The sequence below is a fragment of the Oncorhynchus tshawytscha genome, linkage group LG14 (assembly GCF_018296145.1).
Source record: "Oncorhynchus tshawytscha isolate Ot180627B linkage group LG14, Otsh_v2.0, whole genome shotgun sequence".
Lineage (NCBI taxonomy): Eukaryota > Metazoa > Chordata > Actinopteri > Salmoniformes > Salmonidae > Oncorhynchus > Oncorhynchus tshawytscha.
The window spans coordinates 44,125,956-44,198,044 of NC_056442.1; the positions used below are offsets into that span (position 1 = coordinate 44,125,956).

Consider the following 72,089-nt stretch of genomic DNA (forward strand, 5'->3'; position numbering starts at 1 on the left):
AGACAGGAGAGAGAGACAGAGAGAGAGACAGAGAGGCATAGACAGAGGACAGAGACAGAGGTCAGACACAGAGACAAATGACAGAGAACAGAGACAGAGGACAGACACAGAGACAAATGACAGAGAACAGAGACAGAGGACAGACACAGAGACAGGAGAGAGGACAGAGACAGAGGACAGACACAGAGACAGGAGAGAGGACAGAGACAGAGGTCAGACACAGAGACAAATGACAGAGAACAGAGACAGAGGACAGACACAGAGACAGGAGAGAGGACAGAGACAGAGGACAGACACAGAGACAGAACAGAGGACAGAGAGACAGAGACAGTGAGGCATAGGGATGGGGAAGAGGGAGGACAGAGACAGGACAGAGGACAGAGAGACAGAGACAGTGAGGCATAGGGATGGGGAAGAGGGAGGACAGAGACAGGAGAGAGAGACAGAGGACAGAGATAGTGAGACATAGGGATGGGGAAGAGGGAGGACAGACACAGAGACAGGACAGAGGACAGAGAGACAGAGACAGAGACAGGAGAGAGGACAGAGAGACAGAGACAGGAGAGAGAGGACAGAGAGACAGAGACAGTGAGACATAGGGATGGGGAAGAGGGAGGACAGACACAGAGACAGGACAGAGGACAGAGAGACAGAGACAGAGACAGGAGAGAGGACAGAGAGACAGAGACAGGAGAGAGAGGACAGAGAGACAGAGACAGTGAGACATAGGGATGGGGAAGAGGGAGGACAGACACAGAGACAGGACAGAGGACAGACACAGAGACAGGACAGAGGACAGAGGACAGAGAGACAGAGACAGGAGAGGACAGAGAGACAGAGACAGTGAGACATAGGGATGGGGAAGAGGGAGGACAGACACAGAGACAGGACAGAGGACAGAGAAACAGAGACAGGAGAGAGGACAGAGAGACAGAGACAGTGAGACATAGGGATGGGGAAGAGGGAGGACAATCCTATTTAAACAGATATTAATGAGTAACATATGTTCTAGAATAGACCATTGACCCTGGTTCAGAGAAGAGCTCTGGTTTCTCATGATACGTCTGTTTTGATCATTTTCACTTCTGAAACAAACCGCTCATCCTTGCCAAGTTGTGTCTGACACTAGATCAATACAAACACATGACATGACTTTATGTCACAAAGGCTATTAGACTGACTGTTGGTGACAATACTGTAGATTTCTATTTTACATCCAGATACATCTATTTTATCATTGAGTGAGGAGTTAAGCATATAATTACTCCATCTAGTATTGTAACGGTATTTAACAGTGAATGGCCTCCTTTTAACAAGCTCTCCCTCAACGTCAGTAAGACCAATGAGCTCATCGTGGACTACACATCAACGAGGCTGTTGTGGAGCAGGTCGAGAGCTTAGAGTTACTTGGAGTCCACATCACTAAGGACTTAACATGATCCACACACACCCACACAGTTGTGAAGAGGGCACTACAGCGTCTCTTCCCCTTCAGGAGGCTGAAAAGATTTAGCATGGCCCCTCAGGTCCTCAAAACGTTATACAGCTGCACCATTGAGAGCATCTTAACTGGCTGCATAACCACTTTGTATGGCAACTGCACCGCCCTCGACCACAAAACGCTATGGAGGGTGGTGTGGACAGTCCAGTACATCACCGTGATCCAGGACCTCTATATCAGGCGGTGTCAGAGGAAGGCCCAGAAATGGCAAAAGACTTCAGCCACCCAAACCAGGCTGTTCTCCCTGCTACCATCCAGTAAGCAATACTGGAACATCGGGTCTCGGACCAACAGGTTCTACCCACACACTCACTACACTGACACTCTCACACAAACCCACACACACATATGCTACATCCGCACACACACACTACATAACACACACACATATTGACGCCACACACAAAAACACAGACACACATACTTTCCCACTCATCATATACGCTGCTGCTGCTCTGTTCCTTTTTTACTTGTATTATTGTCCATACTGTATCTACCTAAAATACCTCGTACCCCTGCACATTGATATGGTACTGGTACTCCCTCCATATAGCTTCATTCTTGTGTATTTTATTCCTTGTGTTATTACTATACCTTTTCTTATTTTTTTAAAACAGCATCGTTCGGAAAGGGCTCGTAAGCACGCATTTCACGGTTATGTCTACACCTGTTGTATTCGGCGCATGTGACAAATACAATTGGATTTGTTTTGCATATGCTATTCTAAAATAACTAGATAACTGGTGCAGCCTAATGAACTCATATTGTACATTGGCTCAAAGTAATAGTCACTGACACATGAACCTGTGTATTACATGGGTCAGTTTCAAAGTCATTTCAATTGAGACTCTTAGATTCCTTTTTAGTCCAAGAGCCCTAGGAGAACTACTACACTGTACCCACATCCACACACTGGCTACTGTGTGTTCCCTAAATACTGGGGAAGATCATGAGATATCGCAGTGACTCTTGGCAGAAAGATTACAAAGCTTTAATCTTATTCTGATGAGGGGAACAAGTTCTCAAGCTCTCCCCCTGGCTCTATGACAGTTTTGTAACTGTATTACAAGTCCAGGGGATGTGTGCAACTCACACACACAGAATCAGGAAGTCAGGATACACCTCCCTATCTTGCTAAGCCTACAGGGAAAGGATTATTACATAAAAAGCAGTAATGGACATCCACACGGTCAGAATCACTGCAGAGTAATTCCATAAGGACTCAGTGTTATTAGAGCATCTACAGATGTAGGATCTTAATTTGAGCCAGTTTGCTACAGCAGGAAAATAATCGTGCAGCAACAGGAAATGTGAATTATTATGTGGATTATAATTAATGGACTTTTTTTTTTAGGGGTTGATACATTTTTTGTTAGGGCAAATCCAGTCAAACATTTCAAAGTGGAAATTACAAACTTTTTAAACCTTGAATACACTACAAGTTTAAATTTCCAGCTGTGCAGGAACATTCTCACCAATAAGAGTGATCAAACTACATCTGCAGTAAGAAACATCCAGGGGATTTTGCTCATAACTCCTCTACCAGGCCAGCCGGGTACAACCAGTCATTCAGGGTCTTCTGGACACCACCATAGACATACAACTTCTAGAGGACCAGCAACTTCAAGAGGACAAGGAATTGTTGCACCAATGTTGCATTTATGCCATCCACTAGCTGATCTAATGGCTGATGCTTGAATTCATTGTAGAATTAAGGGCGGAACAATACTTACAACTACAGCTATGCTAATTGAACCTGGCTATAGGTTGTAAATGGACAATGGTTCAGATTGTCTTCTGCAGACTTGTACGAGAAAGGGTAATACAGTTGGGGTCAGTGACCACTCATGGCTCACTCTCTCTCTCTCTCTGTCGTCTGTACAGGAAGCAGTCAGTCAGTAACGTGATTAGTGAAAAGCACCATGCAGCACATGATCTGGCCTTGTTAAACTGCAGCTTTAATTATAAAACCAAGTGGCGTACGCATTTTATTCTCAAGCTCAAATGAGTAAACTGCATTTTGTCCTTAACGCCAGGATGGTGCAAGTCACCTCTCAGATGCAGTTCACTTGCACACACAATCTCTGTATACCTCTCTCATCCAAAGTATTCAGGTCATGTACCCCCACCATTATGAAAAGAAATGTATAGAGGTGAAATCCACTTTAGCTTTCTATACCAACATTGTGGTCACCAATGTCCCCAAATCCTCCTATACACATCATCCATAAAATGCATACTACCAGCATAGCCTTATTTTAAAGCCCACTTTGGGATTGGTTTGTTTTATGTGCAAAAGATCTTAGTTGGTTACATAATAACTTTACATGAGGTCAATGTGTCTTCCTGTGTGGGCACATTCCCCTATGGCAGTGGTATTTTAACTTTTTCAGCGGGGACCCCATGTTTTCCGCCAGAATATCTAGGGACACCATTTTTTCCCGCATGAAATTCTCGAGACCATACCACACCCCAAATCTACTGACACAACCTAAAAAAGTTACATTTATATTTTTACATCAACAAATAACCTTCAATTCATTACATTTTCAAAATGAAAAGAAACCAATTTAGTTAAAAAATATGTATTTTTTCAAATGAGCTTTCTCAACCCCACTGCAGACAGTGACTTTGAATACCACTGCCCAGGACGACAAAGTATTCAGATCTCTAGGTTAGGGCAACGGATAACTCACAATCTACACCTTCTGTGACCTTTTGGGGAATTAGGCCTACATAAAATGATGGCGTAGTAAGTTTGTCCTTTGAGAGTACAGTAGCCTATGTATTCAATGAAAGTTAGTTCCCAACTTTAATTAGTTAATTATTTCAGATACAGATTTCAAAAGGTAAGCATGTTATTCTCCAGCTCAAATGAGTAAACTGCATTTTGTCCATAACGCCAGGATGGCTCAAGTCACCTCCTAGATGCAGTTCACTTACATTCACGTAATGTAATGTATACGCTGGAGTCGGGGGAAAAAGTGCAGGTGGTGAGTTTAATAATAAACGGACCAATAACAAACACGAGTAGCGTCTAGACATGAAACACATAAGCAATACTGTCTGGGGGAAAAACAAAGGGAGTGACAGATATAGGGAAGGTAATCAGGGAAGTGATGGAGTCCAGGTGAGTCTCATGAGGCGCAGGTGCACGTAACGATGGTGGCAGGTGTGTGTAATAATAAGTAAACTGGTGACAATGAGAGCCAGAGAGGAGGAGCAGGAGTAGACGTCACATGCAAGTGGATGTATAAACACAATCTCTGTATAACTCTCTCATCCAAACTATTCAGGTCATTTAGGGTTTCCCAAATGGGGCACGTTTTGGGTTTTTGTCATAGCACTACACAGTTGATTCAAATAATCATCAAGCTTTGATTATTTGAATCAGCTGTGTAGGTTTAGGGCAAAAACCAAAACGTGCACCCCTTGAGGTGCCAATGACTGAGTTTGGGAATTGCTGGGCTAAATCAATTATAAGTAGCATGTTATACCAACGTTGTGGTTACCAATGTTCCAAATCCTCCTACACACATCATCTTTAAGATGCATACTACCAGCATAGCCTTATTTTCAAAGCCCACTTTGTGATTGGTTTGTTTTATGTGTATAATATCCTAGCTGGTTACATAACAGCTTTCCATGAGGGAGGTCAATATTAGTGTATGTGTGTGAGATTGACACTCCCTCTGAGCTGAACAAATCTCCAACTCTTGATATAGGATGCCACGGGTGTGCTTTTTCTCACTGGCCACTAAAACAAGGACCTATTCAAGGCGGCCATATTGTTTTGGTTGGTAGTAATCCAGCTGAAATATTTACATAGAACCACACAGTCAGACTTACTTTCCAACCATTCAGTTCAAGAATGATATTGCATTGTAAAACAGTGACATGCATAACATTTTACTTTAGTGATCTTTGTCCTTTCTCAATAAGTTCTAACTTTCACTAACCTCTAAATCATAGGCTTCACAAGCATGTTACTTAAGCATTCTAAATAAGAACTCCCCTGCATTTCACCTTCGATGTTCATGTCAGTTACGCACTTACAAAGAATAGGAGTTGCAGCAGTTCAGGGAACATGGACGTGTATAAACAGACAAGTTATGCCTTCTGTAAGACAATCAAAGAGGCAAAACGACAGTACAGGGACAAAGTGAAGTCGCAATTCAATGGCTCAGACATGAGACAAACACTACCGTTCAAAAGTTTGGGGCCACTTAGAAATTTCATGGTTTTCCATGAAAACATACATCAAATAAGTTGCTAAATGAATAGGAAATATAGTTAAGATGTTGACATGGTTATGAATAATGATTTTAATTGAAATAATAATTGTGTCCTTCGAACTTTGCTTTCGTCAAAGAATCCTCCATTTGCAGCAATTACAGCCTTGCAGACCTTCAGCATTCTAGTTGTAAGTTTGTTGAAGTAATCTGAAGATATTTCACCCCATTCTTCCTGAAGAACCTCACACAAGTTGGATTTTCATGATGGGCACTTCCTACGTACCATACGGTCAAGCCGCTCCCACAACAGCTCAACAGGGTTGAGATCCGGTGACTGTGCTGGCCACTCCATTATAGACAGAATACCAGCTGACTGCTTCATCCCAAAATAGTTATTGCATAGTCTGTCCATAACACTTTTTTTACCAATCTTCCTCTGTCCAGTGTCTGTGTTCTTTTGCCCATCTTAATCTTTTATTTTTATTGGCCAATCTGAGATATGGCTTTTTCTTTGCAACTCTGCCTAGAAGGCCAGCATCCCGGAGTCACTTCTTCACTGTTGACGTTTAGACTGATGTTTTTCGGGTACTATTTAATGAAGCTGCCAGTTGAGGACTTGTGAGGCATCTGTTTCTCAAACTAGACACTCTAATGTACTTGTCATCTTGCTCAGTTGTGCACCGGGGCCTCCCACTCTTCTTTCTATTCTGGTTAGAGACTGTTTGTCCGCTGTTCTGTGAAGGGAGTAGTACACAGTGTTGTACGAGATCTTCCATTTCTTGGGAATTTCTCGCGTGGAATAGCCTTAATTTCTCAGAAGAAGGAAGAAAGATATTTGTTTCTGGCCATCTTGTGCCTGTAATCAAACCCACAAATGCTGATGCTCCAGATACTCAACTAGTCGAAAGAAGACCAGTTGTATTGCTTCTTTAATCAGAGCAACAGTTTTCAGCTGTGCTAACAGAATTGCAAAATTATTTTCTAATGATCAATTAGCTTTTTAAAATGATAAACTTGAATTAGCTAACACAATGTGCCATTGGAACACAGGAGTGATAATGGGCCTCTGTACGCATACTGTATGTTGATATTCCATAAAAAATCAACCGTTTCCAGCTACAATAGTCATATACAACATTAACAATGTCTACACTGTATTTCGGATCAATTTGATGTTATTTTAATGGACCAAAAATGTGCTTTTCTTTCAAAAACTAGGACATTTCTAAGTGACCCCAAATTTTTGAACGGTAGTGTATATACTTTGGATACCATTATAAGACACATCATTGCACAATGTATGAATGGCTAAATTGGCTGTCTCTCCCAAACAGAAGACAACTGCATTGGTACCAATTTATTTATAAATGTATCAACTGAAATGTCCCTGTATATACTGTATTAAGGAATACTTAACTTTACAAGACTCACACTACTCCTTTCAACAGCAGCAGAAATGACAAATTCCAAGGGTGCATCATGAAGTTGGAGTAAGATCTTTAAGATACAGGCCCAACTGACTGGAATAATTTACCTATAGAAATCAGGCCATTAAAAATCACACAGTGATGTTAAGATCAAACTGTTTTAACTAATAGAAACATCCCCATGTGAAGATATTTGTAAATATGTATGTATTGTATGTATCGTCGGTGCATGGACTCTACAAGATGTCAAAAGTGTTCCACAGCGATGCTGCCCCATGTTGACTCCAATGCTTCCCACAATTGTGTCAAGTTGGCTGGATGTCCTTTGGGTGGTGGACCAGTCTTGATACACACGGGAAACTGTTGAGCGTGAAAAACCCAACGGTGTTGCGGTTCTTGACACAAACCGGTGCGCCTGGCACCTACTTCCATTCAAAGGCATTTAAATCTTTTGTCCTGCCCATTCACCCTCTGAATGACACACATACACAATCCATGTCTCAATTATCTCAAGGCTTAAACATCCTTCTTTAACCTGCCTCCTCCCCTTCATCTACACTGATTGAAGTGGATTTAACAAGTGACATCAATAAGGGATCCTAGCTTTAACCTGGATTTACCTGGTCAGTCTATGTCATGGAAAGAGAAGGTTTTATTAATGTTTTGTACACTCAGTGTATATTATAGGTACTTAGTTTAAGTAGTTGTATTAGTAGTTGTAGCAGTAATTGTACTATTTCTAGGCCTATTAGTAGTTATATAAAACGTTTTATGCTACTAATGTTCATTTATTTTATTATTACAGTTATTATTATTATACAGTAGTTGCCATATTATTATTGTTACTAAGTATTGCAGGTTCATTTTTTTTCATTCGGACACTTGAAAACGAGGGATATCTCAAGAGATTTCATAAAAATGACAAATAAATAAATAAACTGTAAAGAACTACTGCTGTACACACCTGTCCTATTTATAGCCTACTGTCGATAAACACCCTCGTATACATACATTTAGTTTATATTCCAGACTCTGAGATTGCTCGTTCAGATATTTCTTAATTGACATTTTGTGTATTTGTGTATATTGTTTTGTATTGTTGGGTACGCTGCACTGTTAGAGCTAAAAACACAAGCATTTCGCTGCACCTGCGATAACATATGCAAAATACAAGCACTTTTGGGAAGCTCTTTGCAGGGCCTAAAACTGACCTGTGGAACGGTGCCAAGCTCAAAGTCAATGAGCTCTTCAGAAAGGCCCTTCTACTGCCAATGTTTGTCTATGGAAATTGCATGGCTTGTGTGCTCGATGTTATACATGTGTGGCAGAAATAGCCGAATACACTATGTTGAATGGGTGTCCACATACTTTTGTCTATATAGTGTATGCACCAATACAATTTGTATTTGATTGATTTGAAACTTGCTGTAGCAAAGCACGCTTCCATTCAAAGCCTGATCACGTGAAAAAGTAGTGATGGGGCGGGATTAAATAATGTACTGCTACACATCCGCCAATCACAGCCTTTGTTTTGCGGCTTCCCATTCGAGGATAAACATTCTGACCTGTCGCTGTAGCATTCTGTGAGGCAAGGGGTGAAGGCGAGCAATGTAAGAGTCAGGCTGAAGGTGTGTCGGGGTATAAGTATATCACACCGAATTGGATTCATTCACTAGAAAAATACATTCACCATGGCAAAATAATATCCCTGTTAACACGGAAGAGACGCAAAGTCACTATCGTGACCGCGAAGTTTTCAGTCAGGGGAAGGCAACGGTTAGCCTGGGAAGCTAGCAACTGTAGCTAACGCGTTACATATACTCGCTTTTGCTAGCAACTGACCTCCACAACACGGCGCATTGGTCTAGTGATCAATAAGTTACCCATTCCTTGTCGTCAGCCCCCCTTGTCTCCTAACCCAAAGTGGTGCCCTGCGTCCGGGTCCTGGGAATATGAGACAGAATGAGTCGGAGAGATACCCTAGTTCATCTGTTTGCTGGAGGGTGAGTATCATGGCTAATCGCTAGCTAGTAATACAGTCCAGTGTAACGTTAGTTACCATCATGCTAGCAAGCTATATAAAATGCAAAGATGTCTAGTTGGCTAGCACGTTAGATGCTGCTAGTCTAGACGTATCCACGATGATGTGCCTGCAGCAGCTGTTTTGCTAGCTAACATTAGCTAGCTGAATTCAATGACATAGCTGTCTGGTTTTGGTAGGGAAATCTATTTTCCGGTGCTATGTAGAAGGTTTTCACCCACAACATTGCCAGCTCTTCAATTGTATACGAGTGTTGTTATTACCATTGTCCGACTATTAGCCAGAACCCACGCGGATGCACTTGTTTCAGCACGTGCGCTCGGATGCCATTGTTTTGACCTTATTTCACATATTCTGACGTTATCTAATGTTAACGTTACCTGGCATCCTTTACTATCAAACTACTGAGCTCATCGTGCAACTAAAGAAATAAGGGGGTCTAACATTATGGTAAGCCGTAAACTATCCGGTTTCTCTCACGGAGGTTTAAGGGGTTTCTCTCATAGGCATCTGATCAAGTTGCGGCGTCAGAACCAAAACAAATGCACTCCAAGGTCATACCATGGTCAGCTATAAATTACCTGAACTGCCACAGCCGATGGGGAAACTCTTCTCCGATTAAACCATTCTAGCTACGCAGCCCGAAGTTGTAATGGTAAATAAATAGTAATGATGCTCACACTGTGTCAGTGTGACATTGTAGCGAGCTAGCCCAAGATGTGCTCGTAAAGAGCCTAATGTTACCGTTACTCCTTAAGGTCCACGGTATGCTATTTTCAGAGGTAGCCTGGCTCTGGCAGCCAAATATTCCACCAAAACGTGAATCGATTCGAAATTACCACAAGGTTCTAGAAACATAAAGCCCTCTTCTTTCATATAATATAAAAATAATTTAATAAATGCAAAAAAACACTTACTGTACCCTGTTCTAACCAGCCTTTCATTACACCCATGTGTCTGGATCATGCCTGATGGCTAATTAGCACAGGTGGTCCCTATGTTTTCAGCAAACATGGCTGTAACATTTGAGATATGGCAGTGTGGGAACACTAACCCTATATAGGTGTGTATCAATTTAACCTTGTGTTTTTAGAAGGAAAAAAGTCTTGCTGGATGCTGATATGAAATATAAGGTCCTTATGCTTCCAAAACTACTTCAATGATGCTTGTTAATGTTCAGACAGAGTCAGGGCTTTTAACAAAACTTCCCCATACAGAAGACTCCTTTGTCCAATGACTCTTATGTGTATTGTAATGGAACTGAGAGTCAAGACCAAGGGCTAGATGAGGACTTGATTTGTTATATAGACTCTTACTATGTACATTCATATGGACAATTGCATGACCAACAGATGGGGTGTTTTAAAGATTATGTTCAAGATTTCAGGACTCACGTTTCAGCTGGTTCGCTGTAGTTTGTGAAGGCGCATGCTGAGCTTGAGGCTTCAGGGCAAGAAGCATTCCTGCATGTGTTGCTCAGACTCATGGCAAAAGACAGAGATGGATGAATAGAGAGCAAGAGAGCTCCTGAATGCTTGTAAACGAAGGCACATGACCAATTTCAGCTCAGACAACCAGTTGTGTAATATCTCAGGGAGGGTTGGAAGACCCCTACTGTATGTGGTATGAGAGTAACTTGACATAAATACATTAGTGTACCTTCATATTCCTTCCAGAATTGTTATCGTTAGTTCAGGATGGGCAGTAGCCTAATCAACAGGGCTGGAGTTCCCCGACATCACATAAAATTACATTTTTATAAAAGAAAACGTATTTTAGCTTCCAAAGAATAGCCTGCATTTACACAGTACAATGTCATGTACACAGTACTATTTTTGGGGTGCTGTATTGGTCCTGTGTAAATGCGGGTTGTTCTTTGGGTGCTGAAATTGATAGTTTTTAAATAAAAACATATAATTTTATGTGATGTTGGAAATCCAGGCAGCCCACAGTAGTCGCTGCTCAACTCCATCGTAAATCGTAGCGTTGAGTTTAACCGGAGAGCCCCTTCCCTAAAACTGTGTCATGCGGGTTTCCAGAACATTTGGCTGCATCTCAAGTCTTTTATTGTCTCCTATCTTTTTATTGAACTCATAATAAATAAACACAAGAGTTGACAGACATATTGAGTAATAGGCCTAGACATGTTCTCCTTTCCTTCAAAATAACATCAGTAGCTTGTCATAGGACTATTGGTCCCAGGTAAGGAAGAAATAGTTTAGCCCTGCACCCTCCCGTTGTTGACCTTTTCTAATGTTCTCCACAGTGCTCATGCTCTGTCGCAGTCCACATGTGCCAGGTGTGTATGTCGGATTCCCTCAGTTCCACCTCTATTTACTGTGGCCATCTCCCTCTGTATCTGCCGCAATAGAAGTATGGATTAATGATCAACCATCATAGCAACAGAGTTAGGCCTGTATCTGTAATCTACTCGGGTTTGGCTGAAAATATTTTCTCACTGTCTTGTCATTCACACTCTTATCTGTGTCTTTTCATAGTTTACGATACAACACGGGGCAATTGCTCGGGGCTAGGTTATAAACACATACTTTCTACTCGCCATATTTCCCCCAAAGGACTCGTAGAACTTAGTCTACTTCTTTCAAATCATCCCGCTCCCATTGTGTTCAAAACCGTGTTGTATTCATGAGTTCCTATAAAGAAGCTCAGACTCACAGTCAAAGGTAGCCTAGTCATTTGTGTGCTTCTGGAAAGTGTTAGGTCAAATTAGGTGCGTGAAAGGTACGGGCACAAAGTATTTGTTATTGCACTTATTCATTCCAGTCGAGAACTGTTGTCCTCAGATGGAGGGCATTACTGTGCTGACTCGCCACGCCTCCCCTAGTCTCCACACGGATCCTCAAGCCTCCCCTAGTCTCCACACGGATCCTCAAGCCTCCCCTAGTCTCCACACGGATCCTCAAGCCTCCCCTAGTCTCCACACGGATCCTCAAGCCTCCCCTAGTCTCCACACGGATCCACAAGCCCCAGATCCTCTGGATTCCATCCACTGTGTATTTCTGTAATGGAATCAGCACCTTCCAGATAGACAGTTTGTCTGCTGCTTTTCTCAAGCAGCTGAGCAATATTTGCTGCCACCTCAAAAAAGCACCCAATTCTACATCTGTCCTTGTAGCTGTTCCATCAGTTTGTGTGGGTTGTTTGCTCTGACACGCTCGCTCTCTACCCTTTCCCATCCCTCTGTTCTCTCTCTGCTCTCTTCTAGGTGTGGGGGAACGGTAGGAGCCATCCTGACCTGTCCCCTGGAGGTGGTGAAGACCAGACTACAGTCATCCCACATCACACTCTACGTGTCTGGGGTGCAGCTCAGTACCGTCAATGGGCCCAGCGTAGCACGCATGTCCCCTCCAGGACCCCTGCACTGCCTCAAGTGGGTATTATGTTCTGCCTGCACAACTTGATTTACAAGCATTGTCATACTAACATACAGTCTATCAGCTCACAAGATCAAACAGGCGCAGACTTTTATTTTAATGTCTAGGGATGTTTATTGTTAACCATCAAACATTACAAATACTATACTTTATGCTTGTGTTATTGGTTTAGATTGTTTTGGATTTATTACTGTCATTGCCCTCTAGCTTTGCACATTAAACTTCACAGTAAACAGTTCTAAGTAGTCTAACGCGTAGAAGTCTCAAGAAACCAGAGAGTAAATATTAGCTGGTCTATTTTGGGTGTTTACACGTCCTCCGGTTTACCCCCTATCCCCTCGTGGGGTTTGGCTGCTGGATCCCTCCCTCCACACAAAACCCCATGTTGTTGTTGTTTGCTCTGGCCCATGTCTCCTTGGTAGGCAGAGCCATGTGGACTAAAATCCAACTCCTGAAGCGCCCCTCTCTCTCCTACCTTCAGGAAAAGGCCTGTCTGGGGATCTGTAGCCTACCCCAGCAGCAGCATATATCCCATCACTCCTATCATACATCATGTTTTTCTCTCTACAAGTTGTTGTTGCAAGTCTTTCGGCAGAGCCTATTCCTAGTTCATTGTTATGAACTCCACTGAAGTTTCAGTGAAAAGAATGTGAATATTTGTGAGTGGTGGGTAAGGGAATTCTGTTTTTATCTTCAGGTTGATTCTTGAGAAAGAAGGAGCCCGCTCTCTTTTCAGGGGCCTGGGGCCTAATCTAGTGGGTGTGGCCCCCTCCAGGTAAGCACCTAACACTACAACAACAAAAAGTAGATTAATGAAATTGTAGTACTGTATGATAATTTCATATTTCAGGATATACAATATCACCAACCACATTTCCATCTAACTAACTATATAGTCCATTTCATGTAGATGAATTACCTGACACATGGAAAAAAGGTCACAACTGGGCTGATGGAAACATTAAATACCGGTACGAGTTTATATATGCAGACAGACAATTTGTTAATTCGACATGATGGGATCTTTTTGTGTCGGTAAAATGGATTATGCGAGAAATGGTGGTGGAAACGCCATTATGCGCAAATATTGATAGGCGATATCCCAAGTATAAATACACTAAAGTACACACACTTTTTTTTTTTTTTCGTGTCATTTAAAATTTGTTTTGCAAAATGGTGCTTTTTAGACACAACTACACATTTCAAAGAGTAGGAAATTTAAGGAACATGATTTAACTCCTATTTTAATTAAGCAATAAGGATAAGTGTCAGTGCTGTATCATGAATACAGTCACAGGTAAATGGTGTTGTGGGTCCGGCACCATGATATAGCACTGCCTTACTGCTTTTCTAAAACTGTTACCAGCATATTAAAATAACAATGAATTATGTATTTTTATTAAAATGTTATTTTGATAAGTCAATTCATCCAATTTAGTTCTTCCTCCAGAAGATATAGTCCAGACAAATCTTGTTAGTTATTTTGGTCATGTTGCTACAGATGAGACCCAATAGTTAATTCCTTTTGCATAGTTGCTATGCAGGCTGGATAATGTACTTGTCACTTGCTAGCTAGCCAACTTCAGCTAACTCAGTGACATTAAACATTGAACCTGGAATGACAGTACACCGGCTGCATTTTTGTTTGTTTTTGAGCTTCTTTTCTATTGGCGTTTACTTGTGATGATGACGTTGATGTGTGATTTCGACTGGCTCAGGAAAAAGTTGTCTCCTTTCGTCTGGGCACTGTTCAATCTATGTATGCTACTACAGAGATCAAAATACAACAGTTAAACATTGTTTCTGAGGTCAGACAGGCAAGGCTTATATTTATCCCCGCTATACCAAACTATATGCTAGGCTGGAAGCAAGGGGAAATGATGTGCGAGTTGAAGTAAATGCATGAATTCAGACAGCAACAAGAATTTTTATGGAGGTGCAGGGCAAATTCTCAGATGGAATTGTTAGCGGGCATAGGTGTTTTTGTGACCGCCAATACAGCACGGTTTGGAACGCTGCTCGTCCAATCATCATCCATGATCCAAACAACCAGTTTTATAATTCATTATAGGTCATATTTCACAGAAACTTAGAAACACTGGACAGTTATTTTAATGATTAAAAAGGGTTCCATCATATTCTGTTCCTAGTCATAGTTCAACGTCTGAGTCTCAAGCTCATGTTGTGATGCAGCAGAGGTAAAAACAGAGCAGCATTCTTTTCATGTCTACAGTCATGTCTACAGTGCATTTGGAAAGTATTCAGACCCGTTGACATTTTCCACATTTTGTTACATTACAGCCTTATTCTAAAATTGACTGTTTATAAAAACAATATATATGTGTGTGTGTATTCAGGCCCTTTACTCAGTACTTTGCTGAAGCACCTTTGGCAGTGATTACAGCCTCAAGTCTTCTTGGGTATGACTCTACAAGCTTGGCACACCTGTATTTGGTGAGTTTCTCCCATTCTTCTCTGCAGATCCTCTCAAGAGCTGTCAGGTTGGATGGGGAGCGTCGCTGCACAGCTACAGTGCCTTACAAAAGTATTCATCCCCCTTGGCATTTTTCCTATTTTGTTGCATTACAACCTGTAATTTATTAAATTGATTTTTATTTGGATTTCATGTAATGGACATACACAAAATAGTCCAAACTGGTGAAATTAAATGAAAAAAATAACTTGTTTCAAAAAATAAACGGAAAAGTGGTACGTGCATACAGTGGGGCAAAAAAGTATTTAGTCAGCCACCAATTGTGCAAGTTCTCCCACTTAAAAAGATGAGAGGCCTGTAATTTTCATCGTAGGTACACTTCAACTATGACAGACAAAACAAGAATTTTTTTCCCCAGAAAATCACATTGTAGGATTTTTTTTCTGAATTTATTTGCAAATTCAGGCCAAAGAGTTGATCAATCTTGGTTTTATCAGACTAGAGAATCTTGTTTCTCATGGTCTGAGAGGCTTTAGCTGCCTTTTGGCAAACTCCAAGCGGACTGTCATGTGCCTTTTACTGAGGAGTGGCTTCTGTCTGGCCACTCCCAAAAGGCCTGATTTGGTGGAGTGCTGCAGTGATGGTTGTCCATCTGGAAGGTTCTCCCATCTCCACAGAGGAACTCTGGAGTTCTGTCAGAGTGACCATTGGGTTCTTGGTCACCTCCCTTACCAAGGCCCTTCTCCCTCGATTTCTCAGTTCCATTTAAGAATGTTTGACGCCACTGTGTTCTTGGAAACCTTTTAATGCTATTTTCCTTTTGGTACCCATACCCAGATCTGTGCCTTGACACAATCCTGTCTCGGCACTCTATGGACAATTCCTTCGACCTCATGGCTTGGTTTTTGCTCTGACATGCACTGTCAACTGGGACCTTTTTAAATAGACAGGTGTGTGCCTTTCCAAATCATGTCCAATCAGCTGAATTTACCACAGGTGGATTCCAGTAAAGTTTTTGAAACATGTCAAGGATGCTCAATGGAAACAGGATGCTCTTTAATACATTTTAGGATAAGGCTGTAACGTAACAAAATGTGGAAAAAGAGAAGGGTTCTGAATACTTTCCTAATGCACTGTCTACACACACACACGTGTTGAAACCCTCATATTAAACCCTCATGTAGACTCTGTAAAATGACGTTGCCACAAGCAGCACCGGAGATATTGAGATGAGCACGATACAATACTTCGCTGTCACACACAGTATCTGTGCACGGGTTCGCTTCACGCTGTTCACAGCATGGTAGGCAGGGCACCAAAACAGCAGAGAAGTTGACGCTCACGCTTCAGCGCTCTTAGCGTATGCCTTATGACTAACGTGACATGGTGTGATGAAAGAAACATACAGGAACTCAAATCCTTCTGTTCACCTGATTTAGAATTCCTCACCATCAAATGTAGACCGCATTATCTACCAAGAGAATTCTCTTAGATTATAATCACAGCCGTATATATCCCCCCCAAGCAGACACATCGATGGCTCTGAACGAACTTTATTTAACTCACTGGAAACGATTTATCCGGAGGCTGCATTCATTGTAGCTGGGGATTTTAACAAGGCTAATCTGAAAACAAGACTCCCTAAATTTTATCAGCATATCGATTGCGCAACCAGGGGTGGAAAGACCCTGGATCATTGTTACTCTAACTTCCGCAACGCATATAAGGCCCTGCCCCGCCCCCCTTTCGGAAAAGCTGACCACGACTCCATTTTGTTGATCCCTGCCTACAGACAGAAACTAAAACAAGAGGCTTCCACGCTGAGGTCTGTCCAACGCTGGTCCGACCAAGCTGACTCCACACTCCAAGACTGCTTCCATCACGTGGACTGGGAGATGTTTTGTATTGCGTCAGACAACAACATTGACGAATACGCTGATTCGGTGTGCGAGTTCATTAGAACGTGCGTTGAAGATGTCGTTCCCATAGCAACGATTAAAACATTCCCTAACCAGAAACCGTGGATTGATGGCAGCATTCGTGTGAAACTGAAGGCGCGAACCACTGCTTTTAATCAGGGCAAGGTGTCTGGTAACATGACTGAATACAAACAGTGCAGCTATTCCCTCCAAGGCTATCAAACAAGCTAAGCGCCAGTACAGAGACAAAGTAGAATCTCAATTCAACGGCTCAGACACAAGAGGCATGTGGCAGGGTCTACAGTCAATCACGGACTACAGGAAGAAACCCAGCCCAGTCACGGACCAGGATGTCTTGCTCCCAGGCAGACTAAATAACTTTTTTGCCCGCTTTGAGGACAATACAGTGCCACTGACACGGCCTGCAACAAAAACATGCGGTCTCTCCTTCACTGCAGCCGAAGTGAGTAAGACATTTAAACGTGTTAACCCTCGCAAGGCTGCAGGTCCAGACGGCATCCCCAGCCGCACCCTCAGAGCATGCGCAGACCAGCTGGCCGGTGTGTTTACGGACATATTCAATCAATCCCTATACCAGTCTGCTGTTCCCACATGCTTCAAGAGGGCCACCATTGTTCCTGTTCCCAAGAAAGCTAAGGTAACTGAGCTAAACGACTACCGCCCCGTAGCACTCACATCCGTCATCATGAAGTGCTTTGAGAGACTAGTCAAGGACCATATCACCTCCACCCTACCTGACACCCTAGACCCACTCCAATTTGCTTACCGCCCAAATAGGTCCACAGATGATGCAATCTCAACCACACTGCACACTGCCCTAACCCATCTGGACAAGAGGAATACCTATGTGAGAATGCTGTTCATCGACTACAGCTCGGCATTCAACACCATAGTACCCTCCAAGCTCGTCATCAAGCTCGAGACCCTGGGTCTCGACCCTGCCCTGTGCAACTGGGTACTGGACTTCCTGACGGGCCGCCCCCAGGTGGTGAGGGTAGGCAACAACATCTCCTCCCCGCTGATCCTCAACACTGGGGCCCCACAAGGGTGCGTTCTGAGCCCTCTCCTGTACTCCCTGTTCACCCACGACTGCGTGGCCACGCACGCCTCCAACTCAATCATCAAGTTTGCGGACGACACAACAGTGGTAGGCTTGATTACCAACAACGACGAGACTGCCTACAGGGAGGAGGTGAGGGCCCTCTGAGTGTGGTGTCAGGAAAATAACCTCACACTCAACGTCAACAAAACTAAGGAGATGATTATGGACTTCAGGAAACAGCAGAGGGAACACCCCCCCCCCATCCACATCGATGGAACAGTAGTGGAGAGGGTAGCAAGTTTTAAGTTCCTCGGCATACACATCACAGACAAACTGAATTGGTCCACTCACACAGACAGCATCGTGAGGAAGGCGCAGCAGCGCCTCTTCAACCTCAGGAGGCTGAAGAAATTCTGCTTGTCACCAAAAGCACTCACAAACTTCTACAGATGCACAATCGAGAGCATCCTGGCGGGCTGTATCACCGCCTGGTATGGCAACTGCACCGCCCTCAACCGTAAGGCTCTCCAGAGGGTAGTGAGGTCTGCACAACGCATCACCGGGGGCAAACTACCTGCCCTCCAGGACACCTACACCACCCGATGCTACAGGAAGGCCATAAAGATCATCAAGGACATCAACCACCCGAGCCACTGCCTGTTCACCCCGCTGTCATCCAGAAGGCGAGGTCAGTACAGGTGCATCAAAGCTGGGTCCGAGAGACTGAAAAACAGCTTCTATCTTAAGGCCATCAGACTGTTAAACAGCCACCACTAACATTGAGTGGCTACTGCCAACACACTGTCAATGACACTGACTCTACTCCAGCCACTTTAATAATGGGAATTGATGGGAAATGATGTAAATATATCACTAGCCACTTTAAACAATGCTACCTTATATAATGTTACTTACCCTACATTATTCATCTCATATGCATACGTAGATACTGTACTCTATATCATCGACTGCATCCTTATGTAATACATGTATCACTAGCCACTTTAACTATGCCACTTGGTTTACATACTCATCTCATATGTATATACTGTACTCGATATCATCTACTGTATCTTGCCTATGCTGCTCTGTACCATCACTCATTCATATATCCTTATGTACATATTCTTTATCCCCTTACACTGTGTATAAGACAGTAGTTTTTTGGAATTGTTAGTTAGATTACTTGTTCGTTATTACTGCATTGTCGGAACTAGAAGCACAAGCATTTCGCTACACTCGCATTAACATCTGCTAACCATGTGTATGTGACAAATAAAATTTGATTTGATTTAGCTGTTGCTTAAATTGACCCACTATCCTTTTACGTTCTTTATCTACATCGTATCGCGGAGTCTACCTTTAAACACCAATGGTATTCACAAAGTTTATATGTAGAATAATATTTGACAACTTTTTAAATCCATTTTGTTTATTTTAAAATCTAATTTATATTTGTTCATCTATTTTGTGTTAAGGCCACACAGAGGACCAGAGATGATTAGAAACCTGTGATAATCTAAGTTACCCAAAAGAGCAGCTAGGTATCTTGATATATTACTTAATCCTTGCTAGATACCAACATTCTGGTAGTTGACTGGTAAATGTCAAAGGTTTCCTGTAATATACCCTCCCTTTACAACCCTAATCTAGCCTAGACTATGTGGAAGGAGCTACTATTAACATTATCTGACATTGACCCACTGGTGGTCAACTGCAAAGTCTAAGTTCTTAGTTGTGGGAATGTCTAAGGGGTCATGTTGTTTATAGAGTCAAAGGGTTCTGGGAAGTTACTGTGTCACTAGTGTTTGTGGTCATCAAGTTGACGGGATCCATTTGACATCTTACAATGGTGCTTTTACAGAGAGGAGTTGTGAATCAATCACTAACACAGTAATTATCTTACTCCTGGTTAATTTGTTTAGACTGGACAAACAGCACTAATGCTCAGCACCAGGCTGTCCATCCCACAGTTTAATGCTATTACATAACACTGTCAGTTGCTGTGGAGGATAAATGAGGGTTTCTGGATAAGCTGATGACAGCTGCAATGATCAGGGCTCTGAGTAGCACTGTACTCTAGCCAGCCAGTTAGCTAACAATCTGTAGGACTGGGAGCGAAAAGATTATATACTAAATTGCTACTAATGCTAATTAGCCCCTGGCCCGCAGATGATGATGATGAGTCTCTAAGTGGTAGCTAATGGTAGACTCTAGCTAATAGTTAATGGTAGACGCTAGCTAATGCTACGTCTAACAAGAGCTTGTGCTAAGCGTGTTCAGAGTGCTTTGTTGACACTGTCAGGGTAGATGCTGATGCAGATCAAACCACCTGGGCCTCTGACACAACACAAAATATATAGCCAAGGCTAAACACACCACACACTGTGACTGATAAGCTTTTAGTGGTCAGTACTGAAGTGTTTAGTGTTTTTTTGCTCAGGGCAAGTTTGACATGACATGTACGATGGTTGAAGGTATAAACTACCTGTAGTTTGTCTGACTGACTGTCTCTTCGGTCAACAATGCTACATCTCTGCCTACCCAAACACGGTGAGACAATGACAATTTGACTGAAGAAGCAGAAACAGCAGCGTCACCCATGCAGAGCAAGGGGAACAACTCAGAGCGAGTGACGTTTGAAACGCTATTAGCGCGCACCCCGCTAACTAGCTAGCCATTTCACATCGGTTACACCAGCCTAATCTCGGGAGTTGATAGGCTTGAAGTCATTAACAGCGCAATACTTGAAGCATTGCGAAGAGCTGCTGGCAACTAAAGTGCTGTTTTGAATGAATGCTTACTAGCCTGCTGCTGCCTACCATCGCTCAGTCAGACTGCTCTATCAAATCATAGACTTAATTATAACATAACACACAAAAATACGAGCCTTGGGTCATTAATATGGTTGAAATCCGGAAAAGATCATCTCGAAAACAAAACGTTTTTTCTTTCAGTGAAATACGGAATCGTTCCGTATTTTATCTAACGGGTGGCATCCATTAGTCTAAATATTCCTGTTACATTGCACAACCTTCAATGTTATGTCATAATTACGTACAATTTTGGCAAATTAGTTTGCAACGAGCCAGGCGGCCCATGCATATACCCTGACTCTGCATGCAATGAACGCAAGAGAAGTGACACAATTCCACCTGGTTAAGATTGCCTGCTAACCTGGATTTATTTTAGCTAAATATGCAGGTTAAAAATATATACTTCTGTGTATTGATTTTAAGAAAGGCATTGATGTTTATGGTTAGGTACACGTTGGAGCAACGACAGCCCTTTTTCGCGAATACGCACCGCATCGATTATATGCATCGCAGGACACGCAAGATAACTACACATGGTTCATGATATTACTAGTTTAACTAGTGATTTATGATTGATTGTTTTTTATAAGATAGGTTTAACCTGTAGTGACGCCCAGCCCGTGAACGGGATCGTTATCATCTGACACTAATTAGCATAACGCAACGGACATAAATCTTCCTAGAAAATATTCCTCTTCATGAAAATCACAAGTGAAATATATTGGAACACAGCTTAGCCTTTTGTTAATCACCCTGTCATCTCAGATTTTCAAAATATGCTTTACAGCCAACGCTAGACAAGCATTTGTGTAAGTTTATCGTAGCATTATGCCTTGCTAGCAGCAGGCAAACTTGTCACGGAAATCAGAAAAGCAATCAAATTAAATCGTTTACCTTTGAACTTTGGATGTTTTCACTCACGAGACTCCCAGGTAGACAGCCAAAGTTCATTTTTTTCCCCCAAATATTATTTTTGTAGGTGAAATAGCTCCGTTTGTACATCACGTTTGGCTGAGAAATCGCCTGGAAATTGCAGTCACCACAATGCCAAAAAATATTCCAAATTAGCTCCATAATATCGACAGAAACATGGCAAACGTTGTTTAGAATCCATCCTCAAGGTGTTTTTCTGATATCTATTCGATAATATATCCGTCGGAGCAATTCCTTTTTCTCTAGGACCGATTGGAGTAATGGCTACCTCTGCACTTTACGTGAGAATCTCTCTCGGAGCCACCATGTGACCACTTACGCAATGTCCTGACAAAATATCCCGTTTAAAACAAACTTTTTTTTCCCAAACATAAAAATACTGCCCCCTAACACCAAGAGGTTAATGCTAGCTAGCAACTTACCTTGGCTTCTTACTGCATTCATGTAACAGGCAGGCTCCTCATGAGGCAGGTGGTTAGAGCATTGGACTAGTTAACTGTGAGGTTGCAAGATTGAATCCCCGAGCTGACAAGGTAAAAATCTGTCGTTCTGCCCCTGAACAAGGCAATTAACCCACCGTTTCTAGGCCGTAATTGAAAATAAGAATGTGTTCTTAACTGACTTGCCTAGTTAAATAAAGGTGTAAAAAATATATATTTTAAAACGGCCAAATCCGCTTCCAAAAATACAGATTTCCGATTGTCATGAAAACTTGAAATCGGCTATTCTGGTTAATTGGTCGACCTCTAGTGTGTACTGAATGTATTTATTTTATGGTTGCAAGACTCCAGTAACTTCCCCAAAATTCCTAGGTTTTTCATGAATCCTGGTTGGAAGTTTCCTAGTACCAGGAGGGAATAAGCAGGAAATCCGGAATCCTCCAACGAGGACCTCTGGTTTGAGGATGATTTAAAATTAAAATATATATACCAGAATTGTGCAACCCCTACTCCTTTTAGCACTGTGTGTTTCGTCCAATAATGCCTATTTTAAACTGAAACACTCAGCCTAGTCGTTATTGCTGTTGGCTTTATTCTTAATTAGTATGGGTGTAATGGTTCATCAAATCCATGGTTCGTTACATATTGCAGCTTTGCTGTCAGTTTTGTTCCAGGGGGGAAATGAAATGCCAACAGGAACTATATTTAAAGATGCACTATGCAGAAATTGCTCAGCCTTTTCCTGGTTGATAAAATTCTAATAGTTTGCCTAATTTCAGTTTGTGACAAAACAAGCAAGTATATTGTAGAGAATCATTGTACCATCTAAGCTGCTGTGAAATATATTTTCTATAACCAAAAATATAGTATTTTCAGCTCTTGGAAGCTAGTGTACAAAACCAAAAGTAAAAGATGCAAAAACAAAACTTAAAAACAGGAAGCCTAAAAATAGCGCCCAATGCGCTACCGCTTCTTAGACTGTGTTTCAAACTCATAAAAGACACACCCATGTCCACTTATTCTCACCTTATGCTCTTAGGAGAATCCCCGTCACCATCTTGTACGTCGGTCGAAACGATTAGCCAAACAAGGGAAGTTCGCAACGTAAGTCCCTAAGCTCTTGTTTTTGATCAGGTTTGCGAGTGTACAATTATGTTCACTTTGGGGCCTGAAACACCCCATAATTCAATTTGCGATGATTGTACATCCGCTAAGAAAAGTTAGCCGAAACTTAAAACCTCAACATCAATATGGGTAAGTTAACATACAAGTGTAAGTACAAACTAATGTAAAAAGGTTAGAAATTGTGATACTAATGCACATGACGGCACAAACACGTCTCGTGAAAGTAATCATGTTTTTGTTTGGATAGCTTTTGGAAATTGTAGAAATAAAACATTTTCCTTCAGAAGTTCCAGCTAGGCAGGCTAATGTTAGTTAGCTAATTAATTTGCTAGCTATCATACAGTATGCGTATATTAATAATTATAGATCTAATATAAGTAGACATGCAATCATAATTAACTGTAGCGCATATAAAGCATCCACAAGCTGCCGGTGGCTGAAAACACAGTCATCGTGGGATGAATTTCCGGGCAAGGGCGGTCCATTTAAAAATCATTCCTCACCCCTTGCCCTACAAGTGTATACTCGTCAGATGTCATCAGAAGTGTCCACTTAATTTGAGGGCTGTGGGGATAAGGGTGTGTCTTTTAAAGTGTTTAGAATGCAGCCTTGCTTTCAATAACAATTCACATAGTGTTGGTATTCCTGACTCCATAGTGTTGGTATTCCTGACTCCATAGTGTTGGTATTCCTGACTCCATAGTGTTGGTATTCCTGACTCCATATATGATCATGAGTCGTAAAATGCCTGCTGACGGCATAATCAAGAATAACAACATTTTCTTAAATGAAAACACAATTACTCAACAACACTGAAATAAATTGCAATATGTGTGAAATCAATATGTTAACATAGCTGACATTGTATAGGCCTATGTTTTGTTTTCTTACAGAGAGAGAAATATGGGCACTTGTGTGACTCAAAGGGGGCGTGTCTATAGCACATACTTTTCATTTCTTACTCTGAGGTATTTAACATTTTTATTTTACCTTTTTTTAACTAGGCAAGTCAGTTAAGACATTCTTATTTACAATGACGGCCTAGGAACAGCGGGTTAACTGCCTTGTTCAGGGGCAGAATGATAGATTTTTACGTTGTCAGCTCGGAAATTTGATCTAGAAACCTTTCGGTTACTGGCCTAATGCTCTAACCACTAGGCTACCTGCTAATGTGATGGGCTGCCACTGTTAAGTAGCTCTTTGTAGCCCTTGAGGTTCAGCCATTGGTAGTAAGTGCAACTTGGGTGCATTTGCCAATTCTATGACAACTTTGGCTCTACCTTGCTTTATATATAGAGTGGGTACTACCCTTCGAAAGGGCAAAGTTCGTAACGTGGCTCGAGCACTTTCACGAGGTGCTGAAACCTACTATTCTTATCATCCACCGAGAATGGGCACATATCCGTGGCTATAAACATAGTGCCTTCGGAAAGTATTCAGACCCCTTGTCTTTTTCCACATTTTGTTACGTTAGACTTATTCTAAAATTGATTAAATAATCCTCAGCAATCAACACACAATACCCAATAATGACTTTTTTTTGTTTTGCATTTGTATAAAATAAGAAAAAACGATACCTGTATTTACATAAGGATTCAGGCCCTTTTGCTATGAGAGACAAAATTGAGCTTCAGTGCATCCTGTTTCAATTGAGCATCCTTGAGATGTTTCTACAACTTGAAGTCCACCTGTGGTAAATTCAATTGATTGTACATGATTTGGAAAGGTACACACCTGTCTATATAAGGTCCCACAGTTGACAGTGCATGTCATCAAAAATCAAGCCATGAGGTCTAAGGAATTGTCCATAGAGCTCCAAGACAGGATTGTGTCGAGACACAGATCTGGGGAAGGGAACCAAAAAAATGTCTGCAGCATTGAAGGTCCCCAAGAACCCAGTGGACGTTTGGAACCACGATTGGAACCACCAATCTCTTCCTAGAGCTGGCCGCCCAGCCAAACTGGGCAGTTGGGGGAGAAGGGCCTTGGTCAGAGAGGTGACAAAGATCCCAATGGTCACTCTGACAGAGCTCCAGAGTTCCTCTGTGGAGATGGGAGAACCTTCCAAAAGGACAAGCAGCACTCTACCAATCAGGCCTTTATAGTAGAGTGGCCAGACGGAAGCCACTCTTCAGTAAAAGGCACATGAAAGCCCGCTTGGAGTTAGCCAAAAGGCACCTAAAGACTCTCAGACCATGAGAAACAAGACTCTATCGTCTGAAATCAAGATTGAACTGTCTGGCCTGAATACCAAGAGTCACGTCTGGAGGACCATCCCTATAGTGAAGTGTGGTGACAGCATCATGCTTTGGCAATGTTTTTCAGTGGCAAGGACTGGGAGACTAGTCAGGACTGGGGAAAAGTACAGAGATCCTTAATGAAATCCTGCTCAGGACCTCAGACTGGCGTCCTGGTTCACCTTCCAACAGGACAACAATCCAAAGCACACAGCCAAGAAAACGCAGGAGTGGCTTTGGGACAAGTCTCTGAATGTCCTCAAATCAAAGTTTATTTGTCACGTGTGCCGAATACAACAGGTGTAGACCTTACAGTGAAATGCTTACATACAGGCTCTAACCAATGGTGCGAGGGGAAAAAAAGGTGTGTAAGTTAAGAAATAAAACAACAGTAAAAAGACATTAAAAAAGAGTAGCAAGGCTATATACAGACACCTGTTAGTCAGGCTTATTGAGGTAGTATGTACATGTAAGTATCGTTAAAGTGGCTATGCATATATGATGAACGGAGAGTAGCAGAAGTGTAAAAAGAGGGGTTGGCGGGTGGTGGGACACAATGCAGATAGCCCGGTTAGCCAACGTGCGGGAGCACTGGTTGGTCGGGCCAATTGATTGAATGTTGCCTGTAATCCATGGCTTTTGGTTGGGGTATGTACGTACAGTCACTGTTGGGACAACGTCCTCAATGCACTTATTAATAAAGGCAGTGACTGGTGTGGTGTATTCCTCAATGTCATCGGAAGAATCCCGGAACATGTTCCAGTCTGTGATAGCAAAGCAGTCCTGTAGTTTAGCATCTGCTTCATCTGACCACTTTTTTATAGACTGAGTCACTGGTGCTTCCTGCTTTCATTTTTGCTTGAAAGCAGGAATCAGGAGGATAAAGTTGTGGTTGAATTTACCAAATGGAGGGCGAGGGAGAGCTGTGTGCGCATCCCTGTGTGTGGAGTACAGGTGATCTAGAATTTTTTTTTTTCTCCCTCTGGTTGCACATTTAACCTTTCTAGGGCAGGGGTTCCACTTGCGGACAACATTCCGCTGAAAAGGCACCGCGCAAAATTCAAAAATATTTTTTTGAAATATGTAACTTTCACACATTAACAAATGCAATACAGCAAATGAAAGATAAACATCTTGTTAATCTACCCATCGTGTCTGATTTCAAAAATGCTTTACAGCTAAAGCACAACATATGATTATGTTAGGTCAGAGTCAAGTCACAAAAACACACAGCCATTTTCCAGCCAAAGATAGGAGTCACAAAAAGCAGAAATATAGATCAAATTGATCACTAACCTTTGATCTTCATCAGATGACACTCCTAGGACATCATGTTACACAATACATGTATGTTTTGTTCGATAATGTGCATATTTATATCCAAAAATCTCAGTTTACATTGGCATGTTACATGCAGTAATGTTTTGATTCCAAAACATCTGGTGATTTTGCAGAAATACTCATAATAAACATTGATAAAAGATGCAAGTGTTATTCACAGAATTAAAGAGACTTATCCTCTATTCAACCGCTGTGTCAGATTTTTTAAAAACTTTACGGAAAAAGCATAATCTGAGACCGGCGCTCAGAACCCAAAACAGCCAGAGGATTCATGAAAAAAACACTAAATATTCACTTACCTTTGATCTTCATCAGAAGGCACTCCCAGGAATCCCAGTTCGACAATAAATGACTGATTTGTTCGATAAAGCCCATCATTTAGCCACTTGTTTTTTGCGTGTTCAGCCCAGTAATCCATCTTCATGAGGCGTGAGCATTTCCTCCAGACAAACTCGAAAAGTTCCGTAGAAACAAGTCAAATGATGTATGCAATCAATCTAGGATGTTTTTAACATAAATCATCAATAAGGTTCCAACCGGAGAATTTCATTGTCTGAAGAAAAGCATTGGAACGAGAGCATACTCTGTCGGGAGCGCGCGTTATGAGACCGAGTCTCTCTGCCAGACCACTGACTCAAAGAGCTATTATGAGCCCCTCCTTTATAGTAGAATCCTTAAACCAGTTTCTAAAGACGGTGACATCTAGTGGAAGCCCTAGGAAGTGCATCCTCATTCATATCTCACTGGGATTTCAATAGACACTGTGTTGAAAATCGATTTCTCACTTCCTGTTTGGATTTCTTCTCAGGTTTTTGCCTGCCATATAAGTTCTGTTATACTCACAGACATTATTCAAACAGTTTTAGAAACTTCAGAGTTTTCTATCCAATACTAATAATAATATGCATATATTAGCATCTGGGACAGAGTAAAAGTGAAAATGCTGCCCCCTATCCCAAAAAGGTGAACATGTTGATAGAGATTTGGTAGAACTGATTTAACTTTCCCTGCATTAAAGTCTCGGGCCACTAGGAGCGCAGCCTCTGGGTGAGTGGTTTCCTGTTTCCTTATTTCTGAGTGCGGTCTTAGTTCCAGAATATGTTTTGTGGTGGTAAATAAACAGCCACAAAGTATAGCTTAGAACTCTCTCTAGGCAAGTAATGTGGTCTGCAGTTTATCACAATATACTCTACTTCAGGCGAGGAAAAATCTAGAGACTTCCTTAGATTTCATTCACCAGCTGTTGTTTACAAATATGCACAGACCGCCCCCCCTCCCCTTACCGGAGTGTGCTGTTCTATCCTGCCGGTGCAGCGTGTATCCCGCTAGCTGAATATCCATGTCGTCATTCAGCCACGATTCCGTGAAGCGTAGGATATTACAGTTTCTGATGTCCCGTTGGTAGGATATTCGTGATCGTACCTCGTCTAGTTTATTGTCCAATGATTGCACGTTGGTAGGATATTCGTGATTGTACATCGTCTAGTTTATTGTCCAATGATTGCACGTTGGTGAGTAGTATTGACGGTAACGGCAGCTTTCCTTGTTGCCTTCTGTGGGTCCGGACGAGGCATCCGGCTCTTTGTTCTCTGCGTCGATTCCTTTTGCGAATAATTGGGATGTCTGCCCTGTGGGGTGTTTGGAGAATATCGTGTGAGTCCTGCTTGTTGTTGAAGAATTGTTAGTCTAATCCGAGGTGAGTGATCACTGTCCTGATATCCAGAAGCTCTTTTCTTCCGTAATGTTTCTGCAACCGTATCTTATGTACAAAATAATTTACAAATATCGTGAAAAAAACGCATAATAGCACAATTGGTTAGGAGACCGTAAAACGGCAGCCATGTCCTCCGGCGCCATTCGAGAGAGATATCCTGGACTTGAACCCGATCGAACATCTCTGGAGAGACCTGAAAGTAGCTGTGCAGCGACACTCCCCATCTAACCTGACAGAGCTTGAGAGGATCTGCAAAGAAGAATGGGAGAAACTCCCCAAATACAGGTGTGCCAAGCTTGTAGAGTCATACCCAAGAAGACTTGAGTCTGTAGTGTCTAGCCAAGGTTTTTCAACAAAGTACTGAGTAAAGGGTCTGAATACGTATGTAAATGTGTCAACATGTTTGAGGTTTTAGCAGCTGCATAGGTTATTCTCATTGAGCAGTAGCGACTGACTTACTGTTAACGTTTTATCCACAACTCTGCCAATTGCCATTGTAATCTACTGGGAAACCAACATTTTCCCAAACTGGAGATTTAAACAATGATGGAGAATCCTCCTGGTTTATCCACCCCACCACTCACCACCTCAAAAAAGACTGTTTGAAATGCGGAAATGAAGATTCAAATTTCGATTCCAACGTGTGCATAAGGCTCTAGTTGTTTTAACAGAATAGCCTGATTTTATTTGTATTTTTCCCCAGATTTACTTGAGGCATACAACGCAGCGTAGGCAATGCCTATAGGCCTAGTGTTTTAAGTGTTTATAAAACAAAATGTATGTGTTCATTCGGGTTCAAGTGTTGACCGAACCAAGGTCCCCAACGGTTCAGTAGGAATACATGTACCTTTACACCCCTTTTAATCAGCCCAGTCGTTGTGGCTTTATTCATAATGAGCCCAGTCAGATTAGTAGCTAGCTGGACAATACAGTTTAGTGTGTTAAGTAATGTTGTGTCATTAACTAGCTACACTGCTGCTGGAAGAAGACTAGTGGCTTACATGTATAAGAGGCTGTTGTTCTTTACATAACATGGGTGACGAGAGAGACTAATTAGTTTTGCAGTAAAGATGTTGCCCAACCATAACATTCAATACTTTATTTTCTTATTTGTGGCCTTCTACTGTTTGTCATAAGTTCCTTGGCAGGACAAGGGATTCCCCACCAGGGATGGTTCCTGTGCTGTATCATTTCCTCTGTTTAATCCCTGGACCCTGTCTCCTCCTTCAGAGCCATCTATTTTGCTGCGTACTCCAGTGCCAAAGAGAGACTGAATGGAGTGTTTCAGCCGGACTCCACACAGGTCCACATGGTATCTGCTGGCTTGGCAGGTAACCACACCCACTTTCTAACACTATACATGCACTCTTTTTTTTTTCTAGATTTCTAGATTTTTCATTGGTAGTTATACCTTTCATTCATACAATTTTCTGTGAGTATTCAGTCAGCTCTAGGTGGTAAATTTGGATGATAGCCTAACCTGGAGTGTCATGTGATGTGACCACTTCTGTGTTGGTCAGACATGCCAGAGGACTGGATCTGACCGGGTCAGTGGTGGTCCAGTCCAACGCAGACTGTAGAGGTCCCCTACCTCACCTTCCTATTCTAGGATTAGGTTTCTATATTCTAGTCTCGTGCTACAGTATATCTGCCCAGCAGCTCTCAGCCTGTTGTTTCATGTGACAGCTCCCCATATGACCTAATCCTCTAGCCTAGTGGCTAAACTAGTTTCTGACATAAGGCGTCCCTCTTTGTCTTTCATTGTGCATGTTATTAGGATGATGTGTTTCTTTCCAAAGGCAAGGGAGTAGAGTAAAGTCTATTTATTGTTGACGTTCTGTCTGCAAAATCTGTTAGGCCTATGTAATGCAGAGCGTTCCCCATGGCCGTTCCCCAAGTAAGCATGCCTATTATCATAAAATTATATTGAAAAACTCCCAACTTGTACAGTATCACACACACACACACCTTTTCTAAATGAGAAAATAGTCTCTCTAGAAGATTAATTCTGTCCAGTGACACAGTGATCCTAAGAGGAATGCAATATGTCATGTAGCCTAGACTCCTGGCTTCTACCCTTTAGAATTGAGGTCAGTCAGGCAAGCTGGGCTTTGAAAGAGCACTGCATGTTTCCGTAATGGAGAACCAGAGCCAACGTGAGACTGTGTTTTTGACAGGTTTCTGTTAACACCCTGTCCCTCTGAGCAGCATTGGCTTGGTCCTTCCGCCAGTCTAGTCAAGGTCTGCTCTGCTTTATTTAGTAAACCCATGTACGCCTCAAATACCCCCTCTAGTGGCTATGCCATGAGGTGCTGCTACCTGTAGAACTAGTTTTGCCACATAACCGGCTTCTCTCTGTGATACAGGAGAGGGGAATAGTCTGGCCCTGGTAAGAGGCTGATGTGTTGACAGGTAGGTGAGAAAAGACGCCTGTTTGCCATTGGTAGAGAGATATGTAGAGCTCATTGGTACATGGTAGTTATGTGATACAGAGAGCTGTGTAGCCAAGTGGCTTCTGCAGAGCTAGGAATAACCCTGAGATCAGTGTCAACATGACTGCTGGGCAAAAGCAGCCTAACACTGATTATTATGGGAGTGTAACCTTTACACACACTAACATGCACACACGTTACATCACACATGCGGTCACGACACAGATATCCTTGGCCTTGTCATATTGTGGTATGTTATTGAGCTCCTTTCTCTCTTGGAAGTAGGGTTGACAGTTAATTTAACCCGCCATTTTTTTTCTGATCGTTTTGAACAGTGTTTTGTTCTGCAGCTTGGTAGACAAACACTCCAAGTGTTAGTGGTGTTTAGTCTAAGTAAAGTGTGTCTAAATGTGAGCTCTTGTCCTTCCTCTCAGGGTTCACAGCCATCACAGCTACCAACCCTATCTGGCTCATCAAGACTCGCATGCAGCTGGACTCCAGGTAAACACAAACGTCTGAGTAGGTAGTGGCTAGAGGTGGATTTAGGATGTTGTGTCGGTTGTACCATTGGTAAATCCCAATTCCACCCTTCTCATAGGAACCGCGGGGAGAAGCCCATGAATGCGTTTGAGTGTTTGCGGCGGGTGTACCAGACAGAAGGCCTGCGAGGGTTCTACCGGGGAATGTCAGCGTCCTACGCTGGAATCTCAGAAACTGTGATCCACTTTGTCATCTACGAGAGCATCAAGCGGCGTATCCTGGAGGCAAAGGCAGCGCAGCACATGGACGAGGAGGAGGAGGCGTCCAAGGACGCCTCGGACTTTGTGGGGATGATGCTCGCCGCCGCCACCTCCAAGACCTGTGCTACGTCCATCGCTTACCCCCATGGTGAGAGCAGTGTGTTCTGGGAGCAGGAGGGTGGGAGTGGTCTGAGTGGAGGATAGGTGGTTTCTAGTCAGTTGTGTGTTTGTTGTCCTTATACTAGTTAGCACCTGTAGTTAATATTGGTTGTCCTTAACCTTTATATAATTAGGCAAGTCAGTTAAGAACAAATTATCATTTACAATGACTGCCTACCCCGGCCAAACCCGTATGACGCTGGGCCAATTGTGCGCTGCCCTATGGGACTCCAAATCACTGTCGGATGTGATGCAGCCTGGATTCAAACCAGGTACTGCAGTGACGCCTCATAGACCACTGCGCCACTCGGGAGCCCACATGTGCACCTTAAATATAATTTACTCTCACAGTAACATGGTCTAAGTCCAGCATGGAATCTAGTATTGGGAAAGTGTTTATTTTGAATCTCCAGGAAATGAGCGTGCTCCTCTCCCCTCTTTACAGAAGTGATCCGGACCCGGCTACGGGAGGAAGGCACCAAGTACCGTTCCTTCTTCCAGACTCTGACCACGGTTCCCAAGGAAGAGGGCTACCGGGCGCTGTACCGCGGCCTCACCACCCACCTTGTGCGCCAGATCCCTAACACCGCCATCATGATGTGTACCTACGAGCTAGTGGTCTACATGCTGAATGGTTAACCTCTGACCCTTGACCCAAGATGAAATCCCAGAGAGAGATGGGCCGACGTGGACGGATGGCATAAAGAGACCCCAGAGAAATTAAACAGGAGAGGGACCAGGGACTGTCATCTCTCCCACCTCCAGTCCCTCCATCCTGTCTTTCTAAAACTAAAGCAAATTGTCCCAAAAGCACCTGTTTTTTGGGATGGGGAGTTGGGTTATTTTCAGGGGTGCACGACACAGGAAGAGGGGTTGGTAGACAGGAAATCAATGTTTGTTTTGGGGATATGGTTCAAAGTTGTTTAAAAAGAAGCTGTCTCATTGAAAATGAGTCCTTAGGAGCCCTTTCTCTCGTTTTCTTGCTCTCTCTTGTCTCCTAAATAAGCGCATAGCTTACTGGAGCAGGTACATTGGGGAGAGCACTCAAGCTAGTTTAGAGTCTAACAATGCTAATAATTTCTCTGGTTTGTGTGTCAAGGGGGCAATTGGTAGTCTTGAGGCTTGTTGAGTGCAGGGAGGTCTTGAGGTGAGGATAGTGTTGGAGTGAGGTGGATAGGGGATGTGCCTTGCATGACGACTTCAACTGACCTGCACAGATGCATAATAATGATATGTGGGGAAGCAGAGTTCAGACCAGCCCTGGTTTCTGGATCTCAGTAGACCACAGTTGGACCGCAGGCATTCAGAACCACACACAGTGCTGGTCAGGTCCACTTTGTACTCAGGACGAAGCCTGGTCCTCTCCACCCCAGTTGGACCGTAGGCATTCAGAACCACACACAGTGCTGGTTGGGTCCACTTTGTACTCAGGACGAAGCCTGGTCCTCTCCACCCCATTTGGTCAACATGCACAGGGGCTAGTCCACTCTGACAGGCCTAACCTAACCTAGGAGACTGGCTTGCCCTGACTGACATCCTGACTAACACTAGACATTGATACTGGAAGAAACATGCAGAAGTCTTTACTGTACGGCCTGGTCAGTGTGGACAGCACTTTGGGCTCTTTCTCTGTGTGCATTCTGTAAAGTGAGTTGGGTGACCATAAGAACCTCTGACCCACTCCCTCAGCACCCAGACTGACCAGAATCATCCGCCCTTTTTAACTACTTGAATGTTAACCAACTCAAGGAATAACAAACTAAAGACGATGTGAGCATTGTCTCGCGTCAGAAGCCATCGCGCTATCTAAAGTGAGACTCTGCTATGATAGTGAAACAACCACCAACCTTGTGATTATACTAAGAACGAAAAAATATTAACAGAAAATCAATAACTTAACAAGACAATTTTATACACTGAACAAAAATATAAACTCTGCAATTTCACTGAGTTTACAGTTCGTATAAGGAAATCAGTCAATTTAAATAAATAAATTAGGCCCTAAATCTATGGATTCCACATGACTGGGCAGAGGGCGCAGCCAATCCGAATTAGTTTTTCTCCACAAAAGGGCATTATTACAGACAGAAATACCCCTCCGTTTCATCAGCTGTATGGGTGGCTGGTCTCAGGCGATCCCGCAGGTGAAGAAGCCAGATGTGGAGGTCCTGGGCTGGTGTGGTTACACATGGTCTACTGCTGTGAGGCGGGTTGGATGTACTGCCAAGTTCTCTAAAACGACGGAGGCGGCTCATGGTAGAGAAATTAACATTCAATTCTCTGAACACCTCTAGTGGACATTCTTGCAGTCAGTGTGCTAATTGCACACTCCCTTAACTTGAGACATCTGTGGCATTATCTTGGCAAATTAGAAATGCTCACTAACAGGGATGTGAACAAATTTTAGAGAAATAAGCTTTTTGTGCATATGGAACATTTCTGGGATCTTTTATTTCAGCTCATGAAACCAACACTTTACATGTTGTGTTTATATCTTTGTTCAGTATAATAATGATTAAATGGTATATATTAATGTCTTCATAAGATGTAACATTGTTGAATTTTTCTGCCCAGTCATGGGAGCATAAACTATATGTTTTGGGGGAAATTCAGGATGAACCTCTGAAGCCCCAAGGTTTCCTCCCCCCCTTAGACAAATGTGTGATTCTTTATGCACTTTTCTGTAGACCTGCTCTGACCTACAATTGCATCTCTTATTTCTCTGCCTCAGCATCCAAGCAAGTGTTACAGATGAGATCCTCTGTCCAGTGTTCACTTTGGAGGTGTGTTGTTGTACAGTTTAGTCTGCGTGTGAGAATAGATGGGATACTCGAGTGTACGTGATGCTACACGATAAGGAGACCCTATGTTTCTATCTCTATACTTTATGCAGTATATGTGTAGTTAGAAGAAAAAAGACTGCGTTTCAAACCCGATTTTCTAAAATGTTTCATTTTGAAACGTCTTTTTCTGGTTTGTTTTGTTTGATTTCTAATCGGACTGTTTTTCGATGGAAAACAAAAAGATGCTCTCTACCTACTTCGCCACCATTTTATTTAGCTGTTTTTCCTGTTATTTTGTTTGAGTTCTGTTTCAAAATGACAATGTTCATCTCCTTGTCTACCTGTTGTTTACATTCAGCTGTGTGTAACCATAGATGCCCTCACCTACTGACCTTTCCCCGCTCACATGACACGAGCACAAAGAGCCTTTCCAGCACATGTAAGCTTCACTGTAGCCATTCACTCAAATATCCACAGGTCACACTAATGCTAGAAATAAGAATTAGGTTTAACATGACAGTTCCTTAACAGAAAATGACTATTGCCACTCAATATTCACTCTGGAACCCAGAAAATTAAGACGGTAATGACTGGAGTTGTATTAATATCTAGATAAAAGAAAACCAGCTACAGTTTGAGATGTGTGCATTGTTCAAATGCACCTCTTCACTCTCCATGCCAACAGATCTGGGTGACATGGCTGTAGAAGCAACTAACAACCTCACTAAAACAACTAAGGCTGTATGTAGTAAGCACATTCTAAAGATCAACGGTGGTCAACGGTGAAGTCCGCTTGTGTTCCGCAAACAGAACAACCTGTACCTCCTGAGTGACAACACCAAGGGTTTCAGAGCTCCCTCCTCAGGGACCACTGGACGTTTCACATATTGTTTGTAGCCCTAAACTGGCACACCTGATTCAATTAGTCAACTATCACCAATTGAGTTGTGCCAATTCAGGGCGCCAACAAATACAGTGCCTTGCGAAAGTATTCGGCCCCCTTGAACTTTGCGACCTTTTGCCACATTTCAGGCTACAAACATAAAGATATAAAACTGTATTTTTTTGTGAAGAATCAACAAGTGGGACGACATTTATTGGATATTTCAAACTTTTTTTAACAAATCAAAAACTGAAAAATTGGGCGTGCAAAATTATTCAGCCCCCTTAAGTTAATACTTTGTAGCGCCACCTTTTGCTGCGATTACAGCTGTAAGTCGCTTGGGGTATGTCTCTATCAGTTTTGCACATCGAGAGACTGACATTTTTTCCCATTCCTCCTTGCAAAACAGCTCGAGCTCAGTGAGGTTGGATGGAGAGCATTTGTGAACAGCAGTTTTCAGTTCTTTCCACAGATTCGATTGGATTCAGGTCTGGACTTTGACTTGGCCATTCTAACACCTGGATATGTTTATTTTTGAACCATTCCATTGTAGATTTTGCTTTATGTTTTGGATCATTGTCTTGTTGGAAGACAAATCTCCGTCCCAGTCTTAGGTCTTTTGCAGACTCCATCAGGTTTTCTTCCAGAATGGTCCTGTATTTGGCTCCATCCATCTTCCAATCAATTTTAACCATCTTCCCTGTCCCTGCTGAAGAAAAGCAGGCCCAAACCATGATGCTGCCACCACCATGTTTGACAGTGGGGATGGTGTGTTCAGGGTGATTAGCTGTGTTGCTTTTACGCCAAACATAACATTTTGCATTGTTGCCAAAAAGTTCAATTTTGGTTTCATCTGACCAGAGCACCTTCTTCCACATGTTTGGTGTGTCTCCCAGGTGGCTTGTGGCAAACTTTAAACGACACTTTTTATGGATATTTTTAAGAAATGGCTTTCTTCTTGTCACTCTTCCATAAAGGCCAGATTTGTGCAATATACGACTGATTGTTGTCCTATGGACAGAGTCTCCCACCTCAGCTGTAGATCTCTGCAGTTCATCCAGAGTGATCATGGGCCTCTTGGCTGCATCTCTGATCAGTCTTCTCCTTGTATGAGTTGAAAGTTTAGAGGGACGACCAGGTCTTGGTAGATTTGCAGTGGTCTGATACTCCTTCGATTTCAATATTATCACTTGCACAGTGCTCCTTGGGATGTTTAAAGCTTGGGAAATCTTTTTGTATCCAAATCCGGCTTTAAACTTCTTCAAAACAGTATCTCGGACCTGCCTGGTGTGTTCCTTGTTCTTCATGATGCTCTCTGCGCTTTTAACGGACCTCTGAGACTATCACAGTGCAGGGGCATTTATACGGAGACTTGATTACACACAGGTGGATTGTATTTATCATCATTAGTCATTTAGGTCAACATTGGATCATTCAGAGATCCTCACTGAACTTCTGGAGAGAGTTTGCTGCACTGAAAGTAAAGGGGCTGAATAATTTTGCACGCCCAATTTTTCAGTTTTTGATTTGTTAAAAAAGTTTGAAATATCCAATAAATGTCGTTCCACTTCATGATTGTGTCCCACTTGTTGTTGATTCTTTACAAAAAAATACAGTTTTATATCTATGTTTGAAGCCTGAAATGTGGCAAAAGGTCGCAAAGTTCAAGGGGGCCGAATACTTTCGCAAGGCACTGTATGTGAACCATCTGGTGGTCCCTGAGGAGAGGTTTGGGAAGTATTACTCTACACCAGGGATGGGCAACTTTGATGGGGGTGGGGGCCACTAAATCTGAACTCACCATGAGGGGCCACATTTGCTCACAGGTCTCTGTACCTACATCCATAAAAAATATTAAAACACTTATTGCACACAGTGAGTCCATGCAACTTATGTGACTTGTTAAGCAAAATTTGAGTAATGCAGGGTAGTAGCATAATGAGTTGGGATTATGGTTCTTTGTTTACCTAGATAGCTACATGTCTTAACAAAAGACTCCACTATGCAAGTAACCATTTTGGGTGCATTGGTAAATTCAGTCTGGCCATCTACTCTGATTTCAGAGCACTAATCTGAGTGTGCCAGACCGCAAAATAACTGATGAATTAACGAACGCTCAACACCCGTCAGTAAACGTCTGCAAAAAAGCAGAATGAAATTGTTGCCAGCAGCACAGCTAGTCACCAACGCTCTGGATAACATAAACAGTCTAACCAGCTCTGCTAGGGCGAGTAAAATGGTCAGAGGGAGGTGTTCTCATTTTTGTCTAGAAGTAGCTAGCCAACTTGAGCTTGGGTGCTTGACTGCCGTTGAATGTTCGATCAACCCTACTCCTCGGGCCGGGGCATCCAGTGTACGCTCAGAGTGCGAAACGCTCTGAATTTATGAATGGACAGCACAGTTGCAGTCACTAACGCTCTGGATAACATAATAGCCCAACCAGCTCTGCTAGGGCGAGTAATGTTCAGTGAGCTGTTCTCTCATTTGTGTCTGGAAGTAGCTAGCAAGTCAGCTTGGGTGCTTGACTGCTGTTAGTACAGAATGCTCGGATCAACCCTTAAAGATGGGTGGGGCTAAAGCTTAAGAGGGTGTGAACGATGCTGAATGGGTGTAGACAGACAAAGGGCTCTTCACTAGATACGAAAACATTCAAATGCCATTTTCTCAAAAGTGAGTTAACAAGTTTATCAACTTCCAAAGCAAAATTACTTCATTGTTCCTCAACTGCAGTGTATGATATATCATTTTGTAGCTCTGAGTCTACTTTTATCCAATGTAAAAATTAAAAAAAACACGATTTCAAATTTTGCTACATAAGACCGATTTGAGCCAGTCGGTCACAAATGTTCACTCCTAGACTTGCCATAACAAAGGGGTTGAATAGTATTGACTTAAGACATTTCAGCTTTTAATTTTGTATTAATTTGTAAGCATTTCTAAAAACATAATTCCACTTTCACATTATGGGGTATTGTGTTTAGACCAGTGACACATCTCAATTGAATCCTTTTTAAATGGGGCTGTGAAACAAGTCGAGGGGAGGGAATACTTTCTGAAGGCGCTGTAACTTCCTGTAGAGTTGTGAGAAATGTTTGGAGTTTATAATACATCTGAGGAAGACTGACCAACAAATTCACTGGGGGCCACCCGGCCAGTAATTCTACCATAATTACTAAGTATAGCTGGCCACTAGACTAATTTAACAATCTAATCATTTTTTTGCTGAAATCAGTGGTGGAAAAAGTACCCAATTGCCATACTGAGTAAAGATACCTTAATAGAAAGTGACTCAAGTAAAATACTACGAGAGTAAAAGTCAAAGTATTTGGTTTTAAATATAGTTTAGTATCAAAAGTAAAATAAATATTTTCACATTCCTTATATTAAGCAACCTAGACAGCACACTTTTTTTATTCATGGATTTTATTTAATTATTATTTAACTAGGAAAGTCAGTTAAAAACAAATTCTTATTTAGAATGACAGCCTACCCCGGACAATGCTGGGCCAATTGTGCACCGCCCTATGGGACTCCCAATCACGGCCGGATGTGATACAGCCTGGATAGCCAGGGGCACACTCCAACACTGACATTTAGTGAGTCTCAGATCAGAGGCAGTTGGGATATTCTCTTTATAACTGTTTGAATTAGACCATTTCTGTACTATGTATTGAAAATGTAACAAGTACTTTTAGGTGTCAGGGAAAATGGAGTAAAAAGTAAATTATCTTCTTTAGGAATGTAGTGGGGTAAAAGTTGAAAAAAAATAAAAAAAATAGTACAGATACTCAAAGTACTTTACCCCACTGTCTGACATGGCCTAATTGAGTGACTGTCAGTGACTGACATGAGAAAAACTGCTGATGCACAACATTTTGAAATTGTACAAATTCAAACTGTCAACAGTAAGTTGAGACCCAGAGTGAGTTTCCACAATAATATATTCAGGGAGCTCAAAGTATTGGGACAGTGACAATTTGTTGTTTTGGCGCTGTACTTTGAAATTATGCAATGGTTGTGAGGTTAAAGTGCAGACTGTCGGCTTTAATTTGAGGATATTTTCATCCATAATCAGGTGAACAGTTTAGAAATTACAGCACTTTGTACATAGTCCTTCCATTTTAGGGGACCAAAAGTATTGGGACCAATTCACTTGTGTATTAAAGTAGTAAACATTTTAGTATTTGGTAATATATTCATAGCATGCAATGACATCAAGCTTGTGACTATAATTGGTTGAATGCATGCTGTTTGTTTTTGGTTGTTTCAGATTATATATCATTAATTTCTATTGGGCACAAATTAATGTATTGCCATTTGAGTCACTTTTATCACAAATAATAGAATATATTTTTAAACACTTCAGGATAATCCTGAATAAATCGTGAATAATGAGCGAGAAAGTTATACGCACAAATATCACCCCCCCCCCAAAAAAATGCTAACCTCCCCTTTTATTGTAATGGTCTGAGGTTAGCGTTTCTTGTGGGTATGATATTTGTGCATCCAACTCTGTCATCATTTTTCACGACTCATTTAGGATACACATGAATTTGTCCCAATACTTTGTTCCCCATTTTTATGGGACTATGTACAAAAAGTGGTGTTTAGAATTTAACTGTTCATCCGATATGCATGAAAATACTCTCAAATTAAAGCTGACAGCCTGCACTTTAACCTCAGTAACTGCATCATTTCAAATCCAAAGTGCTGGAATACAGAGCCAAAACAACATGTCACTGTCCCAATACTTTGGGCGTTCTCTGTATAATATTTTTATTGATCCCTGCTCTACACGTGCAAACTTCTACTCTGGGTGTATCGCTGTGTGTTTATATCTATAGAGACATTTGGTACACAGTTCCTTCACATGGGTCTGTTCTCACTTTGTCCTTGATTTTCTGAATTATATTTCCGTTCCATATGATTATCATCATGCCCTTCTGTTTTGTAGGTGAGAGAGACCCTGTAGGGTGGGTGTGTCCTTTAGAAGTATATACCTAGTCTATTAATTACTAACAGTGTGTTCCTTTTCCATTTATTTCCTCTAATTTGTATTTTTTCATGTTTCTGACGAGCCTCCTAGAAGTGTGGCTGACTATGCATTCTCTTCACCCCTAGTTTGTAAAACAAATCTATTAAAAAATAAGTGGTTGGAGCGTTTTGGCATTTGTGTGGTTTAATTGTGATCAGAACATTACCATACGATTCCTTTATCAAATGTCTGTCCCACTTTAGTGAACTGTTTTTCCTCTGCCGGTAAACTTTTTTATAACCAGCAGATGACAGTATTGACTACAGGTACCAGCAGCTCTACCAAGTTACATTAGTCTTATGTATGGGATATACCATCCAACTAAATGCTTACTTGCATGTTCCTTCGATAATGCAACAATGAGAAATAAAAGATAATACAAACTAAGTAAATAGCCCAGAATAGAAAACATTTTAGCATAATACAGGAAGGCACAATTTATAGTCCAATATTTACATGTGTTTTGAGGACGGGGGGGGGATTGGGGGCCAAGTGTTTAGACATAAGAGTCTGCTAGACACAGATGTGTGTGTGGATGAGTCGGTGCAGGCGGTCAGTCCAGTTCAAGTGTTCAGCAGGGGCGATATGGAGGATATTCACGTCAACCAGACACTGGACAGGAAAACAACCATCCTACAGCTCCAGACATGCCCTGTCCTTTCAGTAGAATTACCATCACACAATGCCAACTACCACAACATGGACGTCAAACCATAGTGAGGTGCTCTTTTCATGGAAATGTTCTTTCCATTCTTCATACAGTTCATCGACATCACTGCAACAATGTCCTGTAAAATGTTCTTTTCAATGTGGTAGCATTTGTTGAAAAAGAAAATGCTCCTTCGTCTCTCATAGTCTTCCTTCCCTAGTCCATACCCTCACAAAGTACCTCAGGAAGCCATTGGACTTTGATTTTCCCACGTCGCTGCGGTTGTTTCCTTGAGTTGACAATAGCCCCCAGGTCCACAACACAGAAGAGACATGACGGCCATGCGGAGGGATGCTGACCTTTATTTGGACGCTAGTGGTTCTGCCAGTTCCGGTCCATGCCTGCACTGACCACATTCACAGCCCCCTTCACTGGTTGCAATGACTCATGGTTCTTAAAACGGTTTTGATTGACTGTTACCTAAAGTGAGTAAAGGGCTATTTTCTGTTTAGTGTGTGCGCCTCATCTAGAAGACTGACTATGTACCCTTTTTAAAGATCAAATAGGTTAAAGAGAAAAGTAGCTTTGAGAAGTCAAGCATTCATTTAATCTGAGCGAGAGAAACAGACCACAGAACCAAACAATACATTTTACATAACGCTCTGAAGGAGATAAGAGCAAACCTAAAGGAGGTGATTTTCTTTTAGGAATTATACATTTCATCTTCCCTCCATGCAGCCTCTGTGGGAGACAACAGCACTTCAACTGCTACAGTTCTCCTCCCACCGCCGCCCTCCATGTCACTCAATACAGGATGAGAGGGAGGGAAAGGAGTGAGGTAAAGACAAGGGAGCAGAGAAGAGTGAAAGGAGGAATGTTGATGGGCATCATGGAGAGTGAAGGCAGTAGAATAGACAGGTGAGGGGAGAAATTACACTCATGATGATGGAAAGTACTGGAATAAGAGGTAAAGGACAGGAGAGTGCAGACAGTAATAATATGGATGACGATGGAAGCTGGTTGGAGAGGGTGAGAAGTGGGGAGAAATTAGTTGAGTAGGGGGAGAGGGAAGAAGGGAAAGGAGGGAGCCAATAGCCACTGTTGTAAAATTATACCCCAGTCAACAGGATATAGAGCTCAATTGTAAATCAGCATAGTAGCGCAGCTCAAATCAAGCTGTCACAACAAACTGTCAAGACACAGGGGGTGTATCAAGGATAAGCCCCTTTTAGACAGATCAAACTTCTGAGCACCAGCTTTTATCCTGATTTGATCCTACCTTTCCGCAAGGGAGTAAATTAATAACTAACTTCTAAGGGCAGGGATGATCTCATTTAACTGATATTTGATTTCCAATGCCTTGTCTTAGCCTCGAACTGTGATGCTGTGTCCAGAATCATGCCCTGAAGCACTTCATCCTTCAAATCCTTGCTTCTTAACCTGCATTTCAGCACTAAAGCCTTCGCCTGAGATACCTGGTAAAATAAGGGTTACAAAAAAATGTAAGTCGACAAGAACACATTCTCATTTACAGCAATGGCCTGGTGAATAGTTACAGGGGAAAGGAGGGGGGGGGTGAATGAGCCAATTGCTATAACACAAGCTTATGTCCACTTCAAATCAAATCAAATTTTTGTCACATACACATGGTTAGCAGATGTTAATGCGAGTGTACCGAAATGCTTGTGCTTCTAGTTCCGACAATGCAGTAATAACCAACAAGTAGTCTAACTAACAATTCCAACACTACCGTCTTATACACAGTGTAAGGGGATAAAGAATATGTACGTAAAGATATATGAATGAGTGATGGTACAGAGCAGCATAGGCAAGATACAGTAGATGGTATCGAGTATAGTATATACATATGAGATGAGTATGTAAACAAAGTGGCATAGTTAAAGTGGCTAGTGATGCATGTATTACATAAGGATGCAGTAGATGATAGAGTACAGTATATACGTATGCATATGAGATGAATAATGTAGGGTATGTAACATTATATTAGGTAGCATTGTTTAAAGTGGCTAGTGATATATTTTACATCATTTCCCATCAATTCCCATTATTAAAGTGGCTGGAGTTGAGTCAATGTCAGTGTGTTGGCAGCAGCCACTCAATGTTAGTGGTGGCTGTTTAACAGTCTGATGGCCTTGAGATAGAAGCTGTTTTTCAGTCTCTCGGTCCCTGCTTTGATGCACCTGTACTGACCTCGCCTTCTGGATGATAGCGGGGTGAACTGGCAGTGGCTCGGGTGGTTGTTGTCCTTGATGATCTTTATGGCCTTCCTGTAACATCGGGTGGTGTAGGTGTCCTGAAGGGCAGGTAGTTTGCCCCCGGTGATGCGTTGTGCAGACCTCACTACCCTCTGGAGAGCCTCACGGTTGTGGGCGGAGCAGTTGCCGTACTGGCGGTGATACAGCCCGCCAGGATGCTCTCGATTGTGCATCTGTAGAAGTTTGTGAGTGCTTTTCGTGACAAGCCGAATTTCTTCAGCCTCCTGAGGTTGAAGAGGCGCTGCTGCGCCTTCTTCACGATGCTGTCTGTGTGAGTGGACCAATTCAGTTTGTCTGTGATGTGTATGCCGAGGAACTTAAAACTTGCTACCCTCTCCACTACTGTTCCATCGATGTGGATAGGGGGGTGTTCCCTCTGCTGTTTCCTGAAGTCCACAATTATCTCCTTAGTTTTGTTGAGTGTGAGGTTATTTTTCTGACACCACACTCCGAGGGCCCTCACCTCCTCCCTGTAGGCCGTCTCGTCGTTGTTGGTAATCAAGCCTACCACTGTTGTGTCGTCCGCAAACTTGATGATTGAGTTGGAGGCGTGCGTGGCCACGCAGTCGTGGGTGAACAGGGAGTACAGGAGAGGGCTCAGAACGCACCCTTGTGGGGCCCCAGTGTTGAGGATCAGCGGGGTGGAGATGTTGTTGCCTACCCTCACCACCTGGGGGCGGCCCGTCAGGAAGTCCAGTACCCAGTTGCACAGGGCGGGGTCGAGACCCAGGGTCTCGAGCTTGATGACGAGCTTGGAGGGTACTATGGTGTTGAATGCCGAGCTGTAGTCGATGAACAGCATTCTCACATAGGTATTCCTCTTGTGGTAATGGGCAGGTAACTATGGCCCTGCAAAATCATCCCTACCTATTGAGTAGGATGATTGTAACCATTTAGGGAAATGTTTCCTTCCCTACAACCGAACTCTCTCACCACTTACGTTAAATCATCTCATCAGTACCACTTTGCTGTCCTGGTGTGATCTTGATATGATTGACAGACACATTTATGCTGTAAAACATGAATGGTCAGGGAAAGCTGCTTTGTCTGAACTGTGATCACATAACAGGCTTTGTTCTCTGTTCAAAGCCTGCCTGCTTCAGAAAACGTCACGGACTAAATATCAAATACAGGCATCCAACTACAGCAACATACTTTAAATCACAGTTAAATAACTATTTTTAGTTCAAAGGCATAATGTTGTGAATGTGCTGGGCAGCATTGAGACTTCCCTTCATGTGGATGACACTGGCATACTGAGGTGACAGTAGGTCCAACTGGACAGAAAACACCAGCGTGTTTGGTTCACTTTGTTTGTGTTTTATTCACATTTAAAAGATTCTCATGGCAGCACATTCCTCGATCAGTCTCTCTCAGCGAGACTTCCTGTCTCACCCGGTCACTTCCTATCCAGCAAATAGATCTCAAAACCATAGAAAACAAAAATCAGAAACAAACTAAATCCCCAGTCATAAAAACAGAACATATACCTAAAGGAATAATCACCATCAGGATAAGAACGGAAAGAGGGAAAAAAGCAGCAGGTCTTTGTCTCCTGTGATAGATGTACTTTCTCTGAGCAGGCACATAAACAGTAACAGATTGGCCATCAGACCAACCTCAGCTTTAACGCATCACACTGACTGACAACATTCCAGGTATGTCCACAATGGCACCATATTCCCTACATAGTGCACGCCATCTGATCAAGTGTAGTGCACTATGTAGGGAATAGGGTGCCACTGTGGATGCACCCCAGTCACTCACCCAGACAGAGGCATGGATCCAATGAAACCCACTGATAAATAAAGGGAGACTGCCAGTTGAGGTGAGGAAGGTGCAGTGCAGCAGGGGACTAGAGATATCAAGGCTGCAGTGTTGCCAAACTCAGTGGTTCAGACTGTCTTAGTGTGCCTGTTGCGGAGCAAGACCGACACGCACCAACCCACACATACATAAAACCTCACACAGTGAAAACAGCCCCTCTGAGCATGAGCTAGTGTTTGCATATGCATGCGTTGAACGATGTTCGCGTCCCTGTGGCTAGGGGCTGGTGAGCCTCAGTAGAGCCTGCTATAGAGTCAAAATATCTACATGTTCAGAGAGGCTTCCAGAGAGTCTGTATAGATGTACAGTAACTATGTGTGCATCATCCCCAAAACACCCTGTTCCTCCAGGAATATATTCTAGAAGCTTACACGCTATAGACCCAATGAGAAGCCAGCATCATAGCCCAACACTTCTGCTATTGTCCAGTCTCACACCCATCTACCTCCGCCTGTCCATCAATCACTCATCTGTCCATCTGGGGGACAGCAGTGAGCAAACTGAAACAATCGAGTTCAAAATGGACACATCCTAAAAGGAAACTCGCAACTCCTTTATAGGCTTCCTCCCGACCATCATCATCATTCTCAGTAGATGTCCAGTGTTTCAGGGTTCAATTGTTTGGGGTTGACTGTAGTGAAATGTAGCTGTCGTCAAGCAGTCGTTCGTTGTCCTGGTGTGTGTAGGTTCACTGGTACTGGAGGTAGTTCTTGATGGTCTCTGGCAGAGGGAGGGTGTCTATCTGGTTGACTCGGTCCCGCCCCAGAGCCAGCCTGGCCACTCGCCTGCACAGGTCCATCAGGGGGAGGGGCTCCGCTGTGACAGACAGGAGAGGACTTTAAAACAGGATAAAAAAACATGCATACATTACATGCATACATTACATCTGTAAATGTTATTTCAGAGGGAGTGCATTTAATAAAAGTGTAGACTGAGCAATATGATATCCTCAGAAGAGCTTTTAAGTGCATGTGTTTGTCAGAGAGATCTTCCCCCACACACACACACAACTGTCCACTTTGATAATGAGAGTGCACTTCAGATGTAAGCTTGACCGTTCCAGCTGCCATGACCATGTATTTGTACTGAACTCACAGAGCAGACACTCTCCTGAGCAGTCTGTGTGAAGGTGATACCCAGCTCGCCAAACACAGTCTCCCTCACTACACACTCACTGTTGAGTCACTGGCCACATGGCTTTGAATAGACAGGGTGGACGGTGTCAAGGGGGACCCTAGGGAATCCTCTAAATGGAATGGTGCCCTTGTAGCTACGTGACCACTAGGAATTGCATAGGAGGGATGATAATTATGATGCTGCTGGAAACTGTCCAATCACCCAGCTGGCGCCGTCAAACAGCGGGAATCTGAGCAAGAAACTGAGCAAGAAACTGAGCAGGAACCTGCTATTGTCTTCGGTGCATCAACTGTCTGGCTCAGCTATCAGACACCACACTGCTCCAGTGAGTGTGCCTACATAGAGAAATGTGTATGGTGCTCATCTCTTGAGAATCATGCTTAGTTTGAAATAGTCCTCAGAAAAAAAACAACAAAGGGGACAGGAAGGGGGAGAAGGCACACATACAGAGCCCAACGGAGTCCATAACAGCTACATGTTGAACCAGCACATCTGCCTTGGCGTGCTGAACTGTATGCCATGTGGGCTCATGGAACCCAAATCATACTTCAAACATGGGGGAAAGCAAACAGGACAGGGGGATATTAATTATTAATGGAATCAAATTAACTGGAAGTGGTTCAGTTAAATGGACTAAAGTAATTCTCCACCCCCCCGGGGACTCTCGAGACGATTCAGGCGTGGGCTCAGGTCCTACCCCCAGCAGTCCAGGGCCATAGCTCTGGGAGGATCAGGAGCATGCTCTAGGCTTGTATATAACAGATGACCTACATATAGGCCTACACATACATGTAGAAAGACGTGTAGACACAGCCGTGTACACACAAATTCCTATGACTAATACACAGAGCAGTCCCAGTACAAAGTGTCTGAGATAGAGGGAGCAGGGGAATTTGGGACAGCAACAGAGCTCTCCCCCTCTGTGTGAGAAGAAAGCAGACTGACTGGTGCATTGAGGTGTAACAGGTTGGTGCCTTTCACTGACACCATCCTCCAGGATATTTCAGAGCTACTGGATGCAGGTTGACCCAAAAAGTGTATGCGTGTTCAAAACACAACCCACTTGTGTCATTTCAGGAGACGCACATTAAGAAGGTATCTTGACCCTGTTGTCCCAGTTCTCTCCATCTGTGTCTCAGATCAATCTCTGCCTCCAGCTCTCGTTTCCTCTCAGCCAGGAGCGATGCCAATAGAACTGATGTCAGGATATTCAGTGAGGAACAGACTTGTTAACTCCAGACTCTGAGCTTATCTAATCAATATGGAGAACTGTCAGTGGAGTGTGTGGAGAAGGATACCAACTCAAACTGTGCACCAGTTCCAATGACCACCTCGTGATTGGGAGTGAGTGTGTGATGTACATATATAAAATTACCATCTGTGACAAGACCTGTGTGTGTGTGTGTGTGTGACATCAATGCATAAAATTTGCACCTCATCCTGACAAGGAACGTCTGCGTGACTGATTTTTCCAATAAGTACGCATGGGAAAGTACGTACAACAGTGACTACACAGAAGTGGAGCATCTCCGAGTCTAATTCATTGACCACACAGAAGTGGAGCATCTCCGAGTCTAATTCATTGACCAATCCCCAAGAGAACATCACAGGTAGACTGAGAAGGAATGAATGGAAAGAGTGGTGAGGAAGAGAGAGAAAGGGCAAGCCTCAGCCTCTCTCAAAATGGAAATCATTGACTTGAGCCGAATCCAATTGCTCACTGAACTAAGACGGTAGAAATGTTGCTACTCTGCTTTCTTTTGGGCTGGAGTGTTATTACCAGACAGAACCAAAAGGATCTAGCCCCTGATCTCCAGACAGAACCAAACGCTCCAGTCCTTTCAACCACTTCCCTGCAGTGCCTCTATACTCTGGTCCTCAGCATAATAAAGCCTGTTATAGCCCTGATTACTCACAGACCCTACGGGCGCGCACACACACACACACACACTTTTGAAGTCTGTACCTAGCCATGAGCATTACGAGAGCTATTGTCTGAGTATCTAGTCAGAGACATTGAGTCTGAGATGCTCTAAAGCACTAACAGAAAGGGTTTATACCTATGTGCAAGACATTGAGTACACTTACACACAATATGATTGTGGATAGTCAGATTAATATAGTTTAAAACATTTACATGATTTGCAAGAATAACGATTTCCCTAATAATCCTGATGGGACTTAAATAAATGCAGAAAATCACCAATTAAAAATATTATTTCTACCACATTGACAATGTTATTTTTACGAAGCCTATTTGATTCCGAGTTGTGACAAAGTCCGTAAGTGAAAATAAGTTCTAAGATTCATACTTTCAGTTTTTCCCGAGCTCACTTCACTCGTGCATAGGAGGGAGGCTTGCGCTACCCAGTGCTGGCACATGAGCAGATCAAATACACCACTGCAATCAAATCAAATTTGTCACATGCGCCAAATAAAACAGGTGTAGACCTTACCTTGAAATACTTACAAGACCTTAACACTGCAGTTCAAGAAAGAGAAAATATTTACTAAATAAAAAAATCTAAAAATCAAACAAAAAGTAACAAATTTACATAACAAGGCTAGATATAGGGAGTACTGGTACCGAGTCAATGTAGATAGTCCGGGTGGCCATTTGATTAGTTGTTTTACGGCTTGTGGGTAGAAGCTGTTAAGGAGCCTTTTGGTCTTAGACTTGGCGCTCCGGTACCACTCGCCGTGCAGTAGCAGAGAGAAGTCTGACTTTGGTGACTGGAGTCGGACAATTTTTTGGGCCTTCTTCTGAAACCGCCTAGTAGGTCCTGGATGTCGGGAAGCTTGGCCCCAGTGATGTACCGGGGCGTACACACTACCCTCTGTCGTGCCTTACGGCCAGATCCCGAGCTGTTGCCATACCAGACAGTGATGCAACCAGTCAGGATGCTCTCGATGGTCAAGCAGTAGGACTTTGAAGATCTGGGGAACCATGCCAAATCTTTCCAGTCTCCCGAGGGGGAAAAGGTGTTGTGCCCTCTTCACAACTGTCTTGGTGTGTTTGGACTATGATAGTTTATTGGGGATGTGGACACCAAGTAACTTGAAAACACTCCACCCGCTCCACTTCAGTCCCATTGATGTTAATGGGGGCCTGCAGACCATGGTTTGATTCCATGATGTATTACAACCAGCCGTGATTGGGAGTCCAATAGGGCGGCACACAATTGGCCCAGCATCGTCCAGGTTAGGGTTTGGCCGAGCTAGGCAGTCATTGTAAATAATAATTTATGTAACTAGGTAAGTCAAAAGAAAGTTGTTTTAAATGGTTGTCCTGGCACCACACTGACAGGGCTCTGAGCTCCTCCCTATTTTCGGTGATAAGGCCTACCACTGTTGTGTCATCAGCAAACTTATTGTGTTGGAGTCGTGCTAGGCCACAGTCGTGGGTGAACAGGGACTACAGGAGGGGACTAAGCACTCACCCCTGAGGTGCCCCAGTGTTGACGGTCAGTGTGGCAGATGTGTAGTTGCCTACCCTTACCACCTGGAGGCGGCCCATCAGGAAGTTCAGGATCCAGTCGCAGAGGGAGGTGTTTAGTCCCAGGGTCATTAGCTTAGTGATTAGCTTTGTGGGCACTATGGTGTTGAATGTAGAGCTATAGTCAATGAATAGCATTCTCACATAGGTGTTCCTTTTGTCCAGGTGGGAAAGGGCAGTGGGGAGATCGATTGAGATTGCATCTGTGGATCTGTTGGGGCGGTACGCAAATTGGTGTGAGTCTAGGGTTTCTGGCATGATAGTGTTGATGTGAGCCATGACTAGCCTTTCAAAGCACTTGGCTACAGATGTGAGTGCTAAGGGGCAGTAATGGGTTAGGCAGGCTCCCTTCGCTTTCATAGGCACAGGGACTACGGTGGACTGTTTGAAACATGTACACAACCGTTCAAAAGTTTAGAGTCACTTAAAAAGTTATTTTTATTGAAAGTAATTTTTTTGTCCATTAAATTAACATCAAATTGATCAGAAATACAGTGTAGATATTGTTAATGTTGTATATGACTATTGTAGCTGAAAACGGCTGACTTAATGGAATATCTACATAGGCGTACAGAGGCCCATTATCAGCAACCATCACTCCTGTGTTCTAATGGCACATTGTGTTAGCTTTTTATTTGATTTCACCTTTATTTAACCAGGTAGGCTAGTTGAGAACAAGTTCTCATTTGCAACTGCGACCTGGCCAAGATAAAGCGTAACAATTTGGCACATACAACAGAGTTACACATGGAATAAACAAAAGATAGTCAATAATACAGTAGAACAAAAGAAAACAAAAAGTCTATATACAGTGAGTGCAAATGAGGTAAGTTAAGGAAATAGCTAATCCAAGTTTATCATTTAAAAAAAGGCTGATTGATCATTAGAAAACCCTTTTGCAATTATGTTAGCACAGCTGAAAACTGTTGCTCTGATTAAAGAAGCAAGAAACCTGGCCTTCTTTAGACTAGTTGAGTATCTGGAGCATCAGCAATTGTGGGTTTGATGTGTATAATTCAATTAAAAATCATTATTTATAACCTTGTCAACCTCTTGACAATATTTCCTATTCATTTTGCAACTCATTTCATGTATGTTTTCATGGAAAACAAGGACATTTCCAAACTTTTGAACGATAGTGTAGGTATTAGACTCGGACACGGAGAGGTTGAAAATGCCAGTCATGACACTTTCCAGTTGGTCCACGCATAATCACAGTTCACATCCTGGTAATCCATATGTCTCGCAGCTTTGTGAATGTTGACCTGTTTAAAAAAGGTCTTGCTCACATCGGCTACGGAGAGCATGATCACACAGTTGTCCGGAACAGTTGCTAGTCTCATGCATGCTTCAGTGTTGCTTAACTCGAAGGGAGCATAATAAGGCATTTAGCTCATCTGGTAGGCTCGCGTCACTGGGCAGCCCATGGCAGGGTTTCGCTTTGTAGTCTAATAATTTTCAAGCCCTGCCATATCTGACAAGTGTCAGAGCTGGTTTAGTAGAATTCAAACTTTAGCCTGAATTGACACTGCCTGTTTGATGGTCTGATGGCATAGCGGGATTGCTTATACGTGTCCCGCTCCTTGAAAGCGGCAGCCCTGGACTTTAGCTCAGTGCAGATGTTGCCTGTAATCCATTGGTTCTGGTTGGGAAATGTACGTACAGTCACAACGTCGATGCATTTATTGATGAAGCCGGTGACTGAGGTGATATACTCAATGCAATTGAATGAATCCCGGAACATATTCCAGTCTGTGCTAGCGAAACAGTCCTGTAGCGTAGCATCCACGTCATCTGACCACTTCTGTATTGAGCGAGTCACTGGTGCTTCCTGCTTTAGTTTTTGCTTGTAAGCAGAGGCCTTATACAGCTCGTTGAGTGCGGTCTTAGTACCAGTATCGTTTTGTGGTGGTAAATAGACAGCTACGAATAATACAGATGAGAACTCTTGGTAGATAGTGTTGTCTACAGCTAATGAGGTATTCTACTTCAGAAGAGCAATACCGCGAGACTTCTTTAATATTAGACATTGCACACCAGCAGTTATTGACAAATAGACACACACCCGCCCCTCGTCTTACCAGACGTAGCTGCTCTGCCCTGCCGAAACACAGAGAAGCCAGCTCTATATTATCCGTGTTGTTAACTGACTTTAATGTCCTGTTGGTAGGATAGTCTTAAATTATAGATCGTCCAGTTTGTTTTCCAATGATTGCACGTTGGCCAATTAGGAGGGAAGTGGTGGTTTACCTACTCATCTGTAATGAGTAGATCCCGCCCTTCTCCCCCTTGTTTTTCACACTGAAGACAGGATTTGGGCCTTGTCTCGACCATGCAGTATATAAAGAAAAAAGCTTTGTCCAGTTCTTAGGTGCATAATCACTGTTCTGGTGTCCAGAAGCTCTTTTCGGTCATAAGAGACAGTAGCAGCAACATTATGTACAAAATGAGATAAATGTGAGGAAAAAAGCCACCCCCTCCGGCACCATTCTCTACTGAAACGCCAATTAAGAGGTTTACATGTCCTAATCATTTGAAAGGATGCTCAGAAAACCAGGTGTTTGAAATTGCTGTATGCTTTGTTTGGTTTGACCTTACACCGATTAAAATAAGCAGAACAAAGTGCTTAAAAATCGGTGTAGTCAAAATTGAACTAAGCATACGCCGATTTAAAACCTGGTTTTCTGAGCAATCGTTCCAATTATTAGGACATGACTACTGCCATAACCAGTTTAATATTGAATTTTTAGTGTGCATATAAATGAACTCACTGTCTGAATCTATTCTCCACACTATCAGGGGACAGAGTTCCATGGCACCGAAGAAGAGGAGCCATCCATTCCCAGGCTAGATCTCCCTCCCCAAGCCAGCACTTACTGTACTGTCTCCTCTCCCCATTGAAATAAACAGTTTCTACAGCAACTCCCTGCCATGATTAGAAGTGTAAATATTGAAGCAGGGATTTCAGCATAAATGAAAGAGCGGGAGTGAGTGACAGAGCGAGAGAAAGAAAGAGCCAGCGTGAAATGGTGTTCATTTCCAACAGAGGTTTTGCAAAGTGATTGCCTCGTAATTCTCTTGTTTAGCAGTGAATGAGTTCGGCTGCTGGCAGCTTGCCTGTATTGTTGCGTTTTGTGTAGTACCATCCTATGGGAAGAACAACAGTGCCATAAGAAAAGAGCTAGCAGTACAGCCTCATCCCCACTCTCCTATTGTTGTCTATTTATAGGCTTTGGGGAACAGAAACACTAAAGAAATCGATAAAGCTTCTATCAGTGTGAAAGTCGTGCAGAGAAGACACTAAGTGTTCGTGACAAATAGAGGATCAGAGAAGTGCATTAACTGTGTGTTAAGGGACAATTTATTTTATTGAAAGAGAAGACTCCTATACCACGGTGAGTCTAAAACAATCATGGAAAAGATACCTTTGGGAACATGAGCCAATGCATACTAATAAATGGTCTGCATTTTCCTGTGAGTTACATGGGGATGTTTCCCCATTTCCACAGCATAATTAAGCAACAAGGCCGGGGGGTGTGGTAAGGGTTGTTCTCAGGCACGACACGCATCACACACCCCAGGTGCCTTATTTCTATTAGAAACTGGTTACTAAGATAAATAGAACAGTAAATAAGTATTTTTGTGTCAGACCAGTGGTATATTGTCTGATATACCCCCGGCTAAAATGCTGTTTCAGCCAATCAGCATCCAGTCCCAAGAGAACTCCAGCAGAAGGAATACATACTCGTAACATCACTGCAGAGAACCGAGAGCACTCACAGGACCTGCATAATGTCTATAGAAGACTAACATGATGAGGCTACAGAGCTGTGACATGGGGTGGATAAAGTCCTGCCTTATAAGCTGCTTCCATTAGCTTCTCTGACGTTTTTATTTGACCTTTATTTAACTAGGCAAGTCAGTTAAGAACACATTTATATTTTCAATGACGGCCTAGGAACAGTGGGTTCAGGGGCAGAACGACAGATTTGTACCTTGTCAGCACGGGGGATTGAACTTGCAACCTTCCGGTTACTAGTCCAACACTAACCACTAGGCTACCCTGCCGCCCCATTATCACAGTATAGTGAACATAAAATGCAACAATTTAAAAGATTTTACGGAGTTACATAACATGAGGAAATCAGTCAATTGAAATAAATAGGCCTCACAACGGGCCTCAGGATCTCGTCACAGTATTTGCGCATTCACATTGTCATCGATAAAATGTATTTGTGTTCATTGTCCATAGCTTATGCCTGCCCATACCATAAACTCATCACCACGGGGCACTGTTCACTATATCCACAAACTGCTTGCCCACACAACACCATACACGTGGGTCTACGGTTGTGAGGCCAGTTGGACGTACTGCCAAATTATCTCAAACGATGTTTGAGGCAGCTTATAATAGATCAATTAACATTAAATTCACTGGCAACAGCTCTAGTGGACATTCCTGCAGTCAGCATGCCAATTGCACGCTCCCTCAACTTGAGACATCTGTGGCATTGTGTTGTGTGACAAAACTGTACATTTTAGTAGTCTTTTATTGTTCCCGGCACAAGGTGCACCTGTGTAATGATCGTGCCGTTTAATCATCTTCTTGATATGCCACACTTGTCAGGTGGATGGATTATCTTGGTAAAGGAGAAATGATCACTAACAGGGATGTAAACAAATGTGTGCATGTATTGAAAATGTACGTATGGAAAATTATTTTTGTACGTATGGAAAATATCCTCTTGAAAGTAAACCAGTTGATAAAGAATAGGCCTTGTGTTCCAATTGGCTCTAGATAAATGCATTAAAGTCACATGTTCTACACAAACAGCCCAGTGTGTTTGTCTGTGAGATAAAGAAAACCAATCAACAGAGGGTGACTGTATGGGGCACAATAAATGCACACCTCCCTTCACAAGGCCAGACGTTGAGCTCCGAGGCACACTGGGACTGCCTCCAGAATTCCAACACTCCTGGCTCCCTTCCGTGAACTCACACACAAAAACACCTGGCTTGCAGCCATGGACATGTAGTTCTTGTCTGACCGTCTAAGAGCCCTCGTCCTGCTTTGGGTCTTTCTGTAACATATACAGTGGGAGGGTGATAGTGTTACACAATCCAGTGAATCAACAGTCCTAAATGACTCCCACAGTAGGTGACATTCATGTCTGCTATACTTAGACACCCACACACAGAGACACACCTACCCATAACGACCCAGACAGCTTCCTATGGGTAAACACACATTTCTATAGATCAGAGCAGGGCCAGACAGAGACACGCCTACCCATAAAGACCCAGACAGCTTCCTATGGGTAAACACACACTTTTATAGATCAGAGCAGGGCCAGACAGAGACACGCCTACCCATAAAGACCCAGACAGCTTCCTATGGGTAAACACACACTTTTATAGATCAGAGCAGGGCCAGACAGAGACACGCCTACCCATAAAGACCCAGACAGCTTCCTATGGGTAAACACACACTTTTATAGATCAGAGCAGGGCCAGACAGAGACACGCCTACCCATAAAGACCCAGACAGCTTCCTATGGGTAAACACACACTTTTATAGATCAGAGCAGGGCCAGAAAGAGGAACACCAACAGGCCCTCCCACTCTCTCCACTGTAGCAGAGCCAGTTACTACACACAGTACTGTATACAGTCAACCAGGAGTGTCAGCAGTATAAAACACCATCCATCAGCCAGTCTCTCTGTACTGACATGCCATGATTAGTGTACTGGAGGTTGTAGATAGACAGTGGCCAACTCTCCTGGAGAACTACTGTGTGTTATAGCTCCTGCCTTGCTCGAACACAGCTAATCCAGGTCTTAATGAGTAGCTGCTTGGTAGAATTTCAGTATCCAGCAGGTCTGCAGGAAGAGGGTAGGCCATCACTGGTTTACAACATCTCTAGTCATGCTCTGACTGTCACTACTAAAGCATTATTCAGACTGAGTGTCTCTGGGACTAACCTAGTGAGGAAACAGTCACTTATTCTTTCTGCTCAACACACAGCCTCATCTCCAGTCTATTATGTCCAAAACACATGACTGACAGACAGATGATTAAATCCTAAATGTTTTTCCTCATTTAATCTTTTTGAGCAGCTTTCTCCAGTGGTTAGCTTCAGGGAGGACTATTCTGGACTGATGTGCAGTGTGCTTCTCTGATACCTTCGCGGCTGTTGTGGCTTCCCCCAGTGGTGGGCGAAGCCACAACTCTGAAGTCAGACTTCAGAGAATACTAATGAGAAGCGCTGCTTCAGTGACGGCGCCCTGATAAACAGCTCTGAATCAGTCTGAAATCTGTTTCATCTGTGAACTACCTCTACTCTAGCCTTCCTCCTGACGCTGACTGCTCAAGCCATTAATGTACTACCATTCCTGCCATAATCGTCCATTAACTATTTGTTTTTGGAAGAAGAAAAAAAAGTGCTTGTTGCTTAAAGCGCTTTGAGAAAGTACATTAAACTTAGTGCTTTTCATTACAGTTAATCACTCGCCCTCTTACTCTCCATCAGTCTCTTTACTCCCTCCATCCCAGTCACATTCAGGGATATGACGCGCTGTGCTCTGCGCAGGTAGATTCAGCAGAAATCTCCCCCCGGGACAGAGAAATTGCCTTAGCACTTCGAAAATAAACCCTGGCTCAAAACACAATATCATTGTGGAGCTCAACATTTCCTACTGCCCTCATCTACACAGTAAGCAATTCAAAGCGAGCTCTCTGACTATTCATTGAGAGAGTATGGTTGTATGAGTCACTGGCTTTGGACATTGGCTCTTGTTTAGAAAACAATAAAGCACAGAAAGAGCGCGAGAGGGGGTAGACAGAGAGCGCGAGAGGGGGTAGACAGAAAGAGCGCGAGAGGGGGTAGACAGAAAGAGCGCGAGAGGGGGTAGACAGAAAGAGCGCGAGAGGGGGTAGACAGAAAGAGCGCGAGAGGGGGTAGACAGAAAGGACATTGACTTACGATCGAGTCCATTGACGTAGCGGATGGAGACCTCACAGTGTCCCCACACGGCACTGACGATAGGGTACAGCCTCCTGCCCTTTAACCCTCTGAAGGCCACGCCCAGGTACTGGCCGTCCACCATGAAGCTAAGCGTGCCCTCGTCCATGTCCAGCACCACCAGCAGGGCATCCGGCAGAACAAACGACTCGTCTGCCTCCAGGAAACACGGGTATGTTGGTGCCGAGGTGGAGGCCGGCCGGTTCTTACTGTCGTGGTAGAGTCTGTTCCGGCCCAAGTCCCAGCCCCACGACTCACAGTCCGAACCCACCAGGGCTGTGTAACCCACAGAGTGTAGAAGAGCATCAGCCGTGCCCACCCCTACGACAGCGTGTGTTCCTCGTTGTCTCGCCGGCCAGTGGATCCGCCAGACATGGAGCCCCCGTGTGTAGCCCAACTGGCCGCGGATGCAGTCGGTGCTCTGGGCCACCGGGTGGCGGTGGAAGGTCAGCTTGTCGTCCTCCTTGACAAAGACATTGAGCGAGCGGTCCTCTGGGTTCCAGGCATGGTGGAGCTGCAGGTCAGAGGTCGCAGGGGGCATGTCCAAAAGTAGGTCAAGACGAGGAGGCCGGCAGAAGTCTGGACCCCGCAGCTCACGGCGGACAGGCCGATAGGAGGGATCGCCCCGTGCGTCAACCGACTTGATGCTGCCCGAGATCTTCTGACCCATCGCTGGAGAGGGATAGAAGGAGATGGAGGGCGGAGAGAGGGTGGTATGGGACTTCTCGCCGTTACCTCATGGGCGCTGTGGCCAGAAGGGCAGTCGTCCCTGGCTGAGAGCCGCTCTCACAGAGACACTCAGCCCACTGTCAGAGGAACCTCGCCCCTACAGGAGAGACGCAGCCCACTGTCAGAAGAACCTCGCCCCTACAGGAGAGACGCAGCCCACTGTCAGAAGAACCTCGCCCCTACAGGAGAGACGCAGCCCACTGTCAGAAGAACCTCGCTCCTACAGGAGAGACGCAGCCCACTGTCAGAGGAACCTCACACCTACAGGAGACACACAGAAGAAAATATTAGTTGACTTTATCATGACATATTCTCACTTTCCCAAACTCCTGTTACACACAGCAGCAATGGCAAGACAACACAACAATGAAGGCCCTTTTCCTTACATATCGAAATTCAACTCTCAAAACAGACAGGCTAATGCAGCTGGCTTCCTTCACCCAGAATAAAAACAGTCAAAAGAGCAGAGATAGGGGGAGGAGAGGAAGCACAAGAGAGATGTATCAGTCTGAAAAAGCCTCAGGCTGTTCTGTAGTTCCTAACAGCTCTCTGGAAGAAGAGGGGGGACATCTGAGCAACAAAAAGGGAGGATGAACTCTTTTCTTCTACTGACTCACTCAAGAGACTTGAAGAAATTCCTCCTCAGTTACCAGCCTCACACGCCAAGGGCACCACCCCTACAGACACTGTGTGCATGTGTCAAACCCGACATGAACTTTCACAAACTATGCACCAAACGAGACTGCACCCCCAGAAATGTAGCTGGACCCCCCCCAGAAATGTAGCTGCTCAGTTTTAACCACACTCACCACATACTGAACAGAGAGGACCATACATTGTATAACGAAACACGGCAAACGTGGGGTCACTCGCATGCACACAATGAAAAGGCCTGTGTGTGTGTGTGTGTTCTTAAAAAGGAAGGATATTCAGAGAACACTAACATTACTCTGGGTGATTCAGATTTTATGAGGGCCCTTTCAGAAGGAGTGGAGACTAAACAAGACCAAAAAGATTTGAGAAATCATTCCACAACAAAGACTTCAAAACAGTCAGTTACCGTGACAGATTTTACATGATCATCTCCGGCACAGTCATCCTGCCACTACATTTCCCATAAACCCACGGACACCCCTGTGCATCCCTGTTACCAAGCCCTGGGCCCAGCTGTTCCAAATTTTCTGTTCCAAAAACACTCCCTCCCTGTTTTTGACAAGACCTACTCTGCTTCCAGAGAACAGAGAGAGAACCCTTAACTGTCACCCTGCATCTCCCTGTGAGAGCAGAGCTTCTGCGGAGACACAATGGAGGGAGTCGGTCACACTCTGAACCCAAACACCAGGGGGAGACAGAGGTGGTGAGGCAGAGGTGGCTAGCCAGCTCCAGATTTGAACCACATAACAAACTATTGCCTGTGCAAAGTGGGACGTACGTGCCTGTGCAAAGTGGGACGTACGTGCCTGTGCAAAGTGGGACGTACGTGCCTGTGCAAAGTGGGACGTACGTGCCTGTGCAAAGTGGGACGTACGTGCCTGTGTAAAGTGGGACGTACGTGCCTGTGCAAAGTGGGACGTACGTGCCTGTGTAAAGTAAACGTGCCTGTGTAAAGTAGGACGTACGTGCCTGTGTAAAGTAGGACGTACGTGCCTGTGTAAAGTAGGACGTACGTGCCTGTGTAAAGTGGGACGTACGTGCCTGTGTAAAGTAGGACGTACGTGCCTGTGTAAAGTGGAACGTACGTGCCTGTGTAAAGTGGGACGTACGTGCCTGTGTAAAGTAGGACGTACGTGCCTGTGTAAAGTAGGACGTACGTGCCTGTGTAAAGTAGGACGTACGTGCCTGTGTAAAGTAGGACGTACGTGCCTGTGTGTGCATGGCTGTGTGTGTTCCAGACATTATTTACATTGTGCAGGCTCTACCCAAATAAAAGCTACACATCTTCCATTTACATATTTATTAATTTATCAGTCTATAAATGACTCGTGGTGCCATTTGTGCTGGAATGAAGGGTGCTATTTATCACAATGTAATGAGGCCCACAGACTTACTGATCACAGCGCTGCGCCATCAGAAACAGTCACTCTGTCTCTGTGTATGAAACAGACAGACACTTGTTTGCTGACTGAGCTAGCCCATCTTTTGTAATGAGTGGTGTGTCTAGTCTGAGGGAAGGTACGTCATCAAATGACCCCTACAGGGAAAACACCAGAGCAGACAATTAGATGACAAACTAAAGAGGTTAGAGAGAAAAGAGAGAAATCAAATGGTGCATAATGGTTTATTAATGTGAGAGCCTGAGAATAACGCCATTGATACAAGGTGGGTGGAGTCTGGGCTATTTCAGTGTTCCAGTCCATCTGAGCCAGGACTAGCAGACAGAGGTCATACTTGCAGCGCAACTATGACAAACCATAGGATACGGTTACAGTGAGAGAGCCAAGGTGAAATCCAATACTTTAAGAATTGGAGTATAACATCTTGATAGAGAGTTTGCTTTACAGTTAAAAGCAGAGCACATCGTCTCACAGGACAGAAAAAGACAGTGACTTAATCACTCTCCAGACTTGTGTAACAGCACATCATCTCTCATCCCAACCCTAGAGGAAGTGCCTTCTCTCTTTGTGTGTTAGCCAAACAGCTGTAGAATGATAGAGTACCACAACGCTCCCTTCAGAGTCTCTTTAGCACAACGCAGCTTGAACACAAGAGTAACAAACGAACGAGAGACAGAGAGCAAGAGGGAACATGGAGAAAAACAGAGAGACTTCTTACCCTGTGAAACGATATCCAAAGCCAAGCTGGTCTCAGCATTTAGCTTTCTCACGACTCAAGGCAATGTGTACCCAAACACTAGGAGGAGAGAGGGAATCTCAGACTTTAGCTTTCTCACGACTCAAGGCAATGTGTACCCAAACACTAGGAGGAGAGAGGGAATCTCAGACTTTAGCTTTCTCACGACTCAAGGCAATGTGTACCCAAACACTAGGAGGAGAGAGGGAATCTCAGCATTTAGCTTTCTCACGACTCAAGGCAATGTGTACCCAAACACTAGGAGGAGAGAGGGAATCTCAGACTTTTCCTGAATGCCTTGTTCAACTATGGCCAGAACACAGTGGCTTGAGCGAGGAAGACCGAGAGAGAGAGAAATAGGATAGATAAACAGTCTAGCCTCAGTCAGTTCCCAGATACGACAGGAAAACAGCCGCTGGAAGGAGAGAGGGAGGGGAAGAAAGAAGGAAAGAGCGAGGAAGGGGGCTAAGCACGAGGCCACAGAAATTATTTCCCAAAGACTACAAAACAATCCAGTCTCGCTTGCTCGGTCTTTCAAGTGGAGCTAGAAAAAAAAAGAATGGCATGTCGATCCTGCTCTGACCAAACCTCCTAGAAGAGACATGCCACTGACCAAACCTCCTAGAAGAGACATGCCACTGACCAAACCTCCTAGAAGAGACATGCCACTGACCAAACCTCCTAGAAGAGACATGCCACTGACCAAACCTCCTAGAAGAGACATGCCACTGACCAAACCTCCTAGAAGAGACATGCCACTGACCAAACCTCCTAGAGAAGAGACATGCCACTGACCAAACCTCCTAGAAGAGACATGCCACTGACCAAACCTCCTAGAAGAGACATGCCACTGACCAAACCTCCTAGAAGAGACATGCCACTGACCAAACCTCCTAGAAGAGACATGCCACTCAGAGCTGAAAGCCTCCCTGGCTGGAATGTACTTTGCTGGTTGCTGCAGAGACAGCCTCATGTGAGTGAGAGCACTGTAGTGTTACTTCAGTAGGTGAGACTGAATAGGGAAACTGAGGGAGAAGGAGGGAGGGACGGAGGGCAGAATGATGGGAGAGCTGTGTCATCTTACTCCTCTCACAGACATCACTTCCAAGTATGGAGAGAGCATTAAGACATACTTGTTCATGTTAACATTAACCCTCTACCGTCTAACTGTTCAGCTTTGCAACCATGCCCGCCTCTTCGCTACCCTTCTCAGTGCCTATCCATCCCCTTTCCGTCTCATGTTTCTCCCATGAGAGACAAGAAAGCCTTCCCACCATCTCGACTCCCACACACTTTCGAGTGGCATTCCTCTCACCATGCCCTTTCCTCAATCTGGGGAGGCTTAATCACACAAGCTGTAGAAAGCAGAGTCAAGTCTAACCCCACACAGATTCGACAACCACCAGCTAATACATTGAAATGCATACTGTATAAAAATCCTAATGCAGCTTCTGCGTATGAGTACATTAGGATGTGTCTGTTCCATTGCCTTGTATTCACATGGGCTTCTATTTAGTGACAGCATCGCTACGTGTTTGACCTCTGTGTGAGACTAAAGAGCTCCCTTCGTCAGAGCAGAGGAGTCCCGAGGCCAGCAGAGAGCACAGGCTGGAAACCTTTTCAACCCCACTGTGTCTACATTACAGTCCATTTCAACCCTCACCACACAATGTTGACAAAATACAGTCAACCATGTATGAGTCAGTCAACTAGCTAGTAACAACCGTTGTAACACAACTGTCAAACACAGAAGGGAGCATTTGATCATTAACATGAAGAGCGAGGGGAGACAAGGTGGAGAGATGAGGGAAAGAGATGACTAAAGATGAGGGAGGCAGGGTGGGGGAGAGGGGGGACAAGGTGGAGAGATGAGGGAAAGAGATGACTAAAGATGAGGAAGGCAGGGTGGGGGAGAGGGGGCAAGGTGGAGAGATGAGAGAAAGAGATGGCTAAAGATGAGGAGGCAGGGTGGGGGAGAGGGGGACAAGGTGGAGAGATGAGGGAAAGAGAAAGATGGCTAAAGATGAGGAAGGCAGGGTGGGGGAGAGGGGGGACAAGGTGGAGAGATGAGAGAAAGAGATGGCTAAAGATGAGGAAGGCAGGGTGGGGAGAGGGGGGACAAGGTGGAGAGATGAGGGAAAGGAAAAGATGGCTAAAGATGAAGGCAGGGTGGGGGAGAGGGGGGAAAGAGTGGAAAGATGAGGAAAGAGGGTGGGGGAGAGGGGGACAAGGTGGAGAGATGAGGAAAAGAGATGGCTAAAGATGAGGAAGGCAGGCAGGGTGGGGAGAGGGGGACAAGGTGGAGAGATGAGAGGGAAAGAGATGGCTAAAGATGAAGGCAGGGTGGGGGAGAGGGGGACAAGGTGTAGAGATGAGGGAAAGAGATGGCTAAAGATGAGGAAGGCAGGGTGGGGGAGAGGGGGACAAGGTGGAGAGATGAGAGAAAGGAGAAAGATGGCTAAAGATGAAAGGCAGGGTGGGGGAGAGGGGGACAAGGTGGAGAGATGAGAGAAAGGAGAAAGATGGCTAAAGATGAAGGCAGTGTGGGGGAGAGGGGGACAAGGTGGAGAGATGAGGGAAAGAGATGGCTAAAGATGAGGAAGGCAGGGTGGGGGGGAGAGGGGGGACAAGGTGGAGAGATGAGAGAAAGGAGAAAGATGGCTAAAGATGAAGGCAGGGTGGGGAGAGGGGGACAAGGTGGAGAGATGAGAGGGAAAGAGATGGCTAAAGATGAAGGCAGGGTGGGGGAGAGGAGAGAAGAGATGGCTAAAGATGAGGAAGGCAGGGTGGGGGAGAGGGGGACAAGGTGGAGAGATGAGAGAAAGATGGCTAAAGATGAGGAAGGCAGGGTGGGGGAGAGGGGGGACGAGGTGGAGATGAAAGAAAGTTGTCAGAGCAACAGAAACATTTTGCAGAGGAAGAGGAATGGTAGAAACATTACGGATCAAACTATGTGCATACACACTACATCAAAAAAGATGAAACAGAAAAACCTTGCAGGATGCTAGCTATAAAATAGTAACACGTCATCACAAACAGCTATCTTGACAGATTGGTGCTACTTTTCATCACTTCACGACAAAGATCTAAAGGGAGTTGCCGGCAGGGTTGGTCAATGAGGCCATTCGTCCAAATGACTTGCCATCTCATATACAAAAGGAGACTAAGGAGTACAATAGCACCCCCTTACCCACAGCTTCTTCTGTAATCCAGCTCCTTCAGATATGCACCCAGCTGAGAGCAGAATGGCTAGTTCCCTATAGAGCTGGATCACAGAAGGTCAGACAGGCATCATACCCTAGCACTGCTCTGGGGGTCAGTAGATGCATTGCCACAAGTTGGATCCAGATAGTGAAGTATTTGAAACCTGGCCCCAGTAGACAAAGCCGTTTGTTCCAAGTCCTGTCAGACTTTGCAGGAGTTGTTTTACTGGAAGCTCAAGGTGTAATCCACTTGGGTTGAGTACACACACCCAGGTGCTATTAACAGAGGTCAGTCAAGTTGAAAGGTCAGCAGGTGTCTCCTCTTTCACAACTCCTTGTCTATTCCTTCTCATACTGTTCCTTCGTAAACTCAAAATCCCTGTGCGACAATCCAGCTGCCTGCCTTGCCAGAGCCACACATCCATCCCATCAGCCAACAGTTAGGCAAATTAATGGATAGATTACAGATAATGATACGTCACCACACAATAGCACTCTACTGGCAACAACAAAACCCAGAAAAACAGGTTTGAGTAGCACCTGGGAACTGACTGTGGCAGGTTGATGCTACACATGGGTAGAACGAGTGCACGAGACGAGAACCTCCTATACAATTTATAAAAGGGCTTGGGGTACATGGACAAATAATGCTCTAGAATGAAATCCACAATGGGGTGACGTGGGTTATCAACATAATATACTTAACTATCTTTGTGGTGCTAGGATCATACAGTTGGTTAAAACCCAAGGCATTTTCTCCAGGTACACAGAACATTTCAGTTGTTTGGGCTGAGCCCTGTTCAAATATTAAAAAAGGTATCCAGGCTGAAGGCTCTGGTTACCTGGGCGAGCACGTAGGTAAGCCCAAACTGGTCTGATCAGGTTCCCCACCCTGCCCCATGGGTAACAGAAACAATCTCATTGGTGGCTCCATCAACAGGAATGAACAATCAAAAGCACTCTGAGCCAATTGGCATCATGACATGTCCAGGATCTTTTATTAGTATCTCTGAATAAAACGACAGCACCTCATCTCTGCACTTTCGTTGCATCAGGAAGGTCGAGTGGTGCAGCGGTCTAAAGGCACTGCATCGCTAGAGGCGTCACTACAGACCCTGGTTCGATTCCAACCTGTGTCACAACCAACCGTGAGTTGGAGTCCCATATGGTTGTGCACAATTGGCCCAGCATCGTCCTAGGGAAGGCTGTCATTGTAAATAAGAATATATATGATTAATCTAGGCAAGTCAGTTAAGAACAAATTCTTATTTACAATGACAGCCTACCCAGGACGATGCTGGGCCAATTGTGCACAACCAAATATATATATATATTAAAATCCACTCGTTTTGTGCACATTGTACACTTTGATTGGGTCTGAAATGCAGTCAATGAACAATAAAAGGAATTGGGTACATCAACTGTGAGGAGCAAATTATTAGTAGCGGAATTATGCTGGCTGTGGCCAAGCTCACTTGTTAATCCATCTGAAAACTGGCATCCACAGCGAACCACCACGTCACCAAGTCCTAAGATAACAGGTCAATCCCTTGTTCTGCCTACTTCCTGAGGAAAAACAGAAGGGAACCAATGATGCAGTACGTAAAATCAGGACAGTAAATATAGACAGTGTCTGGAAACATTACTAGCAGTGAAATCCTTGCTGCCTCACCTCTCTTGAAAGTGGATTGGAGGAGAGGATCAACGAGACAACCAGTAGAAGACAGGACACAGGCCTAGACATGACGTGGGGTAAGGCAGGAGTCTTGGGAGGTGGAAGATAAGGACACTAAAATGTAAGGTACTACACTTGAGTGTAGGGCAATTAAGAGTCAAACAGTGACCTAGTAAACCTGAGGGTAAGGGACATCACTAACCTGGATGTGCAGTACACTTGGCTACTTTTATAGGCCTCTGCACTGGACACTTCCTCAGACCAGATCACAGGACTGAATGCTATAACCACCTGCTGTAGGCAGGAGATAATCTGTACCAAGTGAGAATAGCTCAATACCAATGAACCAAGTCATTAAGTCAGAAATAAGAGCGAGAGAGGGAGATATGGAGCGAGAAACTGTATTCATGAGGCGTTGCAATCTTAATGTTTTTTCTCCCCAATTTTGTGATGTCCAAATTGGTAGATAGTCTCGTCCCATCGCTGCAAATCCTGTACGAACTATGGAGAAGCTAAAGTCGAGCCATGTGTCCTCCGAAACACGACACTGCCAAGTCGCACTGCTTCTTGACACACTGCTCGCTTATCCCGGAAGCCAGCCAATGCGTCGGACAAAATACCATACATCTTGAGATCGTGTCAGCATACATGCGCACGGCCCGCCACAGGTGTTGCTGGAGCGCGATGGGACACGGACATCCCGGCTGGCCAAAACCTCCCCTAACCTGGACGGATTGTGAGTCACCTCGTGGGTCTACCGGTCGAGGCCGGCTGCGACACAGCCTGGGATCGAACCCGGATCTGTAGTGACGCCTCAAGCACTGCAGTGCCTTAGACTGCTGCGCCACTTGGGAGGCCTGCAATCTCAATGTTCAGGCGACTCTTCAAACGTTAACCAGGTGTGTAGTTCCTCAACGCCTGTCGTTTGCTGGCTAAATTGGCCATTAGGCCGGGGCGGAATTGATGAAATGACTCCGTCGATATAGTACATTTCTCAGCCTCAGGCAAACAGACCTCTAATCACCATGTGACTACAAGGTCTCTCGTGTGCAGAATAATTCCCAGCCTCCACACACACTTCTCCAGACAACAAACCTCTCCTCACGGTGCCCCTGCTGCTTTCACCTTCCAGCAAAATAGACCCAAACACACACTTAACAAATCCAAAACAGCACCAAACCAGCAGTAACTTCCATCCTCAATCACGTGATAAACCACTTGAAACTAGACTGCCCAGCCAAGACTACATCCATCAGCTGTGTAAAGTGCTGCAGCCTCCAGTTTCACTTAGGTGGAAACCTGGTTCTAATTGGGAGTTTATCCACCTGCTGAGTCTCCAGATGTTGCTGGGTGGAACTGGGGGCTCTCTGCCACTTGAGACTAGAGGGGATGAGAGATGTCAGCCCTGATTAATACATCACGCCTTTCTCATTACAGCTACTTTCACCTCTCCCACAATCTCCCCGCTCACTCTCCGGCGGTCAGCAGCAATTAAGCAAAATGAGGATTGGAGAGCAGGCCGTTTGGTAGCTAAGGAGCTAAATAAAAACTTCAGTTAAATCAGTGGGAGCAGGATGTGACATCTATTGGCTGCTGCTGTAAAGCTGCAGTTTCATAGACTATAAAATAAGATTGTATAAGCAGAGTCTTGTTAACAGTTACACAGCTGAATAGAAACAGCATCATTTTCACTACACAAAAAGGTATCTTGAAAAAAGGTAGTGCGTTTTGTTCAAAAGAGTTCCAGGTATGCCAGTGTGCTCCAAGAGAAAGTGGTGTGGTGCACATTCACGTGGAGATTAATCCAAAGGATACACATCAAATGAATAGAAAAAGGACTGAAGAAAAAAATATCATATTTCAACCTTTTAGGAATCTTAATCTGAGATCCATGTAGCACACATGCAAAGGTTTCCATAGCAGGGCAGACTATAGTGCATACGATAAGGGATAGAGAGGGCACTTTGCATCACACGGAAAACCTGGGGGGGGGTTAGAGAAGTTGGACATGCTGGGCAGATCACAGTGCCCTGCCCTCAGGTCCAAAGTCCAGCATCATCATGACTGATATACTGACAAAAGGAGTCATCTCTCCCAGCTCACCAGGCCCACAGGCAAAAATAAACCGATGTGAGAGATGGGCAGCAGGTTGGAACAGCTAGAGTTGAGACGGTCTCTTATTGCTCTTCCTTTACAATCCGTTTCCTCCCCCTCATTCACCCGTCTTCAGGAATCATCTTCAGTAAGGGTCTTCATTATTCCACTGTGCCCCCCCCCTATACACACACAGCACACGCAGGTTACCCTGACTCTAGCACTTAAATCGATAACCACTCTTTATGTGTACAGACCGGTATGAGGGTTGAATGGGAATTGAAAAGATATGGCCACTAAGGTCACCGCAAAACAAACTGGGAAAAAAAGGTCAGATTCCTCCTTGTTTGTTTGGGTACTGGTTTCTCTCAACACTAAAACAAGTCATTATCTTTAGGTATTCCCTAAATGACTGGCACACACAAAAACACACATCAGGTTTGCACTATATCAAGACAATGATGATTTGGCTTGGGCTGCATCAAGCTCATATGTGCCCAGTGGGCTAATCAGAGAGAACTGTGGGAAGCTGCTTCTTTGATTTGACTGCAGATCAGATCCCATCCATTGGTGTAGGCGGTTTATCTCCCAAAATAAGCAGTCTTCCTTCTACAGTATCAACAAGCAGGGCTGCCACAATCGCATAACTGACAATTATAGGCAATAACCATGAACTTTATTTTCAAGTAGATATAGTTCACCTAATAGCAGTTTCGTACCGGCCAAACTTCTGCTCTGGTGATTACACAGAGAACATTAATACATCATCATAAAAAGCACAGTGACTCTCAGCAAGCCTATCGCAGTAAACAAACTTCAGGTAAATAACTGAAGAACGTTTTTTTACATGAAGCAGGTAAAGTTGGTAATAATGTTACGAGCACAAGGGGCGTCAAAACTTTATTGTATTCATTAAGTTGTAGCGTTATGATGTACTACAATAAATAAAAAAATAATGACAACTGTGGCCATTTTGCATGAGAATTAATAGTTACCCAACATTTCTTAACCAACAGCATGTAATGAGACAGACCTCACCTTGCCATTTTCTGTCTTCTCCAATTCTGGAAAAGACAATCATAGCAGCACTGAGGCTGCTTCAATTTAGCTCACATGCACTTGGGAATGCAATTTGTAGGATGTGGTGGTGGTAGAGGAAACCCCTATGGTACAATTGAGTGTTTTGCAGATCAGGGGGAGAGAGGCTGGAAGAGTGAGTACTGTTTTCAATGATTTGACATTTCTATGTCAGCCATTTATCAGTGGGAGCCACTGGGGAGACCTCTATCTCCTTTCAACCCTGTGCTCTTTCTTCATCTCTCCACAAAACACTCAGGGTGCGTTTCTCCCCCAGACTGTACTTGACTTATATAAAGTGTTGGGCTGAATAGCATCATAGGCACAAACATTAAATGGTGAAATAAAATAAAAAATCTGCATGTCTTGCCAATGCAGCATGGAGATGAATCACCCTGGGTGCATCTCATACACCGCTCCCTCCTTCCCCACTCCAACACCCTCATGAGAGACAGTAAATTAGGTCCCAAAATACCCAGCCGGCCCACCAGACACTACTGCATGAGCCTACAGACAGAGGGACTCTAAGAACACAATCCTGAGACACGAGGCCCTGTTCCAACCACTACTGGTCCACCCTGGCAGAGAGCACATTACACAGGCCCATCACCGATAACAGGAATAATGAAAAGTAATGAAATACTAAGAGATTGTTATTAAAATGAGAAATCAGACATTGGAAGCCCCGAGCATCCGGGAACCCTCGAGCCCGAGAACCCCCAAGCCCCGGAAACCCCGAGCCCGAGAACCCCGGAAACCCACAAGCCCCGGAAACCCCAGAGCATCCGGGAACCCCGAGCCTCCGGGAACCCTCGAGCCCGAGAACCCCGGAAACCCCCGAGCCCGAGAACCCCCGGAAACCCCCGAGCCTCCGGGAACCCTCGAGCCCGAGAACCCCCGGGATCCCACGAGCCCGAGAACACCCGGAAACAACCCCAGAGCCCCAGAACAACCCCAATGTAGTAAAAACATAAACTGAAATGTCACTTTTACATAACTATTCAGACCCTTTACTCTGTTGAAGCACCTTTGGCAGCGATTACAGCCTTGAGCCTTAAGCTTTGCACACCTGTATTTAGTTTCTGCCATTCTTCTCTTAAGCTCCGTCAGGTTGGATGGGGAGCGTTGCTTCACAGCCATTTTCAGGTCTCTCCAAAGATGTTTGATCGGGGTTCAAGTTTGGGCTCCGATTGGGCCACTCAAGGACATTGAGACGTGTCCCAAAGCCACTCCTGTGTTGTCTTGGTTGTGGGCTTACGGGTCGCTGTCCTGTTGGAAGGCGAACATTCACCACAGTCCGATGTCCTGAACACACTGAAGCAGGTTTTCGTCAAGGATCTCTGTACTTTGTTCCGCTCATCTTTTCCTCAAATCCTGACTAGTCTCCCAGTCTCTGCCGCTGAAAAACATCCCCACAGCATGATTTTGCCATCACCAGACTTCACCGTAGGGATGGTGCCAGGTTTCCTCCAGACGTTGCTTGGCATTCAGGCCAAAGAGTTCAATCTTGGTTTCATCAGAACAGAGAATCTTGTTTGTCGTGGTCTGAGTCTAAGTGTCTTTTGACAAACACCAAGCGGACTGTCACCTGCCTTTTACTGAGGAGTGGTTTCCCTCTGGCCACACTACCATAAAGGCCTGATTGGTGGAGTGGTGCTTGTCCTTCTGGAAGGTTCTCCCATCTCCACAGAGGAACTCTAGAGCTCTGTCAGAGTGGCCATCGGGTTCTTGGTCACCTTCCTGACCAAGGCCCTTCTCCCCCGATTGCGCAGTTTGGCAAAGCAGCCAAGTCTGGGTAGAGTCTTGGTGGTCCCAAACTTCTTCCATTTAAGAAAGATGGAGGCCATGGTGTTCTTGGGGAACTGCAATACTGCAGAAATGCTGTGCCTCGACACAATCCTGTCTGGGAACTCTACGGACAATTCCTTCAACACCATGGCTTGGATTTTGCTCTGACATGCCCTGTCAACTGTGGGAACTTATATAGACAGGTGTGCGCCTTTCCAAATCATGTACAATCAATTGAAATCACCACAATCAAGTTGTAGAAAAAGGATGCAGCTGAGCTCAATCTGGAGTCTCGTAGCAAAGGGTCTGAATAGTCCACTACCGTCCAAAAGTTGAGTCAATTAGAAATTGTTGTTTTCCATGAAAACATACATGAAATTAGTTGAAAAATGAATATGAAATACTCAAGAAGTTGACAAGGTTATAAATAATCATTTTTAATTGAATTAAGTGTCCTTCAAACGTTGCCTTCGTCAAATAATCCTCTATCTGCAGCAATACAGCCTGCAGACCTTTGGCATTCCAGTTGTCAATTTGTTTAAGTAAGCTGAAGATATTTCCACCCATGCTTCCTGAAGCACCTCACACAAGTTGAATTGGCTCTTACGTACCATACGGTCAAGCTGCTCCCACAACAGCTCAATAGGGTTGAGATCCAGTGACTGTGCTGGCCACTCCGTTATAGACAGAATACCAGCTGACTGCTTCTTCCCCAAATAGTTCTTGCATAGTTTGGAGCTGTGCTTTGGGTCATTGTCCTGTTGTAAGAGGAAATTGGCATTACAAAATGGAGTGATTGCTTTCCTTCAAGATCCTTTACCCGGTCTCCCACCACCAAAAAGCATCCCCAGAAAATAACATTGCCTCCCTTGACAGATGGCATCAAGCACTCCTCCAGCATCTTTTCATTTTTTCTGCATCTCACAAATGTTGTTCGGATCACAAAGAACACCTCAAACTTACATGCGTCTGTCCATAACACTTGTTTTCCAATCTTCCTCTGTCCAATTTATTTTTATTTTTTTAAAGTTTCTCCAATTTTGTGGTATCCAATTGTTAGTAGTTACCATCTTGTCTCATCGCTACAACTCCCGTACAGGCTCGGGAGAGACGAAGGTCGAGAGCCATGCGTCCTCCGAAATACAACAAACAAGCCGCACTGCTTCTTAACACAGCGCGCATCCAACCCGGAAGCCAGATGCATGCACCTAGCGACCTGGTCAGCGTGCACTGCGCCCGGCCCGCCACAGGAGTCGCTAATGCGTGATGAGACAAGGATATCCCTACCAGCCAATCCCCCCCTAACCCAGATGACGCTAGGCCAATGGACCTCCCGGTTGCGGCCGGCTGCGACAGAGCCTGGGTCAAACCCAGAGTCTCTAGTGGCATAGCTAGCACTGCGATGCAGTGCCTTAGACCACTGCGCCACCCAGGAGGCCCCAATGTCTTATTTTGCCCATCTTAATCTTTACTTTTTATTGGCAAGTCTGAGATATGGCTTTTTCTTTGAAACTCTGCCTAGAAGGCCAGCATCCCGGAGTCGCCTCTTCACGGTTGATGTTGAGACTGGTGTTTTGCGAGGACTATTTAACTTCTTGAGGGCCGGTGGCAGTATTCAGAATTTCGGATGACTGACGTGCCCAAAGTAAACTGCCTGTTTCTCAGGCCCAGAAG

At 44.0% G+C, this 72,089-nt stretch overlaps 2 protein-coding genes across 2 annotated transcripts; one reads left to right on the plus strand and one right to left on the minus strand.

Moving 5' to 3' along the window:
* The first annotated feature begins 8,715 nt into the window (after window positions 1-8,715).
* LOC112267258 (solute carrier family 25 member 36-A) lies at window positions 8,716-34,114 on the plus strand. Its single transcript, XM_024445507.2, has 7 exons — window positions 8,716-9,166; window positions 12,431-12,595; window positions 13,297-13,374; window positions 29,852-29,952; window positions 31,488-31,554; window positions 31,652-31,941; window positions 32,398-34,114. Exons 1-7 carry the CDS (start codon window positions 9,126-9,128, stop codon window positions 32,589-32,591), a joined length of 936 nt encoding a protein of 311 aa, XP_024301275.1. The 5' UTR covers window positions 8,716-9,125; the 3' UTR covers window positions 32,592-34,114.
* A 10,768-nt stretch (window positions 34,115-44,882) lies between these two features.
* Window positions 44,883-57,741, minus strand: LOC112267257 (SPRY domain-containing SOCS box protein 4). The gene is made up of 2 exons (XM_024445503.2): window positions 57,021-57,741; window positions 44,883-46,221 (listed from the first exon to the last, which is right to left on the minus strand). The coding sequence occupies exons 1-2, from the start codon at window positions 57,727-57,729 to the stop codon at window positions 46,094-46,096; spliced, it is 837 nt and encodes a 278-aa protein (XP_024301271.1). The 5' UTR covers window positions 57,730-57,741; the 3' UTR covers window positions 44,883-46,093.
* Window positions 57,742-72,089: the final 14,348 nt, after the last annotated feature.

Excerpts from the sequence above, each read along its gene's own strand:
- LOC112267258 (XM_024445507.2), top strand. The coding sequence starts at position 9,126 with ATGAGTCGGAGAGATACCCTAGTTCATCTGTTTGCTGGAGG. Across the intron at positions 29,953-31,487 it reads GGTATCTGCTGGCTTGGCAG|GGTTCACAGCCATCACAGCT; the intron begins GTAACCACACCC and ends CCTTCCTCTCAG. Across the intron at positions 31,942-32,397 it reads GTCCATCGCTTACCCCCATG|AAGTGATCCGGACCCGGCTA; the intron begins GTGAGAGCAGTG and ends CCCTCTTTACAG.
- LOC112267257 (XM_024445503.2), bottom strand. The coding sequence starts at position 57,729 with ATGGGTCAGAAGATCTCGGGCAGCATCAAGTCGGTTGACGCACGGGGC. Across the intron at positions 46,222-57,020 it reads CTACGTCAATGGACTCGATC|CGGAGCCCCTCCCCCTGATG; the intron begins GTAAGTCAATGT and ends TGTCTGTCACAG.